This window comes from Pan troglodytes, chromosome 8, assembly GCF_028858775.2.
Source record: "Pan troglodytes isolate AG18354 chromosome 8, NHGRI_mPanTro3-v2.0_pri, whole genome shotgun sequence".
Classification (NCBI taxonomy): domain Eukaryota; kingdom Metazoa; phylum Chordata; class Mammalia; order Primates; family Hominidae; genus Pan; species Pan troglodytes.
Window position 1 is genome coordinate 96,093,839 of NC_072406.2, and position 72,089 is coordinate 96,165,927.

The 72,089-nt window shown below is 43.3% G+C and overlaps 1 long non-coding RNA gene across 1 annotated transcript; it reads right to left on the reverse strand.

Moving 5' to 3' along the window:
• Positions 1-27,767: 27,767 nt before the first annotated feature.
• On the reverse strand, positions 27,768-52,524 carry LOC129136131 (uncharacterized). Its single transcript, XR_008537447.2, has 5 exons — positions 52,304-52,524; positions 46,058-46,160; positions 45,234-45,374; positions 29,420-29,519; positions 27,768-27,892 (listed from the first exon to the last, which is right to left on the reverse strand). It is a non-coding gene; the product is annotated as an uncharacterized LOC129136131 (long non-coding RNA).
• Positions 52,525-72,089: the final 19,565 nt, after the last annotated feature.

The window sequence follows — 72,089 nt, forward strand, 5'->3', positions numbered from 1 at the left end:
CATTTACCTCCTCACTGGCATGGCACAGGTGCCACTGTCCTGGACAAGGACCAAGCTGTGTGGGAGTGACCTTGATTCAAAAGGGCTGCATGCTGTTTCTCACCAAACTTTCTAGTCACACAGACGTGAGCTGGCCAGCTCATAGCTCCCCAAGCCAAGCACCGTTCCCCACTGCAGACAAAGCAGATGTAACATTCGAAATTTACCCTGAATCTATAGTTTCTAAGAGAATCAGGCTGAGAGGAGACAAGTTGGAGGTCATTCTCCCAGGCATGGATAGATCAACCCAGGCCTGGTATGAACTCTACTTAACAACTATGTGCCTCGCAGAAGCTATGTACCTTGGAGCTTCCCATTAGCACATGTTTTTGTTCAATGTTCTCATATCACATTGAATCCATCAGAGGAATCCATGTCTTGCCTCAAATATAAAAGCAAATCCCAAAGATAGGCAATGCGAATAAGCATCAGGTGTTCTTTCCAATTATACAGACCAAATCATTTCTCCAGGTAGTAGCCCTACTAATGTCACCATGGAGTTTTTAAAATTCTGCAGCCACTTGGAGAAAGATCAGCATCGGAAAGGGCTGAGGTATCTCCTGCTGGAGAGACCAAAGCAGGCTGAGACGGAAACCAGCAGGCCCAGCTCAGGGACTCACCAGGAGCCCAGTCCTGATTTGGGGAAGTGAAACACATACAAAAAATAATATTCCAGACACTACAAAGGCCTCCCTGAAAACTCAAAAGTGACAAGACATGTTCTTAGAAAGTAAGCAAGAGCTAATCAAAGGCTGGCAGGCTTCTGAAAAGATCATTGTGTGTTTATTTCAAAAGTGGTCTTTGAAGGTGTTTCAGAAGTCAAGGACACTTCCAGGGAAAGTCAACACAAAGTTACCTGGAGTAAAAATGAACAAAAACAAAAAGGCTTCTTTCGTCTTCCCAGAAGCAACCAGGTAGGAACATGTGATGGTTAATATTGAGTGTCAACTTGATTAGATTGAAGGATGCAACATATTGGTCCTTGGTGTGTCTGTGAGGGTGTTGCCAAAGAAGATTAACATTTGAGTCAGTGAAGTGGAAGAGAAAGACCCACCCTCAGTCTGGGTGGGCACCATCTAATCAACTGCCAGCAAGGCTAGAATAAAGCAGACAGAAGATAATGGAAGGACTAGACTGGCTAAGTCTTCCAGCTCTCATCTTTCTCCTGTGCTGGATGCGTCCTGTCCTCAAACATCAGACTCCCAAGTTCTTAAGCTTTTGGACTCTTGGACTTACACCAGTGGTTTGCCAGGGGCTCTCAGGTTGCAGCCACAGACCCACAGATTGAAGGCCAGACTGTCAGCTTCCCTACTTTTGAGGTTTTGGGACTCAGACTGGCTTTCTTGCTCCTCAGCTTGCAGATGGCCAATTGTGAGACTTCACCTTGTTATCATGTAAGTCCACACTCCTTAATAAACTCCCCTTCATATATACATCTATCCAATTAGTCCTGTCCCTAATACAGAGCAGCATTGGGAATACTTAGAAAAGAGCCTATTGCTGTTGGTCTGCTAACCTCTAGGGCCAGGACCACCCTTCCCTAAGGGACTATTCTAAATCAAGGACCAGTATATGGACTTTGAGCCATGGCATATAAATGTGAGAAAATTGAGGCATGGCTGAGCAGTAGAATTGTAGGCATACACCTATTCAGAATCCTCTTTTTCAATCAAAGATACTTGCTGTTATTTGATCCTGTATAGCAGGGGTCAGCAAATATGCCTCTGGGTTGAATCCATTTCTTCACTTATTTGAGAAAATAAGATTTTATTGGGACACCGCCAGGACTGGCCTCATGGGCGTGCAAACTGTGTCATCACAGAGGGCCTCACACTTAGAAGGTCCCACATTTGGACAGGCACGGTGGCTCACGCCTGTAATGCCAGCACTTTGGGAGGCCAAGGCGGGCAGATCATGAGGTCAGGAGTTCAAGACCAGCCTGGCCAATATGGTGAAGCCCCGTCTCTACTAAAAATAAAAAAAAGTAGCCGGGCGTGGTGGCGGGCACCTGTAGTCCCAGCTACTCAGGAGGCTGAGGCAGGAGAATCGCTTGAACCCAGGAGGCGGAGGTTGCAGTGAGCTGAGATTGCACCACCACACTCTAGCCTGGGCAACAGAGCAAGACTACGTCTCAAAAAAAAAAAAAAAAAAAAAAGAAGGTCCCACATTTGGTTTAATGAACTGCTGTTGCCATTTTGAAGTTCTTAACTATTAAACAGAGGACCCACATTTCCACTTCGCACTGGCCCCACACATCCTGTAATCAGTCCTGAACACAGCTATGCCCATTTGTTTATGTATGGTGTATGGCTGCATTCGTACTACAACAGCAGAGTTGAGTAGTAGCAACAGGTACCACATGGCTTGCAAAGCCAAAAATGTTGACTATCTGGCCCTTTACAGAAAAAGTTTCCCAACCCCTGCTTCATAGGATGCTGTGTTATGGTGCACATACTTTACAGAATGCAAACGAAGAGCACAATTGTCCTGCAAGGAGAGACTTCAGGGCTTCGTTGAAGAAGATCCACATGCAAGCCTGGCTCTACCACTGGAAGCCTCTATGATTCTACTTTACCTCATTTCTCACACTGAACTTCCTTATTATTGTGAAAATTATTGCCTGTGTTACTAACTTGAGTTAACAATACCTTCACAATTATTTTTGTATATGAGATTTTATATCTGTAAAAAGAAAAAAGAAATGATACAATAAAATGTTGTGAATATGCCACTAAATGTGAAAAATAAATTATGAATGAAGTTGAAACACTCCTCAATACCACTGCCCTTCCCTCACTTCCTGAGATAATCACTATACTGAACTTGTTGTTTATCATTTCCATTTCAGGCTTAATATTTCACTTTATATAAATATCACATAAACACACATTTATATAAATATATATGGCATTACTTGTTTTAAAGCTTTACTTAAATGGCCCACTGTAATTGACTTCCCCAAGGAATGGTGTCATGTTCAATAGCCCAGCATTGGTCCTTGTCCCTGTCAAGTTGAACACGCATTCGTGACGGTAGCTACAGAAGCCACAGTAACAAGAGGGCCACCTTGCTGTGCTTATGCATAGCCTCCTTGCCTACCACCAAGGGCGATTTTTCATGAGTCCATTGGGCAAGTTCTGGAATGACCAAGGAGAAAAGCTGCTGATTTTGGTAGATGGGATGAACCATTCTGTCTACCTGGTGTTTAAAAGCTCTCTTAGTGGGCACCCTGGTGGATGTTGACTGAGTGAGAAACCAAAATGCTCACGCTTTCGGCCTGCTCCCTATGGGTCTTTCCATCCACATGTCTCTTTCCTAAAGCTCCCTGCCATGGATCTGCCATTTTTCCTGACAAAACTACCAAGTCATTCAACTTGACTGGGCATTAGTCTATAGCCATAACTTAGGTACCTCTGCCTACATTTCCCTCATACAAAATAGTTGACCAAGCATACTATACCAACTAAAAGAATTTCCTTTCAGGGCAACCAATGAGTGTAGCTAAAATGTAGCAGGAGTCCATTTCCAACATATTACCAGAACCCACTTGTAAATCTGGTTCAAGTCTTTCCTCTCATACCAGTTGGTTGTAGGGAGCCCCTGACATGTCCATAGGTGCAAACTGAAGGAGATGAATTGGTGACATATGGGTCTGGGCTACCTGTTTGGGTTGTTGTTTATTTATGTCTTCAACTCCAGTCTGATCTCTAAAGTCCCACATTCAACATATAACGTGCCCAATAAAAATCATGTCTAATAGACACGTTTAATTGCAGAGTCTCTTGGTTTCCCATAGTTATTTGTCCAGTCATTATTAGGGCCAGTAGAATTCCAGAACCTATTTTTCAAGCAAAGAACAATTCTTTGCAACCAAGGTTATGGCCTCTCTCAAGAACCGAGGGTCTGTGCTGCAGCAGTGGGACTTGCCAGAGACCCTACCACAGACAACTCCAGCATGTTCACATCTGCTGGCTATTTTTTACTGGAGACAGACAAAATGATGACTCCTCTCTTGCTCTAGGCTCCACTCAAAACTGGAAGCCCTTTTAGTCACTGGATAATCTCAAGTATAATACATGCTTTTTCAAAAATCGAAAGAAGCATGCTGAGGAGAGTGTCTTTTTATAAGAGATGGGAATTGGAGATATAACAACTTTTCTTTTACCTTAGAAGAAATGTTTCACCATACTCAAAACCACTAAACTTCTGAAATCACCACTATGGCAGGCACCTGAATCTTCACAGGGTCTATATTATCCTCTAATACATATGCACTTACTGGGGCACCTAAAGCACTTGCAACTTTTTGCTTGCAAGGTCCAGTTAACCTGATAACACCAAGATAATGGATCAGCATCATGTTCGTGTAGGGTCAAGACAGTCAAGGTCCCTACAGACTATTTTATTAGAACACAGGAAGGTTTGCATAGTTCTGAGGTAAGACAGTAAAAGTACGCTGTGGCCCTTGTCATGTAAAAGTAAACTGAATGGGACCAAGAGGAAAGCATTTACCAAATCAATAGCCTCATACAAAGGAGCAAAGGCTGTGTAGCTCCTCTCCAGTAAATAAATGTTCCCATTGTGGCATCTTTGGTGGAGGCTGCCATCTGATTATGTTTAAGTAGCCCATCACTATCTGCTATAATCCATCTTATTTCACAGAAGTCAGGGTTAATTAAACAAACACCCTTGCAACTTCAGGTTTTTAACAGTGGCATTATTCTCTTCATTCCTCGTGGAATATAGTATTGCCTCTGATTTATCATCTGGCTTAGAGAGAGGGCAGCTCATTGCTTTTACTTGATGCTTTATGTACTAAAGCCCTTACAATGTGAGACTTCTGACAGCATATACAATCTGAGTGTGTATATTGTGTATATGTATGTGTATACACACACACATATATAATGTGATATATATATGTGTGTGTGTGTGTTTGTGTATACCAATTAAATATTTAGACCTTCAGATTCTGGTGAAGGTCCCTTTGAGGAAGGATATCCCTTTGAGGAATATTTGCAATAGTATTTCAAGGTCCTGCCCTAAAGAACAAGACTTGACTTTAATCAACAGGGTGAGTTAGTGAAGTGACATTAATCTGGAAATTGGGTAAGGAAATACAATTTTCCTCTGTGCTTTCTGGCATAAACTGTCTCTTCTTCAGCCCTCAAAATGTTTATTATTCTAACAGAGTGATATTGTAGTCAGCTGGCTATCTACCTCACCCCTGTAAAAACCAAGATCTATTATCTACATGGATCAATACACACCCTACAAGTCAAGATACCCTTTGGGTCCCTGACCTTTCATTGTAATTATGCCCCCGGCCTCTGATGATTAGGTCCCACCACCTAGCTTTTGTCATTCCAGAATCACATCATCTCTATTGTCAGTGAGTACCCCAGTTGCATGGCAAAAACTCCTACTGTTAATACCAGCCATCAGCTACCACTACCCTTCTCAGCAATGCCAGCCACCTCACAACAGGGCATTTCTTGTTCTCTCATTGTTTCCTGGGGTCTCCTAGAGAACACAGTCAGGTGGTGGGTCCTCGGGTCTTCTATGGTAAACCCAATCTAATGTTCTTACCCCTAACCCTTCTGATTCCTTCCTCAATAAGCCAAAGGAGTTATTGGCATCTCCACCTCATTCACCACAGGCCATATTGTGTCCAAGCTTCAATAAGCCACTCCAGGAAACCAGTTGGTCAGTTTCAGTGCCTTTAACAGAACTGTGTAAGGACCTCATGCCAATATGCTCTCCCCTGTTCGACATATTCCATACATCCTGGTCTACTGCATGTAGGATCTGCTTCCATTTGTATTCTTCTGTTTCCCGCTGGCATGATTAGCAAGTCCCTGCAATTCCTCTGCTGTGTGACTCTTGCTTATATAGCAGGGTTTGTACTCCTTTGTTTAAGTCCTGCTGAGACATGATCCTTGCTGTTAGCCTGGAGACATCTGTGGAGGTGCAGTCAGATCTTGAACAGAACAAGCATCATCTTATGAGATGCCTGCCTCAGGTGAGGCATGATTGCATGATCTACAGGCAAGGAGAGACTCTTTTCCTCTGGCAAACAGCAAGGGACTGCTTCTGCCAGCCAAGAAGGTTCTAGAAAATTGGGAGTTAAGGTTCTAGGCTTATCCAAAAAAGTATGCTTAGTTCTCGGACCTCCTATCTTTCCCTGTCAAAGCACTGACTCTGACAAGGGATGCCTGTCAAGACTATACACTTGGCTTCCTTTGCTGCCATAATCATAATCAGATGTCCAGCATAGTCTACGGTGAAGCTGCCAGATATGACCCTCTCCTTTTAAAGTGTCATAGACAGCCTCTAGCTGTCAGAATGTGACTTAAGGTGACAATTAAAAGTCCCATTCAATTAAATTTTAATTTTCTTTCTTTGGTTAATTTTATATTTGCAAGGTCTCTAATGCTACCATGAACAGCAAACTAAGACCAAAATCCTTGTCATTATCATTGCCCCAAATAATCAAATTCATTGGTGACTTTTTCCCCCAACACAGCTCCTCATGCTGGTAGTCATTATAGTACCACCATATGCCAAGTATGATTGGCACCTCAGCAATATATTCCATGTGGACTTCAGATAGGTGGGGAATCCCACTCCAGAATCCTATCCAGAAGGTCTGCCCTCTAGAGTCACCCCTGGTACCAATCATCTTGGTCCCAGAAAACTGAACTTAAGGCCAAGTTTCCATGCCAATTCTTTACTTGGGTATGCAATCCCAGGGAAGCATGAGTGAGGAAAATGGAAAGCGAAGATGCGAACACATGAAGCAAATACAAAGCAGTTTATTATAGAACCAGAAACAACTTCATAAGAAAAACCAGCTGATTGTTCGTCAGTTAGCACATCTCTGGAGAGTCTGTGTAAACTCACTGTGTCTCAGAACGTCCTTCAGGGAGAAGAAGAGTGAATAATCTATCTGCTGACTCCTTACCATCTCCTGCGGAATGTTTTTATTGGTTAAAGCACCCTTTGCTTCCAGGTTGTGTCACTCAGGTGAATCTGCATCTCTGTATCTGGTCAAGTTGGACACGACATTGGTGCTACCATGGCAATGGGCAATTGCTGAGGCCCAGTCTTGGCCTCTAGGAGCAGCTGAGACAACCAGGAGTGTCAGGAATCAAGGAGCTAAAGACACTGGCCCAGGCTTTCCAGGGAATCAGTCTAGGCCCAAGAGGCAGGCAGGTGCACGTGTATCTAGGGAGGTGCATAAGATGTATCTGGCAGGGAGAAATTACACCATGATTTAATTTCTCACTATTCTGATCCTCCAGTAGTTTAGTTTTCAAAACATCCATCCAGCTTAAAAGTAAGTTCTTCAGATGAAGACGGCAGCCAGTTCTGCTGCTTGGACTCAAAACGACATGGAATTTGATCTAACTCTCTTTTAAGTATTAGGATAAACATGATTTTAAAAACTTACTAAGCTATTCACCAACCTATTAACTTACTTTTTAGTAATTTTCTAATCTACCAATGTGCAGGATAGGGCTTGAAATGTTAAAGACATTATTTCATTCATTTTGATTTGAGCCCTGGAAAAGATTAGGTGAGGTCTCCTGCCTCTTTCTTTTTGAAGAGCAGGGGCGGAAAGTCTTTCTTTCTTTCTTTCTTTCTTTCTTTCTTTCTTTCTTTCTTTCTTTCTTTCTTTCTTTCTTTCTTTCTTTCTTTCTCTTTCTTTCCCTCATTCTTTCTCTTTCTCTTTCCGTCATTCCTTCCTTCCTTCCTTCCTTCTTCTTTCTTTTTTTTGAATTACCGTCATCTATTAACACAAAAGGTTGCTATTGCTGAACTTGTTTTACAGATGAAGAAACAGAGACCGAGATGAATTAACTTGTCCGAGATCGTAGTGAACTGGCCACTGAGCTAGGAACTAAAACCTCTTCTGACTCTAAAGACTGTTCTTTCCTGTTCTATGCAATTATTCATTTTTTTTATGATGATGAAGAACAACTTAGATCTTCTGGAGGAACAAACAAATAAAAAGAAAAACTTAAAAACTATTCCTTTAAAAGTGTGTACACAGAGTGGAATAATAGACATTGGCAACTTTGAAAAGTGGGAAGATAGGAGGGGGGTGGGAGATTAAATACTACTTATTGGGTACAATGTATATTATTTGGGTGATGGCTACACCAGAAGCCCAGACTTTACCACTACCCTATATGTTCATGTAACACCACTGCACTTGTACCCAAAATCTATAAAAATTTTACAAAATTAGAAAATTTTTAAAAATAAAAATGTGTATATTTGTCCTTTGGTATCCATGGGGAATTGGTTCCAGGACCTCCCTCAGATACTAAAATCTGCATATGCTCAGGTCTTATATAAATGGCACAGTGTTTGCATATAACCTATGCATATCCTCCCACATACTTTAAATCATCTCTGGATTACTTATAATACCTAATACAATGTAAATGCCATGTAAATAGCTGTTATACTGCATCGCTTAGAAAATAATGACAAGAAAAAAATCTGTACAAGTTCAGAATAGCATAATTTTTATTTTTTTAATATTTCTGACCCACGGTTGGTTTTATCTGTGGATGTAGAGCCCACCAATAGGGAAGGCCAACTGTCTTTAAGTTAACTTTGCTTTGACTTGGTCCCTGGCACTAATCAGAGTTTTGTTGTTTTTGACCTAGAGAATCTGAATCTGGAGGCTTATCATAATAAAATTACTGGCATTTAACCACTCAATGCCTCTGTACAACCTGGAATTTCCCAAGCCATGATTGAAAGGTTGCTTTCTACTCTTAATTGCCTCACACTGTGGCAATGGCATATTAAAGGCTTTTGAGATTCAGGAGTCAGCAAAGTGAAATATTGAAAATAATTCCTGCCATCCACGGTCTCCTCCAGGATGTCGTCTTAACACTTTCCCCCTCTGCTCTTCATAAAGAAAGAGGAGGGATCACCTAATCTTTTCCAGTGCTCACATCAAAATGTCTAAACCAAAAAGCTAGAAATATCTGTAATAGAATTTCAATTTTTTAATTGCATTTAATAAAACCATAACAAGGTAACATCCCCTGGAATTTTGACAATTAGAATTTCAAAGACCTACTGTATATTTTATCTTCTAAATTTAAAAAGAAAAAGAAAAAAAGAGAGTTTTGTAGTTCCCTTTAGTGCCATTTTGATGCTCTTTCTCTACTTAAAATATTAAATGTTTCTTGCAGCCTTAGTGGAAAGCGAGGACTTCTTATCGACACAAACTGTCTGCAATTAGAGCCGTGTACACAATCCACAGGAGGTCTGAGCTCTGGGCTTATGATCTGAGTGACCTCAAAGTGATTCAGAAGGACACACAGCAGTGCCGTTTTCCATGATTCCCTGATGTCTTAGTTCATTTGGGCTGCTAAAGCAAAGCACCATAAACTGGGTGGCTTATAAACAACAGAAATTAATTTCCCACAGTCTAGAGACTGGGTAGTCCAAGATCAAGGTGCCAACAGATTCAGTGTCTGGTGAGGGCCTGTTGCTCATAAACTGTGGCTTCTTGCTGCATCCTCACACGGTGAGAGAGGCAAAGAAGTTCCTTCAGGCATTCTTTATAAATGCAGTGATCTCATTCATGCACTTATGCACATAACCTCATCACCTCCCAAAAGGCCCCACCTCCTAACATTGTTACCTTGGGGATATGCATTTGGGGAGACACAAACCTTCAGACCATAGGACCTGGTGATGCTCCAAGGCTCACCTCCCACCCCCTAACCACCACCATGTCCCTACCGCTGCTGGGTACACAGTGCCCAGAAGCCAGAAAGTAGAAGTTAGACTTGTGCCAAATGTAAGCAAGGTAACCAAAGAATACCTAAACTTCAGAAAGCAGTAATTGGGTATCTGGAGAGACCAGAGGGGGAGAATGGCTGTATGCTGCGTTGTTACCAAAAAATGAAGTTCTGCGGTGGCTGTAAGGTGTGACTGAAGAAGCTCAATGTGTTTGAAGGATGGATTGCTAGATATTTCATCAGAACAGCAGGCCATTTTACCGAGGCCTTAAGCCCGTGGGGCTTCTCAACTATTGTTCAGGAACAGAGTGTGCAGTATAGCAGGGTAGGTTTCATCAAAATTGTTGATCTTAACTGGAATCCCTCATGATCCCTCCCCCCACAATATTTAAAACTCAGGAATAAAAATGGTTATGGGGCAGGTGTCAGAAAATTTCTTCTGTTAAGGACCAGATAGTAAATATTGTAGGTGTTGCAGCTATATGGTCTCTGTTGGAATGAACACAGCTATAGACAATGTGTAAATGAACGAGGAAGGCTGTGATCTGATAAAACTTTATTACAAAAACAGGCAGCTGGCAGAGCCATAGTTTGCTGATCTCTGATATAAGGTGGGAAGCCTCACAATTTTAGAGCTGTCTTCCTAGACAGTCTGGCTATCGTACTCTTAACTGTGAATACGGCAAAGTCGCTCATCCAAAACAAGTGTTCTCTTACGGTCCCAACCCCCCTTGGTCCTGGGCCTCCTCCTCTTTTTTCCCATCCTATACAAATTATTCCTGATATCAATCTGAACTCATTACGCAAAAGAGTGCTGTCCTCAGGCTAATTGAGGCCCCATTTCTGATGGCAGCCAAACCCATTGTGGTCCAGCAGCCTCCTCTCCCATTTCCAGCAATGACTGATAACAGGAGAGGGCCTCTGTTTGTGCAGAGAGCTGGCTCAGCAAGCTCAGGAGAAAATGATTTTCTCTTTCAGTAGAATAAAAAAAGGTTAAAAACTCTAATGTTGTGTTTGCACTATATTTATTCTACATAATCCTGACCTTGAAAACTGAAAATCAACTACCATATAATCATAGGATAATTATCTGGTAATGTCTGCCCTTGAAACAAGAACGCTGGAAGCAGTTCTCAGAGCCTGTACCAGAGTAACACAGCAAGGGATAAGGAGGCTGGTAGAGACAAACAAAAACACTGGGTGCAAAAGAAAGGAGACTTCAGCTTGTAGATCAGTGCTTCTCAATATTCCTGTGTATATAAATCACCTGAGGTCTTCTTAATGTGTAGATTCTGATTCAGTAAGTCTGGGATGCAGGCTGAGATACTGCATTTTGCACAAGCACCGGGAAGTGACACAGATGATGCTGGTCCCAGGACACACCATGAGCACCTGAGTAGCAAGGTTTAAGCCTTCAGTAGTTACATTTGGTAAGAGATAGTCAGGCGATGAAAACCATCCCTTAGAGGTCACTCCATCAAACCTCATTATACAGATGAGGGAGGGGAAGCCAGGAGCTTAAGTGATTTGCCCAAGGTTGTACGTTAATGATAAAGCCTCTTGACTTCCATTCCAATGCATTTTACTCTCTAAAAACTTCTGGAAAGGATTCCCAAACAAAGATAAGAAGCAGCTGGCAGGAGTTTTGTTGGGTTTTTTTTAAGTTTTTTTTTAAATTTTCTTTTTCATATGTGGAGATTGTGAGGCAATATTTCCAAATCAGGATTTTCTTTTATTAATGATAATTTTGTACTAATTCTATAACAGTGCGTTTATTCCTCAGTTGAATCCAGGGCTGTGTGAGGAATCAAAGAGGACAACTTCATGAAATGGATCATCAAATTTTCTATATTTTGAATAATTTTTTAATACAGAGATTCCTTGATTTTGAATAATCTGAAAAGCCATGATCTGAAAAATTGTGCCCTCTAATAACATGACAGATTCTTAGTCTAGAATAAAGGAAGCAAAATTCATGAACTTCAAGGGATTTCCTGAAAGAAGCTGATAAAACTATTTACTTTATCTCATGTATCTAGGAAAATTTCCAAGTCAGCAGTTGTAATTGTGGTCTCCGCTAGTCTAAGACAGCCAATTTCCTAGTCTCCTTCCAACTTTTACTCAAAGTCGAATATCACTACAAATAGCATGATATCCCTATATCACGCAATATGACATGAACTTAAAGGTTTCTAGGAAAAAAGAACATTACGTTTTTGAGCCTGCTTTGTTTTAGCTTCCCCTGACATTTAGGATGAATATAACTGGCCTATTCAGAGACTACCCAGGCAATCAAAAAACCAAGAATCCAAGCTGGGCTAAGCTAATGCTCAGGTTCAGTTTACAAATTGTTGTAAACACTTTCTGGCCAAATTAAACTCCATCTGGGGAATTGGGGAATGATGAAGTCTTCCCTAAATTCCAGCATTCTACCTGTCCACCTGGATCATCTTTGGAGCCCTCCACCACGGAGCCTCACAAGTTCTTCATAAAGATATGTCATAAACATCTCCTGACAACCTCTCTGGGGTTTTGCACTTAGCTATCTGCTTGGCAGCCAGTCCTGGAACATTTGATGGGGGCTCTGCTGCTGGCCCCCCTCCAAATGGACAGACCTGGGAATTTGTAGCCATACATTTAAATAGCTTGTTTAGCTGTGCATGTTCCACATTAATTGCTCCTTCCTTCAATTGGATTTGTGCTTGGTAATTTTCTCCTTACACAGAGAATACAGATAAAATTTAATGGGTTGTGCTGGCCCTGGGCTGGTCAACTGCAAAGCCTCCTTTCTCATTAGTAACTATGAGTGCAGAGGACAGGCAGGGATGTCATGGATCATGGGGAGCTGGTGGGGCTCCATGTTTCAGAGAGTGGGGATTGAACTTGCCTGACCCATGATTCATGCCTCTTCTTTTCAGCTTCCTCCCCAGATTTTGCCAATGGGAGACTGCAGGACCTGCCAAGCACAGGATGGCCCTCCAGAAGCTTGCTTAATGATTTCAGATAGGGGGCACACAATAACTATTTTCTATTACATTCTCTGACCCCCAAGAAGTGGTTGAACACACCACAGGGCATTTCATCAGTCCTAGGACTGCTTTCTGCACATACTTTAAGCATTCTTGAAAGAGTTGGCCAATATAAGCTCCATGCATAAAACAGAGCTTATAATTAGCAGAAAATGTGTTTCTTCCTCATGCTGTGTTCTGGTTCAACAAAGTTTTAGAGTTTCCGTGCTATATCTTCTGTGTTTGGCCAGGCAGCCCATATCTGCCTATCTTGCTCCCCACATCTATTTACCCAGACAGGCGCAGAGTGACTCCCCAAGAGAACATTTTGGCCAGGACATTGTCAGTCCTCTAATCACTGGTGGCAATGCCAGGCACTGAGAAATGCAAATCGTCATCAAGAGAGAGTTCACCTAATGGCTCTGAGCACTCGGCTTGGGTTTAGAAGCTGCTTGTAGGTAGCTTTTTTTGCATACTGTGTGATTGTGACTTAGGGACAATGCTGAAATTTATTAACAGCAAGCTTTGGCCTGATACCAGTGTCACATTGCATTAGAGAAAGTTCTGGCTTGCCTTGGTCATTCAGCCTGAGCCACAAACACCCCCTTGCTGCCTCTGATGGATCTGTAATGCTGTTGATTAACTTTGCCTGCATTGGTTAAGGTGAAGAACTCAAGATGCCATATCTCTCTATGTAGCAGTGTGCTGGTGAGCCTTGAGGGTCAGTGGAAATGGAGGGAAAACTCCACGAGCTTCTCCCTTGGGTATATTTGTTCTTCACTGAATGTTACCAGTGCTAAAAGAAGGGGGAGTGCCTCAGACTTAAGATGTCCTTCTCCTTCTCACCATCCCTTGGACAAACCCACTCCTCTTCTTATCTCCCTCCCCTTATTAAAGGGTGCTACCATCTGCCTCAGTTGTCCAAGCTAGAAATTGGGGACTATTATTCATGCTTTATTCCTCCCATGTCTCCAGACCTCAATTAGTAATCAAGTCCTGTCCCTCAGTCTCCACAATGTCACCTAAATATACTGCTTCCCCTTACTCTCATCATCAGTTACCTAATGCAGGTGCTTAGCTAGACCTGCGAAATAGCCTCAGCTCTGTTCTCCTGCCCTCATATCCCTTTTCATCCCCATCCAGCTCAATCCACCATTGACACCTCATTGTTTTAGTCTAAAATACAAATCTGCGTATGGCAAACCTCTTGTTTAAAACTGTCAGTGGCTCATATCACCTAGAGGATAGCATTCAGACTCCTCTCCATGCCATTTAAGATCTATGGCCTCCAATAGCCCCTCAATTTTTTCCACCTCACTTTCTGCTGTTCTTCTCCATATTCTTAGGCAATAGTGAGCCCCAAGTATATTCTTTCCCAGCCAAGCCAAACCCTTTCACATGACCCCTTCTACCTGAAGTGCCCTTTCTCCTGCCCTCTCAGCATGGAAAATTTATATCCACTTCTCTAGCTTTTACTCAAAGAGAACATCTTTTGTAGGACTCTCTCTGATGCCTTTGACCTGTAATAATTTTTTATTTTGTTATAATCAGTACTTTATATGCCTATTACCTACCTAATGTCACATTGGGTCTTCTTAGTCTCTGAATTGCTAGCTCTGGCATAAATATTTTGCTCACTAGTATTAAGGAAAGGAGGGAAAGAAGGGAGAAAGGAATGAAGTTCATTAGTTTGTAACTTCAGAAGATAGTTTGTGCAGAAAGCAAAAGTAATATGTTTCATATCCTTTATGTGGGTAGATATCCCATAATGTTAGGGTGAACAGAATTCTAAGCTGTTAGGGAAAATGGATGTTGTGGAAATATAACCTTTCTGAACAGCAAGTGGAATTTCCAACACATTAGGCAACTGCCTCACGTGTATTGAAGCCAGGTGTTTTATTAGAAAATTATAATTGTCCCACAAATCTAAGACCTCTAACCAATTCCAGGCCTAACAGGGTTAAAAGGCCACTGGCAAGATAATACCATCATCAACATGCCAAGATTCATCCCCCATTGTGCACCTGGGTCAGAGGGAGGCTGCCTGGGAGATAATCACAGTAATAGAAGTGTGGTTTCAAACCCTCTGACCTAGAGATCTGGATGGACAAGAGGGTAGAGTAGCCAAGAGAATTTGCTGGGGACAAAAAACAAGCTTTTAAGAAAGTCAAGGCACACGTATTTTTTCCTTCAATATTCTCATTTATCCACAAAGAAAAAACTAAGAGGTTGTTAAGACAGAGGTTGGGGTTCATACTCCTGCTGGAGAATGACAATTTTAATGCCCATGGATGAAATGTTTATCTGCCAAATACTAAATATTTTCATTTTTGTGCAGCCACAACACACACACAGAGACACACATCATTTAACACAAGCAAAGCCTGAAAGTTAAACACACACAGGAATTGGAGTGGAGAGAAATATTGGGGAAGACCAGCAGGGCAGGATGGATTGAACAGCAGTCCTTCAACATGCCAAGTGTTCTCCCCATGGGTGTTCAAGCTCGCACCTCCCTCCAGATGGCCAGAGGACCTCTCCAAAAACCTTGCTTCAACATCCATTTCCACCATGGAACTTGATCTTCAATCCCCACATATCAGAATCCAGAGTATAATATAAGAGAACTGGAGAAAACACATGCTTTATTTCTAGACCTGCTTGGCCATAATTTGTGACACTGGACCAACATTCCTAATGTCTCTGTGTCTGTTTCCTTACACAGCCATGTGTCACTTAACAACACAAATACATTCTGAGAAATGCATCGTTAGGTGATTTTGTTGCTGTGAGAACATCGCAGAGTGTACTTACACAAACCTAGATGGTACAGCCTACTACACACTTGGGCTCTATGGTATATAGCCTATTTATATAGCCTATGGTATATAGCCTATTGCTCCTAGGCTATAAACCTGTATAGTAATGTTACCGTATTGAATACTAGAGACAACTGTAACACAATGGTGTTTGTGTATCTAAACATATCAAAACATTAAAAAGGTACAGTAAAAATACAGTGTTATAATCTTATGGAAACACTCCGATATATGCAGTATGAAGTTGACAAAACATCATTAGCTGGTGAGTGACTATATAAGAAATGAGAAATAAATTACATGGGGCTGTCATTTTATCCACTGAGATGACAAATGAAAGTAGCGAGCTGACAGCTAACACACAGTAGGTGTGTAATAAATTCCATTGACCCCCATTCCCTTCCAATAGTAGGCTCATTTGTTTAATATTTTGCTAGCATCTTTATTAGGCATCCACGCTCTCTGCTGAAATAAACAGAAAGCTTTGGTATTTGGCTGAGCTGATGACATTCAAAAGCCCCCACACATCCTCCTCTTCACATACATAACTGTCATGGGCTATGCAGGCCACACTGCATGTCAGAAAGCAAAAAGAATTTGAATTTTTTCTTCCTTAAGTGAAATAAAATGTGAAGAATGAACAAGATAAATAAGGTCATTTTCCTCATAGGTCTTGCTTATTTAGATCTCATTTTGAATGCGCGGAAACTAATCTCTGCTATGTTGAGGTTTTTTTTTCCTCACACACTTAATGTGAAATACAGCAATAGATGGATGATGTTGGTGTTTGGAAGAGTGTGTGGTCAATAGAGGTTATAAAGAAAAAAGTGAAAAGAAAGAAAGAAAAAGTAATTTCTTTTCAGGAGGAAGTAACCTATTGATACTACGTAAGTTGCTACTAGGTCAACCCTGAATTGATTTTCATGTAGTCAATAGTTCTGTATCCTTGCATTAATAGTTGGGTAGCAATAAGCACTGGCAACTTACCAAAATTAAGTAATATACTCAGCTATCTGCTATGTCTAATGACACAAATGTCTCTCAAAGCAAAAAGGACTTGGAAGACAAGGATATATGCCCTGATTTGTTAAAAAGAGTTATCCCATTTAAAAGGAGAGACAGAAATAAAAATCTTCTCTTATAGTGGCAGTTTGATCAGATATAACTATAGTTCTTCTTCCTTGTTGCCCCCAGTCCTCATTAAGTGGCCAAAGTATATATAATATTAGAGGAAAACCTATTATCACTGGTGGAAACAAAGAAATAGGGACATTCTCATGTTAGAAACTTTTAGGAACTTCTATAAGATATCTTATAGAACAGTCTGAATTGAAGAAAGACTGATATGCCCCATTCCTTTCCACCAATTAGCCACAGAGAGAATAAAAGACGCCCTCAAATACTCTTAATTGGGAGATGCTTGGGAAGGAAGTGAGGCTGGGTCGTAGGACAGTTGATTGACAAAAATAGGTTGCACCAGCATTGCTGGGCAGGGAACAGAGACCTGGGAAACCCCAAGCAGTCAGCCAGTGTGGGGACTGCACTCCCCTTCGAAGGACAGTCACAACTAAACCCTTTCCCAGAACCAAATTATCATTCATGGGGCCCAGAGAAAAATGACAAAATGACAATACAGAGCTCCTTATTCAAAAAACATTAAGAATTGTAAAAAGGTAACAGCAGAGCATTAAACCAAGCATGGAGCCCTTCTAATCACGGAGGCTTGTGTAATTTGCACAGGTCACGCATCCATGAAACCCGCCCTGCCTCCTTTTCGCCCCTGTTTACCTCTGTGACTACTCAAAATCTCACTTTCTTGATCATCCAACACTTCCCAGGTCATCACCCTTATATTGGTCTTAACATCTGCAACTCTGGCCCACCCCACCCTTGAACTATACTCTCTGGAGCACATGAACTATAGCCAGAAAGATCCCCTCCCCCATAAACTTCCTCTTCCTCTTGTTTAACCCAGCTGTGCCCTGGGGCCACTGCCTCACCTGAAGCCTTGTCAAGCTGAAGCTGTTGGCTTTTCCTCTCACCTCTCCCAGTGAGACAGGAGTAGGTGTCCTCCTCGCCGCACCCTCCACTATGCTTCCAAATAGTCTCCTCTCCACCCTGCTTAGAGGCCATGCCCTGCAGCTGTCCACCTCTCCCAAGCATATTGTTTCCTGATCTCCCAGTCACACCCTGCACTCCTTCTAGACTGCCAGAATCATAGTGTATCTCTCCACCTCTACTCTCAACATCCTCGTGATGAATCTAACATCCGAATGGATAACCTATCCCAGATCCCATCTAGCCTATTGGTTCCTTGACCTCCACACCATCCCCTACTCCATCCCATCTCCACCCCCACCATCCCAGAGGCATAAAACGGGACCATGACACAATCTCAATTTCAGGTATTCCACTCTCTCAGCAGTCCTTCGTGTCTTTCAGTTCTTCACTTTAGCATTCCCAATGAAGAAATTGTTTATCCTCATCAAGGCGTCTAACCAGTGACTCCCTCCATTGTGGCATTATCCATTACCCCCACCCTCTGTCTCACTACCTGCTTGGCCCAACTTGGTTCCCATAGTTCATGATTATAACTACTCCCTGGCAGGGTCTTCATGTCTTTTACCTCTCTCCCTCCTTTATACTCATGTGGGAAAATGTCAACTATCTGCCTGTTTAATGTTAACTTGAGTCAGAAAATCAAAAGGTATCCCTGAATGAAAGGCTAAAATAATAAAACAATGACCACACCTGACTATCCTAGTGACCTTTTTTGTTTTTTAATTTCAAAACTAAAGAAAAAATTGTGAGCATCTAAAGATAAAACATACTACTTTAAAGGAACAAAAACCAGACTGGATGATGACTTCTTCCCTAAAATCCTAAAACAATGAATTAATGCTACGTGATTTTTAAGACTAAAGATTCTGATGAGCTTCCATTCATATATGAGGACAACAGAAAGTCTCAGCCGTCCCAAGTCTCTTTGTTGTATGTCTCATACTTCTGAAAATAAGCACACTCCACATGGCCAAAAGATGAATTGAAACCAGGAAATCAGAACTGGGGATGTCGCGGCATACAAGAAGAATAAAATCAGTAGAACAATAATTCCAAAGAATTATTGTTAATAGGATTACAAAGCTGAAAGTCAAAAGTAAATCTTGTTTTGAGTATTAAACATAAAATGCTTAGACCAGTGTCTGGATATGGTTGGCTATTATTATTACAAAGAAATAAATGTGTTAATGATAATCTCAATCTAAAGACCCAAACTATTTGAACAAATTCAAGAAATGTGATGGGGAAGGGAGAGACGGAGTAGAAAATACAGAAAGAAAGGAAATAAAATCATATTATACTTTTTATCCTATGCCAGGTTAAGTCAGAAAATACCACTTTGTTCTTGAAGTAGATAACAGAAACAAGATGTGTGTGCAAAATAGACACATACTATATAATTCCATTCATATGAGGAACCTGAAGTAGTCAAAACCATAGGCACAGAAAGCAGAATGGTGGTTGTCAGGGGGTCTAGGGGAGGGCAATAAAGGGTTGCTGTTTAATGGGTACAGAGTTTCATCTTTGCAAGATAAAGATTTCTGGAGCTTTGTTGCAAGCTACTGAACTGTACACTTAAAATGATTAAGATGTTAAATTTTATGTATGTCTTATTACAATGAAAAATAGAAAAAAACAAGTTTATTTTCAAGTCAAAAAAGATAGAAAGAGACTCTATCCTATTACTATCCTTCAGAATTTTTTGTCATGATTTTGTAGAAATATTTTGGGCACTAACATGTATTGTGTTGAAGAAGTATTTAGTTGACATTTAAAAATTCCTTTATAGTGAAATAAATTGCTAATTATTCCACTCATATAAGATTATTTTTACAACTGTTAATAAAAGTAGTAAATTTATAAACTAAAAAAAGATGTGTGTGCATGTAGCTACACATGTGGATATTGCTTCATTTAAGACTGTGATCCTCATTCTAGGAGTGTACATCCTGTTAACCCAGAGAGGTTTTTTTCTGTTTTGCTTGTTTTGTTTTTCTAAATACACAGGCCACTGTCAAGTAATGCAGTGCAGCAACACTATAAATGCCATGTCTAGGTGTTCACCCAACTATTCACTGAATAGGAGTTTGCCTTTGCAGGCCTAATGAAGGTATGGCTGAAAGGAGGGTAGGTTCCCTTAAAAATGGGAGCCGGCCACCCCTGTACCAGACCCTCAAGTCCATCTCCCAGGACAGCAGCCTGTCTCTGGCAAAGAAAAAAACTGGCCAACCTCAACTCACACAGCTATAAAGCCAGGTCTGCCCAGGGCCAGCAGGAAGACACAGCCTCATCACCAGCCCTGAGATGGTCTTCATGACTCCCACTTCCTAAGCCCAAGAGACTTCTCACGGCAGAGTAGCAGGATCTTTCCCCAGGGCCCCCTGTGGCCTTGCCTCTCCCCACCCCTACTGTGGTGGAAGAGGTCTTTCAGCACAATAACATCAAAAGAATACTACACACAAAGCATCTTTAATAACAATAGCAGTTGTTAAATGTTTGAAATGAGAATAAAAATTGCCAGGGAGCCTAGCAGGATTAGGAAAACACTGAGAATCAACAGGTCCAGATTGGAAGATAAAAGATGTGAGGATACCAATTATCTCAGAGTCGATTTTTAAAATTCTCATCATTTCATATATAGGTTACTATTCATTCATTGAGAATACATTTAGTGATCCCCATGTAAGCGGGGGAGACCGCCATTCCAGACCCATTTGATGGAATTCCTTAGTGATGTTTGTTCTCATTTTCCCATAAGTGTGTGCTTGAGACATGTTCAGAATGGTCATTCTAATGAAACCTGCCTGCGGGGAAGACATGTGACTCTCTAAGACTCTATCCCCTTCACCTAGCATAAGCAAGAGAGACTCGGTTTTTTCTGAATTTGCAGTAAACATAATGCAAAGTTAGGGGGCTGCTCAGCGGAGAACGGGAAGATGTGCCCCACAGGCATGAATCTCCCTGATTACAGCCAGCACAGCCAGGGCAGCTGGCTGGATGGAACCCATAAACACCTGCCTGCACTCTGTCTGCGGCACAGGATAATTAATAACCTGCTCATAGCCTTCCACTTTCCATTTGCTTTGCCAATGCTGCTGTTACATACCACTGACTTTCCCAAATTGGATATTAATGATTTACTCTCTGAAATCTAAGGGTGCTTACAAAACATGATAGTGTGAATGGCTGAAAAAAATAATCATGAAAAGAGAAAACGCTCCAGTTTTTCCATGTGGGTGTGGCCAGGCAGATGATTTGTGGAAGGGTATGTCTTTCGGTTCTTGACTATGAAGGCAGAGGCGAATAGACAGAGAGGGGCTGGCTGCCCATCTGCTTCAAACATCCTCGTTGCCTGCTGACAGCGTGGAGATTGATCGCAGGATGAGAGCTCTTCCCACGTAGCTGAACTAATAGAACTCATTCATATTCTCTCACAAAAAGCAAAAGGCGCTCCTGCCAGCAGCAGAAGAGTACACCGATCAGATGCTCAGGTCCTGCCTGGGGCTTGCCAGGTCCACCTCCAGCCCCAAGAGCTCTTCACCCCCTTGTCTCTGCTAGTCCACGTTGATCACTACCTGGGAAACCTGGCTCACCTCCTCACAGGAGCTGTCTTTGACTTATTCCATATGGCATGTATTAATTTTCTGCATATCCTGCCACCCCTCTTGTATGGAATCAATTTACCGGTCAACTTAGAGAGGTTAGGATATTCCATGGTAGTGGGTTTCAAATGACAGTATTTTTCAAGCAAAGGCACACTGCTTACAACAAAAACATTTCGCAGTTGCTGTGACACTTTGTACCACAGGTGGTCTCATTTTATTCTCATATCTTCATACAACCCTATAAACTGGATCCATGGACAGAGCATAGCTATTATGCTGACTTTGTTGCAACATCTTCAATACTGCTATTTTGACAAGGAGATATTTTTTAATGTTTTAAAGTAATCGCTAATATTTTAGGGTTTTCTTCTGTTTTTATTTTGGTAAGAACACTTAACATAAGATCTACCCTCTTATCAAATTTTTAAGCACACAATGGAGTATTATTGGCCGTAGGCACAATGTTTTACTGCAGATCTCTAGAATTTACTCATCTTGCATAAGTGAAATTTTGTACTCATTGAACAACTTCACATTTCCCCCTCTCCCTTTCCCTGGCCACCATCATTCTACTCAGTTTCTGAGTTTGACTTTTAGATATCTCATATAAGTGAAATCATGTAGTGTTTGTCCTTTTGCATTTGGCTTATTTTACATAATATTATGGCCTCAAAATTCATTCATTTTGTTGCAAATGGCAGAATTTCCCTTTTTAAAGGCTGGATAATATTTCTTTGTTTGTATATGCCACATTTTCTTTATCCCTTCATCCATCGATGAACAATTTAGGTTACTTCTATGTCTTGGCTGTTGAGAATAGTGCTGCAATTAACTTGGAAGCTCTCATGCCTCTTCAAGATCCAGATTTCATTTCCTTTGGCTATATACCCAGGAGTGGGTCTACTGGATCATATGGTAGTTTTATTTTTAATTTTTTTAGGAACTTCCATGCTATTTTCTATAGTGGCTTCAGCATTTTACGTTCCCACCAACAGCATATAAATGTTCCAATTTCTCCATGTTCTCACTAACAACTGTTATCTTCTACGTTTTGATAATAGCCATCCTAAGAGATGTGAGGTTATACCCCATAGTAATTTTGATCTGCATTTCCCTAATTGTTGGTGATGTCGAGCACCTTTTTATATACATATTGGCCATTTGTATATCTCCTTTGGATAAATATCTCTTCCATTTCTTTGCCCACTTTTTAAATAGGGTTATTTGGGGTTTTGCTATCAAGCCATAGGAGTTCATTTCTTATATATTTGGGACATTAGCCCTTTATGAGATACGTCATTTTGCAAATACTTTCTTCCATCCTGTAGGTTGCCTTTTCACTTTTGATGGTTTCCTTTGTATTGGTCTTGGCAATGATTTCTTAGATGTGACACCAAAACACAAGCAACAAAAGCAAAAATAGACAAGTGGCACTGCATCAAACTAAAAGGCTTCTGCACAGCAAAGTTTTGATTTACTATTGAATTGTGTTTAAAAAAAAAAGAGAGATCTTCTCCCTATTCCTGAGCCTTACTTCATAGTTAATAACCTCCACTTACCCTGTCTCCCCTTTTCCACACATACACAGGATGGGAATCTGAGACAGGATGAGAGACGGAATGGTATGAAGAGTATCAGAAAAAACTTTTGCATACATTTCTTGGTGACACCAAAGAGAAATACTACATTTTAACCATGTCAAGGGGGCTTTCTAAAATGCCTTGTGTAAGTAGGTTGTGCAATATTCTATTCTAGGCACAGAATAGACAAAGCAACTAAAGCTTACTAGGCAAGCAGTTTGACCAAGTGCATACAGTTGGTGATCCAGTGCTGTGCTTTATCCAGCACCTTTGAGTTAATATCCTGAGTTTTTATAATACAAAGATAATGGAGTTTGCGTCCCAGAGAAAGTGCCCCTCAGCATTTAAGGGGTGCAGAGGGAATAGCATGTGTGGAGTTGTGACAGCCTCTTCAGATAATCATCTTATTGGTGCCCCTCAAGGCTTCCAGGCAGGCATTGCTGACATTCCCATCACTCAGGTAAAGAATTTTGACCAAGGCCAAATAACTGAAAAATCACTGGATCAAACTTTGATCTATATGACAGTCAGTCTGGCCCTCAAACCTGGAAAACTAAAATTCCAACTTTAAATCTCTCTCTGATTTTTGGTTCTTTCCACATTTTCACCAATACCTGTGCCATGATAATGTTCTTACCATTTCCTTGGTCAACTAAAATATTTCTGGGCGAACTGATGAGTATTTCTTTGGAGAAGTGAGAGGTGGTGGACACAGCAACTGGTGCCAGGAGGTCAGATGACAACTGGCAGGGATGGCACATACTCAGGGCAGTGGGGGCTCTGCCTCTTTTTGTCATGTGTCATTGTAGACTTCCTCCAAGAAACAAAGAGCAGGAGAAAGGACGAACATGGAGGAGAAGCAGGAATGTAGAGGAACAGAAAGATGGAAAGTAGAAGTGGCAGTAAAATCAAATGACTGTGCTGTTATTTTGGTGAAAAGTACATAAAGCCACCTCTTTCCTAAAAGGTTGGGAAGGTTTACAGCAGGCATATGTGTACTATTAACAGGGAGTATGGAAAGGGGCAAAGACGTGAGTATTTGACTATGACCAAGTTCCAGATCAGCCAGATATTTAATATCTCTGCGCTTCAGTTTCTGCATTTGCAAAGAAGGACAATACTAACACCTTCCTCACAGTTCTCTGGAGAGAATTAAATGAGATAAAGCCTAAAGCATCCTTACCTCAGTGGCTAATTTGTAGCAAACATTCTGTAAATGTAAGCTAAATTATTAAAGGTTAATGCAATAGTTTGGAAGCTTGACCCCTCTAAATCACATGTTAAATTTAATCCCCATTGTGCCAGTGTTGGGAGGTGGGCCTAGTGAAAGGTGTCTTGAGTCATGGGGATGGATCACTCCTAAATAGACTAAGGCCCTCTCTGGGAGGGGGTTCAGAAGTTCTCACTCTGTTAAGTTCTTGTGTGAGCTGGTTGTTAAAAAGAGCCTGGCAACTCCTCATTCTCTCTCTTGCTTCCTCTTTTGCCATGTAATCTCCGCACACGCTGGCTCCCGTTCACCTTCTGCCTGTGAGTGGAAGCAGCCCAAGGCCCTCATCAGATGCCGGCACCATGCTTCTTGCACAGCCTGCAAAACTGTGAGCCAAATAAACCTCTTTTTTTAATAAATTACCCAGCCTCAGCTATTCCTTTATAGCAACACGGACTAAGACAGCTAATGAAAAACAAACAGGGAACACACAGACTTAAAAAAAAAAAAAGAACAAAGTAAATCAGCTGTGTGTATTAATAAGGTTGGTATGGATGAGCTTAAAATTAACAGTCAAAGCTCCATGGAGAAAAAACTCCTTATCTCTTATTTTCACAAAGCAACAAACACACTAGGCAGTAGGCACAGGAAGACATTTTCCTTACATCTGAAGGAAGTTTCTCAGAGGCCACAGCACTCAGTGAAGTCTGTGGCTGGAAACAGGTTTGTGCCTTTAATGGTGGCAGGGGACAGGGCAAATGGTGTCATCTCTATTCAAAGCCACAGATGTGAAATTGTGTACTATAATAAACAATTTTTCAATAGGAGTAGAAACTCCCCAGAGCTGTGCTGAATGACGTTCATAATAGTACAAACATCAGTTAATGGTTACTGAGAACTCACTGCATGCCAGGCATGGGTCAGTGTACAAGTCAAAACTAAACTGGCACATGTTATCACTTACCATGGACACATTATCATCCTCATGTTAAACATGAGAAAAATGAGATCTAGAAATGATGGGCTACTTCCCCAAAGTCACAGAGCTGATAAACTGTGGAGTGAAAATGCAATCCCAGAAATTCCAACTTCAAAGCCCAAGTTCTTAATGATGATGCTGAATCTAAGCATAACTAAACATAATTTCTGGGGCTTCAGAGATTTAAATGTCCTTTAGTAGCAGAATTCTAAAGATCAAAATTGCTGCTGCCATTTCAACATAGCCTAGTGGGTATAGAAGGAAATAGAAAATCCTAGTTTAAGATTTAGGATTAGCCACATGGCTGGCTCCTTTCCTTTAAGATAAAAAACTGGAGCTCCTTAATCGGTCACTCCTGAATTTTGGAAATATCAGCTAACCTCCCATAGTTTATTCTCTAATGCTCTACCCTCTAATCTCAATCAGGGAATTAGGTCCTGAAACTGAAAGACAAAATTCAGGATTCAGAATGTGCCAATGACCTTCAGGTAATGAAAAAGGCAAAACGATAAGAAAGTAATTTTCTCCAAGAAAATTCTTTAATGAAAAATATCAGCAATTATGTCTAAAGTCATAAGAGACAGACAGAAACCAAGAATCACCTATGAGGTCTGCCCAGACAATGTACAGAGTCTAATGTTCCAACGAAGTCACTTAAGCCTTAAAGCACAGGTCAGTCCTTCTAGTAAAAGCCCAAACATATGCAAATACCCTCTCTGCTTGTCATCATTTCTGGGGAAATGGTTTTCATACCTTAGATACTACCTCAAATTCTTATCTTTCAATAAGCCAATTAATTGTTAAAGTGAGGAATAGGTTGAAGGACAGGAAAAAAGAAAATAGAAGATTCCAGAACACACTGAAAGAAATAATTCATATATCTGTGCTAGATACTTTACTTCTCACCTCACCCTTAGCCCTTTCATGGGGAGCCAGTCCCTAGAGCAGAGAGTAAACCTCATCCAACACAGCCAGCAAACCCCAGACTGAAGATGTCGATGTATTGGCTGGTCTTCGACTAATCAGATGCTCTCATTAATTTTAAATTACATCCTGGAAATCGATCAGTAATTGATAGCAGGTACTGAGGATAACATGGTACGTAGACTCAGGCCTTAGGCAGCCTTATTGGATATAGAGCAAGGGGAGTAAACAGAGGACACTGGTCAAGAGAAGGGTGACCCAGATCTGAGAGATGCAGATGTGAGGATGACATGCACCCCAGGGAGATGGGCAAAGGAACCTCGAGGTCCAACCTTCCGGGCTGCTCCCCACAGCTCTGCAGCGACCCCGCCCTAATCATGTGATCTGAATTGAGTGATGTCTGTCCCTTTCAGTGAAAGGAGCTTGACTCTAATCATACTAACATTATTAACAATTATTAGCATTTGCTGGGCTCTTATTTTGTATCTGACCTACACTAAAACGTTTAAGCTGATGTCCCATGATTCCTCACATTATTCCTATAAGAGCAATACTATTGCTATTCCCATTTTACAGCTGAGGAAACTGAGGCTCTGACAGGTTAAAGGATTTGATTATGACTCCCAGTTGAGGCAGGAATTATTATAAACACAGTTGGATTGACTCAGAGTCCACAGTTTTAGCTGCCATACTAGACTGCTCCTAGACCCCTAAGCTGAGCAGTCCCGTGGATCTAGGAACTACGGAAGAGCAGTCCACACTTCTAAAAGTCTTTGCTTGTTCTTTATTTACAGTGACATTGTAATGAAGTCAAAAGAGTGTAAGTTTCGGTATGGGTAGAGTTGGGTTTAAACCCTGGATCTGTAGTTTACTTAGTCAATCCTCAACCCTCACTTTCTTCATCTATAAAATAAATGATCACACTCAGACACACACACACACACACACACAAATGTCCAGTCCTTAGAATTGCAAACAGATTAGATGGTCAATGTGCCTAGCACAAAGCAGAGTACGTAGTAAAATAAATATCACTTCCCTTCCCTTAATTGCAGGGTAATTTAGAAGATTAGAGAGCTACATGTTCAAAGTACAGTGCATGGTGCAACAGTGTGTGAGGGGTGGAAATTATGTTTCTCTCTACCCTTCACCCTGCAGCTTCAGGGTGAAAACCTTGGCCATCAGCTTGTAATACAGGCCAGAATTACTTCTAGGCAGCATTTACATGAGAAGCACTGCTCTCAAGTCAAGGATATTTTTTTCTTCTAAAATGTGTGCAATTCTCAGAGAACTAAGAGAATAGTCTGTAAGAAGAAACACGAGCCTGCTTTTTCTTAGAGTTGTCACTGGTGAATAGTGTTACTGTAGGTTAATGAATTTTTCCAAAAGAATGAACTGTCGTGGGGGTAAAGAAGGGTGAGAAGAGGGAAGAGGGTGATTACCTGTGTGACTGTAGCACAGGCTTCATTAACTAACATTTCTCACTGCAGACAATTGCAAGTAAATCTCAGCTAGACAGAGATTCATGTCCATCAGAGATGGATTCTAACCATACATCTGAAAAGAGCAAGTGTCTCTCTGCTCAGCCACCATATAACAGTAAATACATAGCTGCAGGGTTTCTGTGGGTGGTCTCAGGATTTCTGCCTCTCTTAGACAAAACAAGAACAGGGAATACTACTTAACCCTCTTTTTGCAGAAATGCCACCCACCCTATGTGGTCATCATAGTAGGTGACCACAAGCACAAGGAGGGGAGGGTGAGATGCCCACCTCTCACTGCCATATAATCACCGGAAAAATCTCATTTTGTCCAGGGAGAAGTTGAGTTTCTGTAATCAGGTCCTTTTCGTGCTTGCCGCTGAAGTGTACCCATGCACCAGCAACATCGGTGACACCTGAGAGGTTGTTAGAAACAAGGCAGAATCTCACATCAGCCCTCCTAAATCAGAATCTCTGCAGGGGATCCTAAATGCACATTCTGACTCAGGTGGTCTGGGGTGGGACTTGTGATTTTGCATGTCAAACAAGCTCCTGAATAATGTCAATGTTGTTGGATTAGCTCTGCAGAGGAGTGACAGTTTGGGATGAAGCCGATGCCTTAGGACAGAGCTAATCCTAGCCAGGTTACTCAGAATGGGTGGGGGGTTTGCCGATCAATTACAATTTTGAGCCTGGCTCTGTCCTAAGGCATCTGCTTCATCCCAAACTGTCACTCTTCTCCTACTACTGGTGCAGGGCCAGCTAACAATCCACCCAAAATATGTGCACCTCCTTCAACAGTATGCAGTATTTTCTGGGAGGGAGTTCCCAGTCATTGCTGAAGCTTCCCACCCCTTCTCCAAGAAGCCATGTGACCAGCTGTGGCTATGGGATCTGATGGTAGAGCAACAACAGGAAAGAGCTTGGGTCCCTGAGTCAACACATGGAAGAAAACACTCTCTGACCTTCAGTCCTGTATCGGATTGTTACATGTGCAAGAAGCAGATTTTTCCTGTTTTATGCAACTGAGACTGAGATTTCTTTGTTCCAACAGCTAGTGTGCACTCATACTAACACCACCATTACTCTCTCCCACAAATTATAATAGCTACATTTTATTGAGTTGTGGCTACTCCCTGCTAGACACTGTGCAAGATGTTTTATATATATTGTCTCTAATCCCCTACAGCTATTAGGACTCTCATTTTGCAGAGGTAGAAACAATAGCTCCAGAGAGATTAAATAACTTGGTCAGGATCCCACCTCTAATGAAAACAGAGCTGGAATTCAAACCAGGTGTGTTCTATTGTGAATGAGAGCAAAGCTGGGACTCAGTTCCATGGAGATTTGTCAGCAGAATGAAATGAGATTTCATCTCGGGCTAGTTATTACCACATCAGACTGCTGTCTTCATGGACTTTCCCAAGTGGCCTTTCTCGGCCTGCCTCTGTCCTTGGTACTCTCCCTTGCAAGGTAATTACTAATAAAAATCCTGATGATATGCAGAAATTCTCCACCCATCTAGCCCCAGGCCCCTCCTGGAGCTGCCTTGTCTCCAGTGTCTCTCTGTATTTTGCAGCACAAAATGGTTGCTGTCAAGATGGTTTAATGTTCCTTGTAGGTCAAGGCTATTGGTTGCTTCAGCAATGCCCTTATTGCTGAGCTAGCCTCCTTCACCAGCTGTTTCTGTTTTTGGGGGGTTTTTTTCCTTCCTACTTCTCTTCCTCGTTGCACAGACACCTACATGCAGAGCCATAAGAGCAGCTGCACTAAAGCCTTCCCAGCCAGCGGAAGCACTAACACTTGGGGAGTGGGGATGGCAGAATCAGCTGCTGTATGCCCTACTCACAGCCCTGGTCCGCAGACCCTCAGGTCTGAGCCCCTACCATGGACTGCCAGCCTTCCCAGCATGGCTCATGTGCCCACTTTCCCTCCGTCTTCACCTCACAGCCTCTGCTGCTTCCTGCATGTGAATTCGACCAGTAAGATGGTCACTCTCATTTCATGGCTCCTCTGGTATCCTCAGCCATGCTGTTGAAGTTACTGCAGGAGAGAGGACAGTGATGAGTGAGTTCCAGGATTTGGATTAGGTTCAGGAACAGAATGTGCATTCTACCTAAGATAGCCAGGGGCCAAAATGACGAGAAAAAAGAGGATCCAAAGTTCTTCACCTATGAACATCCCCCATACCTTGCACATAGTAGGTACTCATTAAGTAATCATAGTAGTACTATGTAGTAGTACTCGTAGTAGTTTATGCTCATTTTACTCATTAAGTACTAGTTGCATAAACAGTTGAATTAATTAGCAAATAAATAAGTACATGTTAGATGTATATGCAAAAATGTCCTAAAGTAGAACTGAAGATTTAATGTATCAAAGGGATCAGGGACTATGGAACACTTTATGAAGGATGAGTCATCTAAGCTGGGGTTTGGAAGGATGAATAGAGATATGGAGATAGGAGGTAGAAGAACTCACTTCTCAGATATTTCCATCTGTGCTTTGTACCTACAGATGAGAGCTGAGCTTCATGATAACTTTACCTTGAGTGCACTCACCAATAATGAGTGTCTTGTTCTTTCCCTGATGTGTTTATCCGTCTCTAATTAGATCCTCATGGGCCTCTGATTACCCTGCCAAAGCAGCTGATGAAAAGAAAGTCTGGAAAGCAGGCTCATTGACAAAGCATTGCTAACTGATTTGAAAGGAGCCCCCAGACAATGCTTCCTATGCTGACAGCAAACACTGAGAGCTGGTGTGGCCTGCACTGAGCATGCACATGATAAGGGATATCTTATTTAGTGCTCACAACAGCCCTAGGAGGAAGACTGAGGCACAGAGGGTTAAATGATTTATCCTGGTTGGCAGGACTTGGAAGAGCTGTAGAGCCAGAATTCAAACCCAGTTTGATGATATACCAGGATGCCTGGACACCTTTGTGTGAGGGCAAGCATGATCCTTCTATCTCTGACCACCACAGGCTAAGGCTCCGGAAGGAATCATTTTCTCCAGTTCACAGGTTATGCAGTACACAGTGGCACTTGCTGAGGTAGCCAGTGAGATGGAAATCTGGCCCATCCCTCCGGTTCATGCTGTGCTTTGGGCCTGGAAGAGATGCCGCTTGCCTTGGCTCCCTGACCCACATGTCCTGGGGATGTGCCTAGAATTGGCACCTTTTTTCTAATTTCATGTGCCCAAGGGTGACACTTTTTCCAAATTTGCTCAAAGGCACTGTATAGTATAGACTGCAAGCTTTTCAGCTCCTCAGTGATAACAAAGTAGATTATTTGGGGGACTTTGAGGTCAACAAGGCTGAGATTCAAATCCCTGCTACTTAACATGCAGATTTAACATGCTGCATGAACTGAAGCAAATTATTTAACTTATCTGTATCTCAAAAGTCTTAATTTATAAGTTTAGGATAATATTACTTGTCTCAGCAGGAAATTCGAGTTAAAAATGAAGTTGCAATGGCTTTGGTGCTTAACAAATATTAATTCCCAGCAAACAAATCTGGGAGCCAGAAAAGGCCTGGGAAAAAAACTAAAGTATTTCCCAGGGCAGAATGAGTTGCTCAGTGGAGACATTACCCTCCTACATTTGGGAGTGTTGTCCAGATTTTACCTCCTTCTCACATAGGAGTGGACATGTAGTCTTTCTGTCCCAGGCACCATCAACCTTTCTCCCCAGCCTTCTAGCAGCGTGGAGTCGGGGACTGGGGGCAGAGAATCCTCTTCCTGCAATAACTGAAAGCCTGCTCATGTTCAAAGACTAAAGAAGTACCAGAAAGAATTCTAGAAGGGAGCTCAAGCACATGGCTGTGGACCAGTAGTAGACAGACTTTTACAATGAAGACATGGTAGTCTGAGTTCTTGTACCAATTCTGACATAGACCCCCCTGTGTCACAGAGGTAGTTATTTTATTTATCAGAGTCTAAGTAAGTGCTGGACAAGTTGAGGATAATAACATCTCCAATAAGATTATTGCCTAATAACACTATATTTAATGATCATAAATGGTGCCAAGCATATATAAAAATGCAATAATAGTTTTTGAAGATGTTATTAACATATCCCTTATTTACCTTGGAGTCTGGTTTGTAAGAATCAAATGTGACTACTTACATGCAAATGTTTAGCAAATTGCAAACACTCGGCAAATATTACTCCTTGTGCCTCAGTTTCCTCATCTATAAAGGAGGGAGCCTATTGCCTGTCTTTGCCCCTCTATCTCACAGGGTTGGTAAAGAATCAAATTAAGTGAGAGATGGAAGAGTGTGGCTGTGAGCTGATTCAGTCTACAATGCGTATTGTCTTTGGTTCTGTTAACAGGATACAAAACAGCAGGGAGCTGCTTTCAAAAAAACATATACTCTTTCAAGAAAGACAGCTTTCTCCCAACCCTCCCTGGTTCCCTACAAGGAGTACTGGGGCCATTTTTACTTGACTGTGGGGCCTGAAACCCCTGTCAAACAAATATACCAATGTTCCCCAGATCTCTAAAAGTAAGAAGGCCCTGCAGTCTGTCTCAGAGCCCCTGAAGCCCATGATATAGAAGAGGAATCAGGAGCCACTGCTTAGGTCCCCATCATACCCCATCCCCAACTCCCAGTGCTGTCACCAGCACCCCCACTGAGTCACAAGGGACCCCCTCAGGTGCCTGCTGGGAAAGGAGCTGGAGGGAGGGGCTCAGGAAACAAAGGTCCTGGTCTAATTAATGGCTTGTGTTTGTGCAAGAGAGGGAGCTGGGAGAAGGGAAAGGCCAGCAAGCAGGCAGGGCTGGCAAGCACAGGCCTGCAGCCGATGTTCGCTACTGTCCAGGGGCCCCCATCTGGAAGGCAGGATCAGCTTGCCTCCCTCTGACGGATCACCAGGACTCTGAGTAGGTCAAGCCCTCTTGGACATGTGTCTCCATGTGGTGCAGTAGAAGTGGCATTTCAGGGTAGAAATGTCAGAGAGAAAGGTCTTGAAATAAAGATGCTGACCTCTCCCGCAGTTTTTTAAGCCTCTGAGCCCTGAAGCACCAAAGGCCACCCCAGAGGCCCTCCTGTCGAGCCGAGGTGCTCACAGGTGCATGACACTGCAGCTGTAAATGCTCCAAACCCCCCCACACCCCAGGAGACCTCCACCCAGCCAGCTCCCCTGCCCATTTCCATGTGCCCAGCTCTTGGGAGCCCAGGCCATGGCTGATTAGTCTCAACTTGAATGTAGAAATAAAGACATGTCTGGAGCACAGAAGAACTTGACCCAAACTGGGAAGCCCAAAGGCCTTCTGTCAAGGCAGCCTCCTGAGCTACTGGGAAAGAATGAGTAGGAGTGAGCGAAGGGCAGGGCTGGGCGGGGCATTCCTGACAAAGACAGTGTCCTCAGAAAATTCATGGAGGCACAAGCTAGTAAAGTGAGCAGACAGGTTCCAAGGGGTTGAGGTTGCTAGGAAATGAGAAGATGTCACTGGAGAGTGAGGCCAGACAGGGCAGTGGGCTGGGCACCATTGAGGATGTGTGTCTGGGAGGCTGGGAGTTTTGGAGGCTGGGCACGGGCCTGAGGGCAGGAAGGAACTGCTGCAGAACCTGGCACAGGTGACAATGGGTGCAAAGGTGCATTCAGAACAGAACACTCATGCTCAGAGCCACATGGAGACTGTATTGGAAGGATCAAGACTGGCAGAGAAATAGACAATCCCATAGGAGGCAGAGATTGTCCAGGTAGAATTTTCCATAAAACTTAAGTCCTGCTCAAATAAGGAGTTTCATATCTGAAGGAGATGTATGGTGGTGAGGGGTTGCAGGCAGGCTACTGGCTCATAGAATGGTAGGTGGTACTGCCAGTCAAAACAGGGAACACCAGCATCTATGGAGAGTAACAGGTGGGGAGGCAAGTTGAATGTGAGAAGCCTGGAAGATCTGCACTTGGAGATGAAGAGTTGACCACTGGCTTATCAATCTGTGGCTCCTTCTTGCCAACATTCTGCAGGGACCACGTCTGCTGGTTCACAGTGCACACAGTAGGTGCACAAGAATGCGCAATGAGTGCATGCTTTGAGGCATAGGGCAAATCACTCAAGAGATACAAGGATGGAAAGAAGGAAGTATATTAATACTCATCAACACAAAGATATATTGATGACATACAGACTGTGCCCTATTTAATTTGTACAATAATCTAGGAAGTAGTATTCTTGTTACCATGTTGCTGCAGAGGAAGTTAAAGACACAAAGGAGAAAATCAGTTATCCTTTCCCACAGCTTCTTAGAGGCACTACTACACTTCAAGCCTTTTCTAGCTTGAGAAGCCATGGTTGGGAGCTCCAGCTGCAGAGTCAAATGGCCCCAGATCAAACCCTGGGCATCGCCCACCAGCTGTGTGGCTTTAGAGATGTTACTTAATAGCTCTGAGGCAGCTTCTTCAACTACAAAATGGGATTATATAGAGTGCATATCTCCTGGGATGGTTTGAAGATCTGCATGAGATGTTGCAAGTAAGCATATAGCACAGCTACTGGCAGACAGGAAGCACTCAGTAAATGTCAACTTATCCTGCTCCAGAGCCTCGCCCCCTCCCTCTGCATTGCACTGTCAGAAGCAGTGGCAGAAGCAGTAGAAGACCAGCCAGTGGTTGCTGTTTGCTGTCCTTTTAAGAAAAAGGTCACTTCATTCACTGTCAGGTAATGAGCCCTAGAGGTAGAGGCTGCCCAATGGTAGTGTCTTTTTTCTTGAGAAGTGTATCAAACGCATTGATAAGAAAAAGCCAGGACCGTCTCAGAAGTGTTGCTTGTGCCTGAATTCATTCTTCAATCTTTGGGAATGTACTAACTCTTGTATCACACATATTCTGGAACAGAAATCAAGAGCTTGTTTTCAATATATCCTCTGTCTCATCCTCTCTCTCTCTTTCACACACACACACACACACACACACACACACACACACACATCTCTTTTGCCTTTGAAACAATCTCACTTTGACCTCAAAAGCCAGTGTTTTGAAACCAGTGTTTTCATAGTGTAGTTGCAGGATCAACAGAAGCAGCATATCCTGAGACTGTGTTAGAAATGTGAATTCTCAAGCCCTACACTGGACCTCTTGAATCAAGTTCTGCGAGTTGGGTCCAGCTTGTAGTTAACAAGCCCTTCAAGTGACTCTGAGGCTCACTCAAGTTTGAGACTAATCACCTTAGAGAAAGGTAAAAGAGGATCCTGGCTTGCCACTTATGGGATTGAAGGTGAGGGGAGGCCAATGGGGTCAATCCTCACCCAGCCCCCAACAGTGGCATCAAAGGTCCTACCTTGGCTAACCCATTTTCCTTCCATCTCCCATACCCTGGGCTACCTTGGAGAGCTCATGACAACCACAGACAGCTGTAATTCTGAAGGTAGTTTCAAGCAACAGCCTGGCTAGTCCTAACCTGAGCCAAGAATTATTCAACCCCAAACCTAAAGCCAGAAAAAGATCTTTAAAACCAATCTTCTGTTGTCTGTTTCCAAATCATCCCACCCTTCAGATGTCTACTAAAACAATTAATGCTTCCATATTTGTTTCTACTCCAAGAAACAGGTTTTAACAGCAATCTAAACTGCAAATGCCAACAGAGATTGGGCTGCCAACCTGAATAGATGAAGTGACCTGGTCTGGGGAGTTGCTGGGAGTGGTGAGGCCTGTGGGAAAAAGAGGACATGACAATTTACAAGAAGCAACCGAGCATCATCCCAGCTGTGGCCTTGTAGGGTGTGAGTCTAACAGGGCCAGATTTCATATTTGAGGCAAAGACAGAAATCAAATGTTTGCATCACCCTCCAATGCAAATGTTAGCTCAATTGTTTTTCAAACATTGTGCTGGTCACACAGCAGCAGACTTGGCTACAGGCTGTTTGTGACCTCTGCTTTGCAGAAATACAGAACTCTTCTTTTTAAAAGAGCAGTTCAGGGATTTTTTTTTTTACTATAATTAACTTAGGCTCTTGTTTTGTTTCGTTTTTTGAGGCAGTGTCTCACTCTGTTGTTCAGGCTGGAGTGCAGTGGTGTGATCTCGGCTCACTGCAACCTCCGCCTCCCAGGTACAAGTGATTCTCCCACCTCAGCCCCCCATTAGCTGGGACCACAGGCACACATCACCATGCCCAGCTAATTATTTTGTATTTTTAGTAGAGATGGGGTTTCACCATGTTGCCCAGGTTTGTCTCGAACCCCTGAACTCAAGCAATCTGTCCATCTCAGCCTCCCAAAATGCCGGGATTACAGGCATGAGCCACCGCACCAGGCCAGTTTTTTTATTTATGTATTTATTTTGTGACAGAGTCTTACTCTGTCACCCAGGCTGGAATGCAGTGGCACAATCACAGCCCACTGCAGCCTTGATATCATGGGCTGAAACAATCCTCCTGCTTCAGCCTGCCGAGTAGCTGGGACTATAGGCACATGCAAGCACACCCAGGTAATTCTTTGATTTTTTCGCAGAGATGAGGTCTCACTATATTGGCCAAGCTGGTCTCAAACTCCTGGGCTCAAACGGTCCTCCCACCTTGATCTCCCAAAGTGCTGGGATTACAGGCGTGAGCCACCGCACCCAGCCTACTTTGTTACTATTTGCCTTGTAATTATGGACTGCACCTTTTATTAAATGAGGTTTCAAATCTCTAAGACCAACAAATGCTCTAGACAGCACAAGTGAACCAGCACTAACCACTTACATTTCCCTTCCTAAAAACCTAATACGGCTTCAAATTAGAAGGGAAACACTAATAGAAGGGAAGATGAGACAATGACTACTGTTTTTACGTTCATCCCTGGATTAGACTGTCTCCTCCAAGGACCCTCTTTTGAGTAAACAGTGACATCCACTGGTTAAAAATCAGATCCTGCAACATGTTCACTCAAGAAAAGAAACAGGTTAGCAAGATATCTTTGATCTAGGCTGGGGATTCTCAGTTACCAACAGACAGCAAAGAGAAATTAATCCAGAGTCAAGACAAAGCAGATCTTGAGAGAACAGAGATGTTAATAAGAACAAGGAGGAAATGTGATCCCCAGTACACGCCAGGCTGCTTTGGGAATTACAGGAGTCTCCTCACTGTGCTCGAATCAGCTGCCAGACACCAGAGCCAGAAGGGACCTGTGGTTCTGCACCATCTAGTACGGGACCCTGACCCCTCATGATTACTGAGCTCTTAGGTTATGGCCAGTCTGAATGGCAATGTGCTATAAGCATGAGCTACACACTGATTTTGAAGGATTATTAATGAAAAAAATACAAACTATCTCATTGATAATTTTTATATTTATGACACGCTGAAATAATATTTTGGATTATGTTGGGTTAAATAAAATATACTATAAAATTAATTTTACCAAGTTGGATTTTTTTTTACTTTTTTATTATAAGTACTAGCACCGTTATAGCTCATCTAGCCTCATTCTTCTCAGCCCTGCTGAGGATCAGAATCTCCTGAGGAGCTTGTAAAATATACATATGTGGGGGCCCCACCCTCACAGGTACTGATTCAAGTGGTGGAGGGATGTAATTGACAGAAAAACCATGAACTGTATTCTTCTTCGGTTTCCTTTCTCTACATCTAAGCTCTCCTTGATCCCCCTGAATGTTATTGATCTGTAGTTCTCCTTAAGCCCCACTTTCATCTTGCACTTCCCCATTCACAAATATATAATGCCTTCATTCACTTAACAGTCATTAGGCACCTACCATGCACTTCAGGCCCTGGAGATGCAGGATGAAGAAGACAGATAATATTCCTCTGTCTTGGAGCTTACATTTGGGGTGGAGTGGAAGAGATCAATCAAATCAGTCAATCAAGAAAAATATTAGCAGAGAACTAGAAAAGAGGGATATGAGAAGGAGAGATTGCATGGCCACTTTAGGCTAGGTGGCTTTGGATGGCTGCTCTGGGGCAGTTCAACTGAGGTCTGAGCAACGCCAGCTGTGAGGTCAAGAGAAGGAGCATTGCAGGCAGAGTAAACCCAATACAGAGGCTGACAGTGGTAAGTTGGCTGGTGCATTTGAACAGCCAAAAGAAGGCCATGGTGGCTATAGCAAAGCAAGTTTAACCAGGATTGGAGGGGTGAGAGAGGAGAATGGGGGCTGGGGCTTTACTAAGGAAGTAATTATTAAGGAGGTGTTATGGTCTGAATGTTTGTGTTCCCCGCAAGGTTCCTATGTTGAAAGCTTCACCTCCTTAGAAGGTGAGAGCTTTGGGAGGTAGTTAGATCATGAGGATGGAGCCCTCATGAATGGGATTGGTGCACTTATAAAAGGGACCCCAGAGAGCTCTCTCACCCTCTTTCTGCCATGTGAGGATACAATGAGAAGTCAGCAGTCTGCAACCCAGAAAAGCGCCTTCACCAGAATTGACCATGCTGGCAGCCTGATCTTCCCAGCCTCCAGGACTGTTAGAAATAAATGTATGTTTTTTATAAGCCACCCAGTCTATGGTGTTTTTTTACAGCAGCCTGAACCACTTAAAACAGGCAGAATCAAGGATTCGAGGCCTGAACTAGAACAAGGTGAAGCAGGAGCGGGAAAAGGAACATGCCAAACAGAGGCAAGGATTCTGTACAAAGCCTCTGTGGCAGCAAGAAGGATGTCCAAAGGCCTGGAGACAGGCCCATATGCCTGGAACACAGTGGAGAATGGGGTCAAGGTCAGAGCCAGAGACACAAGTCTCTGGTATGTAGGAAATCTCTGTATCTTCCTCTCGATTTTGCTGAGCCTAAAACTGTTCTAAAAAAAAGTAAAGTCTTTTAAAAAATTGAGGAACTCCCCCTCACAAGAAGAAAATCAAGTTGTTAGATGAGATATATCAGGGCCCCCGTCCTTACTGTTTTCTCTGGCTGGGATAATCTACCCTTGGACTTGGGTGTGATTAATGCCTTCATATTCATCAGTTTTTGCACAATTGGCCTTTCTAGACCACTCTATATAAGACAGCACCTCGTCACTGTCTAGCCCCAGCTTTATTTCCTTCATAGCACTTCAAATTACATATATTATTGTCGTGTGTGTGTGTGTATGTGTGTGTGTGTTTCATAAACAAGAAATGTACCTGTTAATCAATACATGGCCAGCATCTTGTTTATAATACCTAGGACACAGTAAGTATTCAGTAGATATTTGCTGAATGAAAAAAGAAAACATCGCTTGTCTGTAATGTGGAGGGGAGTAAATGGAGTAGGACCACAGTGGAGAAAGGCAGATGGCCAAAAGACTATCACAAATGGTCCAGGTGAGAAACAATGGTTTGGAGTAAGGTGATAGAGAGGGAGAACTCAAGATAAGGGAAGCTGGTGATATACAGTGGGTAGGGATACGAGGAATGTATCAAGGATAATTCTCAGGATATAGGGTGGTGATGTTCATTGAGTTGGAGAACACTCGAAGAGGACCAATTCTAAAGAGGAAAGCCTCACATTTGATTTTGAAAGAGTTGATCTTCAGATACTTTTAAGAAAGCCAAAGGAAAATATTTAGAAGGCTAGTGGATTCTGAAGTATTTACAGACAAAATAGTGTGATGATTTGGATCATCTTCAAATTACACCAACCAGGCAGAGGATGAGGAGGAGCAGGGAGATAGAAGAAACAAAATAGCACAAAGTCAAGAGTAGCTGAAACTAGATTCTAATTATTAGTGGTTCATTCACTTGTTCTATTTTGATATGTGCTTAAAATTTTCCAGAGGGGAAAAAAATGCTTTAAAGGATACAGGTGTATACATGACTGGAGCAAAGGGGGAAAAGCTCAGACTAGACATATAAATTTGGATGATACATATTTAAAGGTGGTCATTAAAGCCATGGACATGGATAAAATCTCCCAGGCAAAAAGAATAGAGTAAATATCTAGGAGGCATCAGACCTTGTCTTGTAGAAATCTATCATGTAATGACTGAGCAGAGGCAAATGCACCTGCAGAAGAGACTGGATGGAGTAGCCAAGAGAAAAAAACCTAGTCGAATGGGTGTGACTCCACAGACAGGTTCAACTGATGCAATAGAGGAGGAAGCTCTATTTTTTTAGCTTATATGGTAGCCAGAGAGGATCACATTCTTTGAGCATCTGACAGGGTGCCAAGTGGAAGGGGCCTGGCTGATTCTTGTGGTCCCAAGCAGGGCAAGATGGGTTAGTGCAGAAGTCTTGGGTAGGCAGGTTTCCCCTCAGTGTGCAAAGGGGGTGCTCTGAGAGGACTTCATTTGTTAAAAAAAAAATGTTCTTGGTGTAATGCACTGTATCAGGCATCAGAGAGGCATTAGAATTTCTCTGGAAAAACAGGGAGTTTGTAAATAGAGCCTGGGAATGAATCGGGATAAATAAAACAACGAGCATGAAACAGGGGGCTGATGGTGTGGGCACCTCTTCTATCTCCCTCAAGGTGCTATTCACATTCTTCCTTGTGTCATCATTGTTCTTGAAAGTACTTTCTTCTCTGCTGGAGTTTAACTTATTTTCCTTTGTTTTTCCCTTTCACAACCCCTGGCACATTAGACTGGAAAATGTCCATTGACTGCAGAATGAGCAAAGCCCCGGTGCCGTGTCTTGGCCAGCTCTCATGCTTGGTGGATGCTGCCCTTCCTGGACATACTTCCTCCTCTGCACAGGGCTGGGGAGACTCAGAAGCCAGACCACCCAGGTGTGAATCTTGGCTCCCTCTCTTACTAGCAGAGGGACCTAATCTAGCAAGTCATCTTATCTCTGTGTGCCTCTAGCTCCACCAGCAGTAAGCTGAGGGAATGAGGCTGGACAGAGTGGCTCATGCCTGTAATCCCAACATTATAAGAGGCCAAGGCAGGAGGATCACTTGAGGCCAGGAGTTGGGGACCTGCCTGGGCAACATGGTGAGTGCCATCTCTACAAAAAAAAAAAAAATTTAGATTAGCTAGGTCTAGTGGTGGGCACCTGTAATTCCAGCTCAGGAGGCTGAGGCAGGAGGTTTGCTAGAGCCCAGGAGGTCAAGGCTGCAGTGAGCTGTGATCAGGCTTCAGTGAGCTATGATTACACCACTGCACTCCAGCCTGGGTAACAGAGCAAGACCCTGTATGAATGAAGATGACGGAATAACAGTCACTATTTGAGAGGTTTGTGAGGATTCAAGGAGCCACCTTGGGAAAAGCAGTTAGAGCAGTGCCTGGAAAATAACAAGCTCTGAGTAAAGATTAGCTCTTATTATTCTCTACCCATCCCAAATACATGCTCCTCTTCCTCACCGCACCTCAAGTCCAGCTCTGCGTTCTATGACCTTGCTCATGGATTTTGTCTAAAACCTCAAGTGCCCTTGCCACAGTCCCCTGGCAGACATCCAGGCATCTTTCAAATCCCAGCCCCCAGCTCCAAGCTCCCAGCCCCAACCTCACAGTGTGGGTGTTTAGATCATTCTTCTCTAGAGCAGAAACCCCTGAGGTCAGAGATGGGGTCTCACCTCTTCATGCAACTTATACCTAATGCAGATCAGGCACATGGGAGACATCTGGCAAAGGTTTCATGAGGACATGAATACCGAACTTGGAATCGCACGAAGCAATGTTTGAGTCCAGGCTTTGCTATGAAGTTTGCAGACAAATTCTCTGTGCTTTGGACCTCAGTTTGTAATCTGAAAAATGTTGCTTGCAATGTCTACCTTATAATGTTGCCGTGATAATTGAAATACCGAAGGGAACATAAGGTACAATTCCTATTACGTCCGCATCCCCTTCAAGATTCAGGTGTTCTGTAAAAGCCTTCACCATGCCCTTGGCCCTCCCTCACTAACCTGTGAGCCCTTCTCTTTCTTAGCCTGTTTTCAGCTTCTTTTGTTAAGAGTCCAGCTCTTCCACCTGGCTGTGAAGGCACTGAGACCTGGAATTTTCCTTCTGTCTCTTCTAATAAATGCAGGTGCAGCTTCCTTTAATGGGCTGTCAGTGGACAGTAAGAATCTGGACTGCACAGTCAAATGAAATAAATGCCTGGCCATCTCTGCTCACAGCTGTGAAGCTCAGGAAACCCTTATGTCCTGAAAAACTGAGGTTTTATTTAGCATCTGTATATTAAAATTACAGCCCACTCCTTTTGGAGATGGCATTGTTCCTGTGCTCTTAGCATTATTTTTCCCTTAAACTTGGTAGTTCACACAGATGGGTAAAACAGCAGAGGGTGAGAGAGGATGAAAGCTGCTCTTTAGAAAAATAATTAACCTGCAAATTAAATAAAGACATACCTGAGACTGGGTATTTTACAAAGGAAAGAGGTTTGCAAATGTTTGCTGGTGCAGAAGGAGAATCTTTCATGCTGAACCTCAGCATCCAAGCCCCTGTAGTACCTGGGCCTCCTTCCTCTCACCGCCTTCCGCAACTCAGCCCACACAGCTCTTAGCTGAGCCCCTGAGAGGTGAGGCCCTATGGAAGCCAGGCCCCAGCCATCTGGATATCTACAGGGCTACTGTAAGGTTGGGGGAAGCCCAAACAAAGCACCAATCCAGGGTCCTAGAACGCCACCTGGGCCCCCTGTGTTGCATGTCAATACAAATCCACCCTTGCTAGAGGACCTGAAGTTCATCTTAATCCAGGCCAGAATGCATTGTAAGTGGCCCTGTTTATTCCATAAACAAAGCCTTGTGTACAAATGAAAGTCCTAGGCTTCCTTGATTGGAGCATCTCTCAAATGTCCTGTAGGAGGCTGGTTAGTTTTCTTCTGGTCATGCTAGCTCAGGAGGAACTGGTACTAGCTTTAGCTTATGGTTTTACTTTCCAGGCTAAGAAATAGAATATTTGCCACAGGGGGTGGGCTCTGCTTTCTGGAGGTTGATCATTAGTATTAACTTATTTGTTTAACCAGTGTTTACTGAGCACCAACTGTGTGCTGGCTAGGAGGAGAAGTGTATTAGTCCATTCTCACACTGCTAATAAAGACATACCTGAGACTGGGTATTTTATAAAGGAAGGAGGTTTAATTGACTCACAATTCAGCACAGCTGGAGAGGCCTCAGGAAACTTACAATCATGGTGGAAGGGGAAGAAAACATGTCCTTCACATGGCAGCACAAAGAGAAATGCTGAGCAAAGTGGGGGGAAAGTCCCTTATAGAACCATCAGAACTCATGAGAACTCACTCACTATCACAAGAACAGCATGGAGGTAACTGCCCCCCTGATTCAAATACCTCCCACTGACTCCCTCCCATGATATGTAGGGATTATGAGAACTACAACTCAAAATGAGATTTGGGTAGGGACACAGCCAAATCATATCAAGAGGCAATTAATGACGTCAGAACAGTTGGGGTTTCTGGGATGAATGACTGAGACACAGGGAGACAAAACAATACATAAACAGAAGGGGGCAACTTACTGTGGTCAATCATGAGCTCTGTTAACAACCCAGGGAGCCAAAGCCAAGGGAGTTGAAGCCCACAGTGGGCTCTTTGAGACATAGAGCAGGCCTAAGTTCCTATGCCTCCCACGTGCACCGGCTGTGACACTGAGTGGGCCCCTGACCTTTTTGAGTCTGAGGTCCTTCATCCACACAGTGGAGGTGATAATCTGGTAAACATTAGCTTCCTTGTCCTTAAGGTAGCAAATCAGAGCACTGGAGAAATGGTGGGCTTTGGAAGCAGAAAGAATGGATGTGAGTTCACCAGTGTGTGTTGACTTGCTGTGGGAGGTTGGGAAAGTTACTTACCATCTCTGAGCCTCATCCCCTCATCTCTTTACTGAAGATGATAATGCCTGCCTCACGGGGTGGTGAGGGACAATGAGTTGCTGCATGGGAAACCCTGGAAAGCCCTGAACAGTCACTCAGTCCCAACCCTTTGGTCCATGAGACACTCCAACTTTTCAGGGAAGAGAGCATGTCCAGATTTGCTCACAAGCATATCTTTGGTACTTGGCCCTAAGGCACCCAACACATGGGAAGTAATAAAAATTTTTGTTGAAGGAATGAACCTCCTAATTTTACAATAGGGAAACAAAGGTATTAAAGTAACTTAACAACCTTGGGTCTTTTCAACGGCAATTTTGCTCAAAGTCAAAAAACAAGTTGGTGACCAAATGTGGGAATCTTCCCAGTGCACCATGGAAGAGGAGACAGCAAGAGGCAGAGTGCACCCCCAGAGACCCCAGAACAGAGGTATAAATGCTCGTTCTACCTGAGGCCTATGCTGGAAAAAAATTACACAAGCCCCTTGGAGCTGAGAACATTTTTACAGTTTGGTCGGAGAAAAGTACTTCAGGGTTTGTAACTAAACAGGAGGAGGACCTGGAACGCTGTGATTCTCTGGCTCCCTTAAGCTCTCCTGGCAAGATTCAGGGCAACCTGCTAAACTACAGCAGCTGAATTTTCACCTCCACATCATGTTTTGATAAATGCAACATGGGAGCAGAGCTGAACTTGTTTAGATGAACTGGAAGAATGATGAGGCAGAACCTCAGGATATTATGGCCTTTCTGAGCTTTATTACATGTGACACTATCTCATCTTCTACATGCTTAGAAAACCAGAGAAATCATCCTTTTTATTACTGAGCCAGTGACAGTAACACTTAGGAGATGCTGTCATGCTTTGGGGTAGAAAATCTGTCTCCAGGCAGTGATAGGGTACGCCGCCGTGCATCGAGAGCTAGCCAGAACCACTTGGTAAAGCAGTCTCCAGAGCCTGGCCACTAGTGGCCAGGGGCCCATTGACCAATCAATCTGTGGGTTATTCAAGGCCCTCAGTCAGCCAGTGATTCCTGATATACCACCTTCTGGATTTGATTCATTTTACATTCCACTTCCTTTTACTAAGCACGTGGTATTGGGTAAATAATATAATCCGTCTGAGCCCCATTTCCTCAACTGAGAGAGAAGCAAGACAAGGACCCACTACATTTACTTCTTGTGAACACGAAATCAAATAATGCATGCAAAACTTTGAGTAAAGTGCACAGTGCATAGGAGGTTTTCCAGAAATGGTTGTTGATGCTGCTGCTGTCACTTATTTATTTATTTTTTTTTGAGACGGAATCTTGCTGTGTCGCCCAGGCTGGAGTGCAATGGCACGATCTTGGCTCACTGCAACCTCCACCTCCTGGGTTCAAGCAATTCTCCTGCCTCAGCTCCCTGAGCAGCTGGGATTACAGGTGTGCGCCACCATGCCTGGCTCATGCCTGTAATCCTAGCACTTCGGGAGGCTGAGGTGGATTGTTGCCTTTTTCATGTACATTAGCTCATCTGCCAGTGGATCTCACAGGAATTTAACTTCAGAACACAAATTAGATGATATCTTCACGTTTATTACGTGAAGTGTTTTAAAAAAGTGTTTGTACATGTACAGACATTTGTTTGAGAAACTGGGTTGTGAACTACCTGCTAATTTGGGTCAAGCCCTCATGGCCTTCTAGAACGGAGAAGAGCAGACAGATGGCCAAGTCATGGCCATCTCACATATCGCTGGGTCCTTCTGTGATCCAGTTACTAGTGATCTAGGTACACCATTAATTCACATTTTGCCCAAATCCCTTTTATGCAAGTGCTTGATGCTCCTCCTGTCACCTCTGTGGTAGTTTTCAATATCTAAAAGCAGGGCATCTATCCTAGGTTCCATCATGTTAGATTTAGTCCCTCACTCCAGCCTGCCCCAAATCTGTGGGTGTTTGATTCTACTATTCAAAAGATTCACTATTTCTCTTTCTACTACACCTACCTCCTTTATCTAACTTATTGATAATGTTGATAGGCAAATAAATGTGTTGGATAGAGTAGGAAAGAGGAACAGTAGCATTTGTAGAAAGTCAACTATACCTAGCTAGATGTGATGGCCCACGCCTATAATCCCAGTTACTCGGAGGCCGAAGCAGGATAATCACTTGAACCCAGGAGGTAGAGGTTGTGGGCAGTCAAGATCGTGCCACTGCACTCCAGCCTGGGCTACAAAGAGAGACTCTGTCACAAAAAAAAAAAAGAAAGAAAGAAAGAAAAAGAAAGCCAATTATACCCAGTCCTTTAAGTTTATTAGTAAGCAGTGGGGTTTAAGCTCTTAAAATCATGTGTTCTGGGGTCAGACTCCCTGGAAGCAGTACTCTCTGTGTAAGCTCAGGCAAATATCTCTGCCTCTCTGAGCCTTAATTTGCCCAACTATAAAATGGAAGGGATGATGACAAGACAAACCTCAGGGGATTTGCTGGGGCCATTACTTGAGCTAATACATGTTCCTGATGTATGAACTCCAAGTTCTTCAGTCAGCGTTCTCTGGAGGGACAGCACTAATGGAATAGATATATACGTAAAGGGGAGTTTATTAAGTATTAACTCACATGATCACAAGGTCCCACAATAGGGCCTCTGGAGGCTGAGGAGAAAGGAGAGCCAGCCCGAGCTCCAAAACTGAAGAACTTGGAGTCTGATATTCGAAGACAGGAAGCATCCAGCACAGGAGAAAGATGTAGGCTGGGAGGCTAGGTCAGTCTCTCTTTTCACATTTTTCTGCCTGTTTATATTCTATCTCCACTGGCTGCTGATTAGATTGTGCCCACCCAGATTAAGGGTGGGTCTGCCTTTCCCAGACCACTGACTCAAATGCTAATCTCCTTTGGCAACACCCTCACAGACACACCCAGGATCAATACCTTGTATCCTTCAATCCAATGGAGTTGACACTCAGTATTGACCATCACAGGTCCATGCCTTGTCGACTTGAACCCGTACACATCTCCTGAGATCATACATAACCTTCAAATAAAGACAATAATAAGGTGATAATTATACCTAACATAATACAACTATCCTTCATACAACCAGAAACGTGCCAATCCCCAACCCAAATACTATTACATAAAGTTAACAATACTTAAATGCTGATGTAAAGTCAATAAATCTTATGTCACATAATAAAGGGAAAAGAAAGGAAATAAAATGAAGATATTTTCTTAGTACAAGTGTATACATGCACAAGCATGTTTTTAACAAAAGAAGGAGGAAATACTCATGACAATTATAGTCCTTGTTTCTGCAGGTGGTCACGTGGTCATAGCTGGTATTGATGACTACCTTCTTCTACTACCCATTCTGTATTCCCTTTACCTTCAGCAAGCACCTCAGCAGGTCATGGTTTTTTTCCTGGTGGAGTGACCCAAACCTTCATTTCTGAAGGGTCTGGGTCATTTGTAGTACTGCCTGGATTGGACTGTTGTAGTTTCCCATTGACCTTAATTACAGGGTACGGTAATACTAAGAGATGCCCTAATGGATCTCCCGTATTAAATACATAATCTTCCTTACCTCTGTTGTGGAGTAGTAAACTGATTTCATCTTGACAATCTGGGTCAATCACCCTAGCCAACACTGTAACCCCCTTCTTAGCCTATTGACTTAAAGGTAGCAGGAGCCCAAAGTGTCCAGGTGGGAAACTTAACTTCCAGTTTAATGGAATTGTTGTTGTGTCTTCTGGTGGCAGTGTTCCTTCCTCTGGAATTAAGACCTCTAGGCCAGCAGAATGTAATGTTGCAGGAACAGGAAGCAAAAATTTTGCTAGTGGGTCACTAGGGGTGACAGTGAGTGGTACCACTTCCACTTCTGCCCTTGATTCCTAGACCCGTGGATCCTGGCTATGGGAGAAACAGTACCATATATTGGACGATGATTCAGAGCATACACGGCTTTCTGGAGAACTTTGCTCCAGCCCTGCAAAGTATTATCATATAGGTGGCATTGTAATTATAACTTCAAAAGGCCACTCCACCATTCTATCAATCCAGCTGCTTCAGGATGATGGGGAACTTGGTAAGACCAATGAATTCCATGAGCATGAGCCCACTGCCACACTTCTTTAGCCATAAAGTGAGTGCCTTGGTCAGAGGCAATGCTGTGTGGAATACCATGATGGTGAATAAGGCATTCTGTGAGTCCATGGATGGTAGTCGTGACAGAAGCATTGCATGCAGGATAGGCAAACCCATATCCAGAGAAAGTGTCTATTCCAGTGAGGAAAAACCTCTGCCCTTTCCATGATGGAAGAGGTCCAACGTAATCAACCTGCCACCAGGTAGCTGGCTGATCACCATGAGGAATGGTGCCATATCGAGGGCTCAGTATTAGTCTCTACTGCTGGCAAATTGGGCACTCTGCAGTGGCCATAGCCAGGTCAGCCTTGGTGAGTGGAAGTCCCTGTTGCTGAACCCATGTGTAACCTCCATCCCTGCCACCATGGCCACTTTGTTCATGAGCCCATTGGACGATGGCAGGGGTGGCTGGGGAAAGAAGCTGAGTGGTGTCCACAGCACAGGTCATCTTATCCACTTGATTATTAAAATCCTCCTCTGCTGAGGTCACCCGTTGATGAGCACTCACATGGGATACAAATATCTTCACAGTTTTTGACCATTCAGAGAGGTCCATCCACATACCTCTTCCCCAAATTTCCTTGTCACCAATTTTCCAATCATGCTTCTTCCAAGACCTTGACCATCCAGCCAAACCATTGGCTACAGCCCATGAATCAGTACATAATCGCACATCTGACCATTTCTCCTTCCATACAAAGTGCGCAACCAGGTGCACTGCTCGCAGTTCTGCCCACTGGGAAGATTTCCCTTCACTGCTGTCCTTCAGGGATGTCCTAGAAAGGGGCTGTAGTGCTACAGCTGTCCACTTTGGGGTGGTGCCTGCATATGGTGCAGAACCACCTGTGAACCAGTCCCTAGTATTCTCTTCCTCTATCAACTGATCATAGAGAACTCCCCATGAAGCTGTCAGTGCAGGCTGGGGGAGAAAAAGCAGGACAACAGGAGTGGAGGCCATGGGCATTTGAGCCACTGCCTCATGTAACTTGTGCCTTCAGGATCTGCTCAAGCCCGATCACGTATATACCACTTCCATTTGATGATGGAATGCTGCTAGGCATGAACCACCTTACGGCTAGATGGGTCAGAAAGCAGCCAGTTCATGATAGGCAATTCAGGTTGCATGGTGACTTGATGGCCCATAGTCAAATGTTCAGTTTCCACGAAAGCCCAGTAACAGGCCAAGGGCTGTCTCTTAAAAGAAGAGTAGTTATCTGCAGAAGATGGCAGGGCCTTGCTCCAAAATCCTAGTGGCCTCTGCTGTGATACACCTATGGGGGCCCGCCAAAGGCTCCAAACAGCATCCGTATCTGCCACTGACACCTCAAGCACCATTGGATCTGCTGGGTCATATGGCCCAAGTGGCATAGCAGCTTGCACAGCAGCCTGGACCTGTTGCAGAGCATTCTTCTGTTCTGGACCCCACTCAAAACTCGTAGCCTTTTGGGTCACTTGATAAATGGACCAGAGTAACACACCCAAATGAGAAATGTGTTGCCTCCAAAATCCAATAGGCCCACTAGGCATTGTGCCTCTTTCTTGGTTGTAGGAGGGGCCAAATGCAGCCACTTATCCTTCATCTTAGAAGAAACATCTTGTCAGGCCCCATACCACTGGACCCCTAAAAATTTTACTAAGGTAGAAGGCCCCTGAATTTTAGTCGGATTTATTTCCCTTCCTTTGGCACACAAATGTCTCACCAGTAAGTCCAGTGTGTTTGCTACTTCTTGCTCACTGAATCCTATCAGCATAATGTGATCAATGTAATGGACTAGTGTGATATCTTGTGGAAGCAAAAAGCGATCAAGATCTCGCCGAATAAGATTATGACACAAAGCCAGAGAGTTGATATACCCCTGAGGTAGGAAAGTAAAAGTACATTGCTGGCCTTGCCAGCTGAAGGCAAATTGCTTCTGGTGGGCCTTATGGACAGGAATGGAGAAAAAGGCATTTGCCAGTCAATGGCTGCATACCAGGTACCAGGAGATGTGTTAATTTGCTCAAGCAATGAAACCACATCTGGTACAGCAGCTGCAACTGGAGTCACCACTTGGTTAAGCTTGCAATAATCCACTGTCATTTTCCAAGATCCATCTGTCTTCTGCACAGGCCAAATGGGAGAGTTGAATGGGGATGTGGTGAGAATCACTACTCCTGCATCTTTCAAGTCCTTGATAGTGGCACTAATCTCTGCAATCCCTCCAGGGATGCAATATTGTTTTTGATTTACTATTTTTCTAGGTAGAGACAGCTCTAACAGCTTCCATTTGGCCTTTCTACCATAGTAGCCCTCACCCTACCACTCAGGGAGCCAATGTGGGGGTTCCGCCAGCTGCTAAGTATGTCTATGCCAATTATTAATTCTGGCACTGAGGAAATGACCACAGGATGAGTCCAGGACCCACTGGACCTGCTGTAAGTTAGACCTAAGCTAAAATTCCATTAATTACCTGACCTCCATAAGCCCCCACTTTAACTGGAGGACCACAGTAATGTTTTGGATCCTCTGGAATCAACGTCAGCTCAGGGCCAGTGTCAGTAGTCCCTGAAATGTCTGATCATTTCCCTTTCCCCAATGCACAGTTACCCTGGTAAAAAGCTGGAATTCTTCTTGGGGAAAGATAGGAGAAAGATTCACTCCCTAAATTGTCAGTAATATAGTGGGGTCCTTCCTTAAGGGGACCCAGCCTCCCCTTCATTCAAGGGGTCCTGGGTCTGTAAACAAGCTGGAAATTTACTGAGGGGTCATGATGCTCTGTTTTTATACTTCAAATCAGTCTTTTGTCCATTCAACCTAGAAGTTTTCTGCTTATAGAAATTAAGTAGGAATTTATTGATAAGAAGTAGGCTTTCTATCAATTTCATTTCTAGGAACACTGTGATTAATTAGCCAATGCCAGAGCTCTACATGAGTCAGACTATTCTGATTGCTGCTTTGCCTCTACTGTTCATTATGATAGCTACGCCCACCTTGCCTTTGACGGTTGAGTGCTGCCACTTGACCCCTGCCACCTTGGGATCCAATTATTCCCATTATATTTAAAGTTTGTGGTTGAGTGACTGGGGTTCCCACTGTTAGATCTGACATAGAGAGAAGAGCAATTGCAAGGCTCTTCAAAGATGCACAAATCTATTTCATGAGGCATTGGTCAAGAGTATATCTTCTGGACCCTCCCAGCTGGGATGAGTAGCTCTAAAGAGAGTAATCCACTCCACCATCCCAATCTCCTTAAGCCTTTGGATTCCTTCCTCTACATTAAACCAAGGGAGATCAGGCATTTCTAGCTCACTCAGAGTGGGCCATCTTTTAATTCATATTTCAGCTAACCAAACAAATAAACTATTAGAACCTTGTTTAACTCCCAAAGCTGAAATGATAAATGCAGAGTCCCTACTTAGTGGGTCCGATTCAATAAATTCAGCCTGATTCAACTCTATGTTCCTTCCACCATTATCCCACACCCTTAATATTCATTCCCATGCCTGTTCTCCAGATTTCTGTTTATATAAATTAGGAAACTCAAGTGGTTCTTTTTGAGTGTAACACACCTCCTCATGGGTCACACCCTCAACTTCACCTCTAGGGGTCTGCCAGGACTTTAGACTAGTTATAGGTCTAGAAGCAAACAGGGGTGTTCGGGGTGGCTCCTGAGGAGAATCAAATTATCTTGCCTGACAACTGCCCCAGGGGAGGCCATCACTGTTGCCTCAGACCGCGCAGGGTTTGTCTCCTCAGACAAAGGTGGAAAGGCTGATGGCAGCATGGGTCGGGGAGGGGATGTTGCCACTACTGGGGATGGGGAAGCACTTTCTTCTGGCAAAAATGGTTCATCAGAGTTTACAAACTCAGTTTCCCCAGCTTCATCAGGGTCCTCCCACATATCTCCATTCCAAGTTGCAGGCTCCCATTTTTTTCTAATCAATGCCCTCACTTTAACAGTAGACACCTGGTGAGGTTGTGCATGCATCTTTCATTGCAGGTCAGCCATTCACATAAGAGCTTGTGCCTGTTTTTCCACAATTTCAGCTCTTTCTCCACAGGAGATAAAACTCCCACTCAGGGCAATCCCAGTAGATTTGAGGCTCAGTATCTGCTTCTGAAGCTAGCAGATAGAATCCCTGAGTTTATCATTTTTTTCATCACTTTGTCCACTGAACTTAGGAGCAACCAACCAGCTTCATTATGTTCCTTGACTCTCCAGATATAGTCAAAGGTATTATGTATAGGGTCACTAAACTCCTTGCCTCTCAAGAGCGACAAATCAGGAGTGTCAAATGCGTTTATTTTGCATAACTCTCTACACAGTTCACTCCAAGAACTCTCAGTGTCCTCCATACTATTAGAAGTAGAGTCCTTAGCATTTTGGGGTATAATCATTTGAAGCAGCCAACTCCAGAAATCCCAAAACCAATGAAATAACTCCATCCTTAATATTCTGTTCCTTTAGAACCACTCCTGTTACCAAAATCTGTATTAGTCAGGGTTCTCTAGAGGGACAGAACTAATGTAATGGATATAGATATAGATATAGGTATAGACATAGATATAGATATAGATAGATAAAGGAGGGGTTATTAAGTATTAACTCACACAATCACAAGGTCCCACAATAGGCTGTCGGCAGGCTGAGGAGCAAGGAGAGCCAGTCTGAGTTCCAAAACTGAAGAACTTGGAGTCCGATATTCAAGGGCAGGAAGCATCCAGCACAGGAGAAAGATGTAGTCTGGGAGGCTAGGCCAGTCTCTCTTTTCACATTTTTCTGCCTGTTTATATTCTAGCTGCACCAGTAGCTGATTAGATTGTGCCCACCCAGATTAAGGGTGGGTCTGCCTTTCCCAGCCCACTGACTCAAATATTAATCGCCGTTGACAACACCCTCACAGACATACCCAGGATCAATACTTTGTATCCTTCAGTCCAATCAAGTTGACCCTCAGTATTAACCATAATAAATAGTGCTCAGTAAACATTACATTTTATTCTTATATAATCTTTATGACAAGCCTATAGGTGTTATTATTCTTTCCACTTACCAATAAAGAAATTGAGGCTCGGGGTGTTTTGGTAACTTTCTAGCAATATTGATAGCAGAATATACCTGGACACCTATCCCAGACTGTATGTGCCCAGACTCATGAATGCTGCTGCAACAGGCTGCCACCCAGGAGGTTCTCCAGGCACATTTTCTGATGGGTGTGTGTTGTTCTCTCATCCATGGTTCCAGCTATCACAATTCAGTCTCTTCTCTCTTGTACTACCAAGGAAGAGAAAGCAGAAGTAGATGTCAGGCAATAGGTAGTGGGGATAATGGCCCTGAGAGTCTATGCTTCTTCTGTTAATTTCCCTAGAAGCAGAAGCTCATATGACAAGGGTTGAGTCCTTAATCAGCAATTCCTAACTGAGAACCTGAGTGTGGGTTTGTTTTGTCCACATTCACAGCACAGCTTAGCAGACAGCAAAATATACTTGGCTTTAGATGGGAATAACCTTAGCAAGACAATTTCTACAGCACATACAAGTGCACATAAACATGCACATGCTCAGCTGAGAAGAAAACTAAAAATAGATATTCTTTGATGGTCCACTGAGTGACATCCTACCTAGCAAAGAATCTCTACCTCCAAGCACCTGCTCAGTACAAACTTCAGACAAGCATTAGACTATTATCCTGGCCTCTAGGTATGAGAGGAATAAAGATTGATTCTATCAAGAGTCTGGGAAAGGGAGGGAAGGGAGCCAAAACATGGCACAGGCCTTTATAAAACCTATGGGAGATCACCAGCTCAAAATGGGATTCTTGAAGATTAAAACAAATAGTGCTTCTGTATGCAAAGCAGCCCCAGACAGCATGATGGATGAGGGCTACCTCCATCCCAGATCTGTGTGATTTCTTTCTGCTCTTCCTTACTGGGGGATTTAAGCCAACTCTGAGCTGGGTTTTCTGTGTGATGAGTGAAGCCTGGAAACCTTTCTTCCTATCCCAGGTGCCTGATCAGCCAGGGGCAGTTCTGAGTATTAGGTGTGGCAGCTTCTTGGGAGCAAAAAGAGAATAAGCTGATTGGTCCAGAGTTTGAACTTAGACCAGGGGTTGCCAAATTTGTCTGCACATTAGAATCACCTGGGAAGGCAGGTAAACATTTGAAATTGACCCAGCCATATTTCAGGTTAAGTAAACTGCAATCTGTTAGGCAGGACACAAGCGCCAGGAGTTTCTAAGCTTCCCAGATGATTCCAATGTACAGACAAGCTTTGGGAACCACTGGTTTAGACACGTGGTTCTTTCCTGGCAAAGGCTGTACCCCTTGAAGGACATTTTGCAATGTCAGGAGATATTTTTGGTCATCACAAATGGGTGGTGGTGCTGCTGACATCTAGTGGGAAAAGGCCAGGAATGCTGCTAAACAACCACATAAGAAAGAATTATCTGGCCCAAAATGTCAATAGAGTCCAGGGTGAGAAACCTAGTTTAGACACTTGCAACTCAAAGTGTGGTTCATGGACCAGCAGCTTGTTAGAAATACAGAACCTCTGGCCAGGCGCGGTGGCTCACACCTATAACCCCAGCACTTTGGGAGGCTGAGGCAGGTGGATCACTTAAGGCCAGGAGTTTGAGACCAGCCTGGGCAATGTGGTGAAACACCATCTCTACAATAAATACAAACATTAGCTTGGCCTGGTGGCAGGTGCCTGTAGTTTCAGCTACTCGGGAGGCTGAGGCACGAGAATTGCTTGAACCCAGGGGGCGGAGGTTGCAGTGAGCCAAGATCTTCCACCCTGGGCAACAGAGCAAGACTCTGTCTGTCTGTCTGTCTGTCTGTCTGTCTCTCTCTCTCTCAGATATATATATGATATATATTTATATGAGATATATACATATATACATATGAAAGAGAGAGAGAGAAAAATAGAAATACAGAACCTCAGACTCTACCCCAGACCTACTGGGTCACAATCTGCATCTGTACACGATCCCCTGGTGATTGGTAGGCAGATTTTAGAAGCACTAGTTTAAACTAATTTAGGGCTGTTTTGTATAACGGGAGGTCCCTTCCATTTAAACTGCTAGGCTGGATTTCTCATCCATGGCAACCATTTCTTTCACATTCTAATTCTCCCCACAACTTCTCAAGCTTGTGTACAGGAACGGCCTCAGGCCTTCTTTTATTACACTGTATGCCTGCACACATATGTCTATGTTTATCACAGTCTCAGGCTTTAGAATCAGACAGATCGAGTTTGGATCCCAGCTCTGAATAGGATCATTTAAAATATTAACCTCGCTGTGTCTTGATGGCCTAATCTGCAAATGGGGAAATGATGTGAAGACAAGGTAAACCATGCAAAATTAGCGATGGTGTCCGAGCAGTGTGAGTTGGAATCCCAACTTCACCAATTTATAAGTTTTTGATGTTGGGCAATTTATTTTCTTTCTCTGAACCTCAATTTTCTGATCTAAAAAAAATGCATAACCACACCGGATTGTGAAGAGTATTATCCAGGTGATGGATTTTCAGAAGCTAACATGGAGTAGGAGCTCACATGCAGTCATTTGCTTGCTTCCTGAAATATGGCAGGAGCTCCATAAATGGGATAGTCTTTCATTCAAACCCCACACCAAAGTGCCATAAATCCCTTCTCTGTATCAATCTGGTGGGACATACGTTCACAGTCATAGGCTCCCCTTCATCCATTCTGGGGCCAACACAGAAGGAGGATGTTGTCATCTGCTGTCTTTTCTCGTCATCTCTGTTAAGACTGTATCTTGAGGGTGGGTGATCTGCTTGCCTTCCACTGCAATCCCACTTGCAGCTGGGTGATGTGCACAGAAAGTCCTCAATAAATGTTTTCTGCTAGTGATTCGGGATTCAAAGCCCTACAACTATAAGAGGGGGAACTGGGACTCAAACTTGGTTCCTCCCATTCTGAAACCCAGGCTGGCTTCACGTCACCACACTACCTCTCCATGGCAGGTGTGCCTGTCCCCCATCTCTCTCCATACACACACACAATGCAGCAGTCAGTTAGCAACTGCCTGGTGGGGTTTACTGTAGAGACACGAAAGCTCACTGTTTCTCCTGAACTGGATTGTAAATGGTTCGAAGCACATACCATGCTTTTTCCTTATTCTGTGTTCCTCAGGGACCTAAACACATGGCTGAGCACACAGCAGAAACTCAATAAATCTCTGTTATCTAATTGATTGGTGAGCCGGTTGATTGATTAGATCATGGTTGACTGAAGTAAATGCAGCATAGCATAAGAGATGCAGGTTGCAATTATGTAATCTCCAACTCTGTCTTTGGAAAACTCCTATAATTTCCTAAAGATTCTCCTACATTCAGGACAGATCTATTCACCCAGCCTTCACCAAGAACTCCCATACACTTTATAGAAATTAAACATTCTATAAAGCAAGGATGACGAGGCAGGCAAGGGGAAGCACTGAAGTCCCAAACCCACAAGGCTTCTTGAGTCCTATTGCCATGTGGAGAAACCCTGACAGGGCACTGTAGAACAGTATCCAGGCTAAGCCTGGAAAAATGACAGAAGTGAGATGAGGAGGAACTGGGAAGAATGGGAGCCAAAAGGCACAAAGTCTGGAGCAAAGAGATCAACTGTGAGGTAGAGCAATGAAGAAAGCTCCCCTGATGGGTTTGCCAGAGGACATCACCCATTCAGACAAGTAGGCAAACACCTGACTCCAGGGGCTGTACAGAACATCATTAACATGGACAGGAACCTAAGAGCCACACCAGGTGAGCCAGAACAAATCTGAGTAATCCCAGCCAGCCAGCAGTGCCGCTGGTGCAAGTGCCTTGGCTTTAACTCAGGAACCCCAGAGCAGGAGGAGGCTCCATTTCCAATAATAAAGCACAGATTGGAGCCATTGGACTTGAGCATAGAGATTTCAATTCTACTTTTTTGCCACAAACAAACTAAGCAGCCACTATGCGGTTACTGTAGCAAAGCAGCCATGAAAAGAAACATAAGTGAGCATTGACTTTGCCCAGGTTAAAAGACTACATCCTAAATGGCCTATGTCTCAAAAGAAAAAGTGAGCCAGACCATCACTTCCCATCCCCAGCCTCTGCCTCCTGAAGGCTGGGCCCGGGGCTGGAGGTTTAGACAAGACATCTTCAATCACTCTGTGGAATAAGGGTCTTCTGAGCCTTCAGCAGGGCTGGATCAGCCCAAATTCCTCACCCCTCTTGGAGGTCAGAGGACAACTGTTGTTTCACCAAGACAGAGCTGACAATACCTAAACCTCAGGCTGCAGGAAGAAATCAGCTGGAAAGCAAAGTGAAGAGCTAAAGAAGACTAAGGAGAGATAGGAGAGCAAAGGGTAAACCCAAACCCAAGCCCACAAAGCAGTGACAGGCTCCATGGCCTGAGAATCAGATAAGAAACAAAGGCTGGGTGCGGTGGCTCATGCCTGTAATCCCAGCACTTTGGGAGGCCGAGGCAGGTGGATCACCTGATGTCAGAAGTTCGAGACCAGCCTGGCCAACATGGTGAAACTCTGTCTCTACTAAAAACACAAAAATTAGCCAGGCATGGTGGTGGGCATCTGTAATCCCAGCTACTGAGGAGGCTAAGGCAGGAGAATCGCTTGAATCCAGGAGGCGGAAGTTGCAGCGAGCCAAGATCACGCCACTGCACTTCAGCCTGGGTGACAAGAATGAAACTCCATCTAAAAAGAAAAGAGAGAGAGAGAGAGAGAAAGTAAGGGAAGGTCCTATTTGAGGGATTTTCTCCAAAGATGAATTTCTTTTCTGGGCTGGTGTTTATCTGCCACCCATAAAGAAAGGCCATTCATGGAACCCAAACAGAAACAACAGCCCAGAGCCCAGATCTGTCTCTATGAAGCCTGGAGATATCGTACGGTGGGGGAGAAGAAAAAAGAAAAACCTGAGATTCCTATTTCTTACCCTTCTAAGAGCTGAGATTTGGATTTTTTTTTTTTTTTTCAGACTGCCTTGAAGGTAATCCAAGGAGGGAAAGACCCTGCTTGGGAACTGTGGGAAGATGACCTGGATCTCAGGGTATCACTCTCAGGAAGAAAAAGAAGAGACTGCACTGAAGAAATAATGGCATGCAATGTTATTTTTAAATTACTGGTGAGAAAAAAAACAGGAACTGTATGATGTCTGAATTCACACACACAAACACACTCACACACTCACACCTGTTCTCCAAAATGAAGCTCACTTGTGGTGAAGCCAAACAGTGCAGCAGCCTTCTTTAATCATATAGTGGAAGGAACCCCTTCTGTCACCATTGAAACTGTCAGAAGATACATTTTCACAAAGCCTGATAGGAATGAAGTGTGTCCTTCAACTATACGGGAGGAAGCAAATGAATTTTGACCACCTACCACTGGGAGCACCTTTTGGCAGGAGGCTCTGTATAATTTATCTGATGTAACCCTCAGAAGAGCGTCGTGAGACAGTGTTATTACCTCTCATTTACTAATAACAAAGTCGAGATTCATAGACGTGTAATATGTCTCAAGATCTCACAAGTAGTAGGTCAGCAATTTCACCAAATATTTGCAAGTTGACAATCTGATACTGATTTCTGCCCACTCCCCCAGCAAACACACCACCTCCCCCAAACCAGACCATCCTGAGAGGAATAACGGACAATGCATCCCCGCTAAAGGCAGACGGGTTTTAAATCAATCCACCAAGTGACCAATTAACATTCTCCCTTCCATAGCCAGCCACCGATTCCTGAAAGGGATGAGAAAATTCAGTGTCTTCTCAGATTACATTGATATTCATCCCAACTACCTTCCTCCTTCTCCATTCCAGCAGCACATAAATTACCAGCTCTGTTGTCAAATGCTGTATGTAATTGTGTTTAGCATAACATCCCAAGGGAATAGAAAAGCCATCCGCTCTGTGATGGGCTGAGGCACGCCAGGGTGCACTGGAATGAAAGTTGAAGCCTGGTATCCACCCCTCTCTTCCCACCTCCCACAGAAGCTGGCAAGCTCAGGCAGGTCCAGGCCTGTCAGGAGCCACAAACAGGAAGAGAGGTCAGAGTGCGAGGTGAGTAAGCAATTCCCATGAAGAAACAGCAGTCCCTCTGCTTGTCAAACTGCAAATCTAGGCAAAATAGGGATATATATTTTTTGATGCCCAAGGAACAGGTCCTTTCCAGGACTATATTAGTAAATCACTAGAAAGAAATAAAGGTTTTAAAGTAATTCCTATGAGCCAGGTCATGTAATATGTTCTCATTTAATTCCTGCTGCAGCCCTTGGGGAGGGTGATATTGGCCTTGCCCAAGGTGACACAACTGGTAAGTACAGGGCTGGCAATCTGTTTTCCCGAACTCCCTTTTCTGATCCACATTCTTCATCCCAACATCCCCTTCTGCCCTCCCAAGGATTTGCCTTACATCTAGTTCCCTCAGAACCTTTCTCTAGCTGACTACCCAGTTGGAAATCAACAAACCAAGAGGCAATCCTTGGAAAATCCCCCTAAATTAATACAAGTCTCTTGAAAGCCAAAAAGAAATCATCCTCATTATCACTGCCAATTAGAACAAAGTTTGGCTACCCATAAAATGAAGAAAAGAAAAAACTGTGACTTAAAGCTCTGGTAAAAGTGCTCCAATATGGATGATAGGCCCAGCCTTTTTTTATCTTCCTGTTCTGTCACTCTCAGAGTGTGGCTCATTCACAAAGTCATCTCCTGGTCCAAATGGCCTGCTGGAGCACTTGCCTTCACCTCAGAATGCCAGGCAACAGGGAGAAGAAATCAGGGAAGGACAAATGGGCTCTCCTCCTTTAAGAAGCCTTTCTAAATTTTCTACCCATCAACTTCAACTCACATTATGGTCAGAAATATTCACATGCTCACACCTAGCTACAAGGGAGCCTGGAAAATGTTGTCTACACTGAGCACACTGTCACCCTCTCTTACACTGGAACTGTTTTCCTAAGGGAATAGACAAAATAAAGAGAATGGGTAGCAAACATCTGCCTCTGTCACAATGGCCATCACCCCCCTCCACCACCATCATCACCGCTTCTTACTCAGGACTTTCTATGCTTCACACCTTTGTTCAGTTGATCCCACAATAACCCTACAAAGGGAACCATGTCTCCCATTTTACAGGTTGGGAAATAGGGTGTGTTAGTTCATTTGAGTTGCCATAAAGGAATACCTGAGAATGGGTAATCTATGAAGAAAAGAGATTTAAGTGGCTCATGATTCTGCAGGCAGTACAGAAAGCATAGCACTGACATCTGCTTCTGGTGAGGCCTCAGGAAACTTACAATCATGGCAGAAGGCAAAATGGGAGCCTGTGTATCACATGGTGAGAGTGGAAGCAAGAGAGATGCCAGGGTCTTTTAAACAACCAGCTCTCACATGAACTCACAGAGCGAGAACCCACTCATTACCACGGGGAGAACACCAAGCCGTTCATGAGGGGTCCACCTCAGTAACCCAAACACCTCCCACCAGGCCCCATCTCCAACATTGGGTATCACCTTTCAACATGAGATTTGGAGGGGACAAACGTCCAAGCCATATCACCAGGTTTCACAGAGGCTAAGTAACTTACCCAAGGTCACAGAACTGAGACGTGAGCCTGGAAGATAGACCTATTATTAATATTTGTCCTGATTCAAACTCCATGAAGTGCCCACTTGACATAAATGTCTAATGTGATATAAGTTAATTAAGAAGAATTTTGCTCTTTAAGTAGAAGGCAACTGTCTACCCAAATATCACATCACGAATCTCTCTGTCTGATTCCAAACCCCAGGATTCTAACTACTGCACTACACTTTCACCCTCCTACGGTCATTTTATGTACTGAACAGTGATAGAGAAATTACAGCATCAGGGAATCCTCAAATTGGCCAAGTAAGAAGCTATCTTGTATGCTTGAGCAAAAACCAACTATAGCACCCTCAGAAATCTCACCCTAAAAAAAGTTTTATCCCGATTTTACTGAGAAGAAAGCCAGAAAGGCCAAGTCAGTGGCCACACATACACACACACACACACACACCCTTAAGCCCTACCTCTCTCAATCAGGTGACAAGTATCATTCTACTGAACAAACACCCGGTTTTGCCCTTTTTACCCCTCTACTTATAGCTAAACATTCATTTCTCTCCTTAGCTTATTCCTATTGTGTCTTAAAACCTTTTTCACAGCTTTTTTGCTTAGGAGTTTTTTTTCATGACTATTTCAAGAGAAAGGCTGACCTGGTTATAACCTCACTCCTTCGTCTGCACATCCTCAGGCCTAATCGGATCCCAAGTTCCCAAATGGGATAAGCAGGTCAGCAGCCAAGAAAAATATAGCTTTCCAGCTCCCACAAAAAGGGGTGAACATTGTTATTAGACCCATAAGCAAAATGTCAAACTATGGAAAGTCTTAGCCAATAGCATTATGGCCCTAGATAGCTTGGCCAGGAAGATCTCAGAGCTGCCTAGTATGGTTCCCTTAAATGTTCTACATCAGGATTATGTTAATATATTACGCCAATACTAATAGCAAATATACTGAAGATGCTATTTGTAGAACTGGACCAGACAGATCATTTCAACCATTTACCAGGCACCTCTTCCAGGCCTATCACTGGTCAAAACCGGGGATACAGGAGCAAGAAAGCCCAGATCCTGCCCTCAAGTAACTTGTAGTCTAGTGGGTGAGCCAGATACATGAATTCATCATTTCAGACCACAGGCTTAGAGCACTGCCTTCTGATGAGTTCAGTGCTTTCAAAACTCAGAAGAGGATCATCATCTCTCTCTCTCTAGGGCTACCCGAGGGGACTGCCTGGAGAAAGATGGACCTTGACTCCTGAGGTCATCCAGAGGTAGTGAGCCTCCCACAGAGAACCCAGCCTTCACTCCTGAGGCAATAATCAGGGCTTTGTCCCTGGCCCAGGAGCACATCCACCTCCACGTGCATTAGTACTTAGTGTTGAATTTTACCAAAGATTTCTTGGGGAGACTGAGGAAATATTGAATCACACACTAAAGAAAAAGCACAATTTTTTAAATCCCTATGAATTATTTCTTTTCTTTGCTCAAGTTTTTGCTCATGTTTTTCCCACCTACTTTACCTCTCCCCTGTTCCCCCACATTCAATCTCATCAACAACCCATGTCATCAGTTCCCAAACACAGCCCAAAAGTCCAACTCAGCAAAAACGAGTCCAACAAGATGGCAGAATAGGAGATGCCAGCTCTCATCCCCTCCACCAAGAAACACCCATTTTGGTAATCATCCATAGATAACCCAAAAGGGCAGGAGCCCTAGAGTCTAACTGAGAGGTTCTAGCACCTAGTAAAGAAAAAAAATTCCTAGAGTGGATGAATTAAAGAGGGTAAGAAAAACAGTCTCTCTTTATCTACTTTACCCTTTCCCCAAGGCAGCACAGACCTATGCTGAGATAGGTCCCCTGGGCCTGCGCTCTCTCTCATGAGGAAAAGTCAGAGTAAAAGGAATGCAGGACTCCCCAGTTTTATGCGACACAGTCCAGAAGGACCACTTCTGTCTTGTTTCACTCAGAACAATGAGGGGATAAGCACTGGTGAATCATCTGGAGCCAGCTAGGAGCAGGGGTGGCAGCAGACAGCAGTTGGCTTGCAGTTCTCAACAACCAGCCAAGGATCCTGCTGACCAGCTTACTGACTCCGGAAGGAGTCTTGCCCACAAACCCTGCAGAATAAACTGCTTACAGAGCTCCCCCACCAGCCAATGTGCACCCCCAAAACCTGACATGCTCCCACCATGGATGGCACATCCCTGTGCCTGGAGTGCACAAGCTCCCACAGATAGCATGAGGATCTCAATAGCAGGGGAGGAGTGTAGAAGCCAGCTTGACTCTGCTGCTATGGGAGATGCTGCACAACACTGAACTCTTCAGGACACTGCCCTAGGGAAAAGAAACAGGAGGCTCTCAGCACCTGGCCTGGCTTTGGAGGATCAAATTCTAAGACTTACCCGCTAGGAGGGGGCAAGAGGAGTGGAGTTGGACACAGCCTTAGAAAAGGTCTGAGAACCCCAGATACTCAGAGACATATCAGCATTCCAATGTTCATTGCACCATTATACATAAAAGCCAAGATGTGGAATCAATGTAAATGTCCAGCAACAGATGAATGAATGAAGAAAATGTGGTATATATGTGGTATGCATACACAATGGAATACTATTCAGCCTTTAAAGAGAAGAAAACCCTGCCCTTTGTGACAACAGGGATGAACCTGAAGGATATTATGCTATAATATATATAATATGTGTTACATGTATAGAGACAGGGAGAGAGATAATGAATTTAAAACAAATAAGCTTAAAAGAAGTATAATAAGACCTTAACTTAAGATAGAAGACAACAATGGTAGTTAAGGAAAACTGCCACTAAGTAAAAATGGATAGCTTCCCAACAGGCTGGCTAAAGACATACATGTGATGGTTTAGGAAAAGCAGACTTTCTCTAGGCTTTGAAATAAGCAAAAATACGCATTCCATGGGTGTGTTTCCTCATGGAAAACTTTAGGTTAAAGAGAAATAGGATGCTGAGAACGATATCTTAATAAATTATAAAATACTCCCCTTTTCTTCTCGTGTTCTCTTTCAATACAGTACTGAATCCCAAATTGCAACTTAATTTTTTTCTTTGTTCTAGCTCTACATCCTCCTTAAGGAATTTTTTTGTATGTAAAAAGCTGAAAGCATACCCAAACTTAAATTGGTACTTCTCTCTCCGTTATATGTATTTGACGGAAGTGACAAGCTTCAGTTTGCCCACAGGTTCACATCTAACTCGCAGATTGAAGTGTCACTGTGGGATCTTCCCACCACAGAATGCTAGATGGAGGTTAGTAGATGTCACCACACAAAAAAAGAAAAAATTAAAGATTACTACTTCTCAGTCCTCATTAGCATGAAAACATAATTGTGTATCTTATGTTTTTCAGAGATGAGGGTCATGCCTGTTGGAGCACGTATTGGCTTGCAACCTTGTTGTCACCATCAGTCAAAAGGAAAGTATCAATTTATTTGAATGGCCTTTGTCAATGTTGGTCTGAGAACATGCTGCATGAAATAATAATAATTAGCATTAAATTAGTGATGAATGATGATAATAGTTACTGTCCATTGAGTGTCTTCTATTCTAAGTGCAAGTACTTTCCAAATAGTATGTTATTTAATTCCTACAACAATCCTGCATATTATCCCCATTTCGTTAATGAGAAGCTGAAGTTGATAGAGGTTAAGTAACTTGCCTAATTCAAGATAGTTGCAAGACAAAATTCAAACCCATATGTACCTCACTCCGTGCAGATTGTGGAAGAACATAATGAATGATATCTTCAATCGAAATGTTATTATTTTAGAGAAGCGCCATGCAATATATGGCATTGGAGACCATGCCACCAATGCCATGACAACCTAGCTCTTCCTATGAAACCTCCCCCTCTACCACCCACCCAATTCACATGGACATAGCCAAGGCTCCTGACTTTATTTTGTCTATGGTGATCCAGACTACCTGTGTGATGGTTAATTTATTTGTCAACTTAACTGGATCATCGGGTGTCCACAAAACTGCTGGTTAAACATAATTTTTGAATGTGTCTGTCTGTGAGGGTGTTTCTGGATAAGATTAGCATTTGAATTGGTAGACTAAGTAAAGTAGATGGCCCTCCCTAGTTGGAAAGGGTGAGCCTTTCCAACCAATTAAAGACCTGAATAGAAAAGAAAGGAGAGAGAGAGAGAGAGAGAGAAAAGGAAAGAAGAAAGAGAGAAAGAGAGAGAGAAAGACAGAAAGAAAGACAGGAAGAAAGAAAGAAAGAAAGAAAGAGAAAGAAAGAAAGAAAAGAAAGAAAAGGAGGGAAGAAAAGGAGGGAAGAAAGAGGAAGGAAGGAAGGAAGAGAGAGAGAAAGGGAGGGAAGAAGGAGGAAGAAAGGAAGAGAGAGAGAGAAAGGGAGGGAAGAAGAAGGAAGGAAGGAAGGAAAGAAGGGAGTGAGGGAGGAAGGAAAGAAGGAATTCTCTCTCTCTCTCTCTGCCTGACTGGTTGAGCTGGAACATTGGTTTCCTCTGCTTCTGGACTGAACCTCACACCATCAATGCTCCTGGTTCTCAGGCCTTCAGACTCAGACTAAAATTACACCACCAGCTTTTCTGTGTGCCCAGCTTGCAAACAGTACATCATGGGACATCTCAGCCCCCATAATGATATCTATTCGTTCTGTTTCTCTGGAGAACCCTGATTAATACACCCTGGTTCCAGATCACTGGTCCAGGAGTGACTCAAGATAAGCAAGTCGGACATCTTTCTTCAGGAAATTTCAATTTGGAACTGAGAACATTCAGTCTGGTCCAATCCATTGAAAAGAGGAAATGAAAATCCAAGTGCTATGTTGAGGGCTTACCACAGTTTCTACCATGTGACCTGGTGGCAGACAAGGCCTGACCACAAAGAAAGAGGAATGAGGTGGCCTTCAGGGGTGAGGAAGGTGGACAAGGTCTGCAAACACCGTGGACACTCTGCTTCTAGTTCCCATTCATTCCTGAGGGCTGGCCGTCTCTCTGTCCTGTGCCCTCCTAGACCAATCTGTGTGCTTTTAACAAATCTCCCCTTTTATGCTTAAAGAAGATCTTGTCAATTCCTTTTCCATGGAACTGAAAGAACCCTAACTATTGAGGGTCATCTGATCAAAGCAGGTCTGGAGCTTCCTAGTGGTCTAGTTTCAGAAATACAACATGAATCCTGGGGAGGTTTGAGGACTGAATAATGAACACATCCTCCAGTTTTTCCCCTCCCAAGTGCCAGTAATCTCTTCTTTCAATTTGAAAGAAACCAAAAAACTATTCTAAAGTAAGTCTCAGGCAAGAATCGGAAGAGCCAGAAATCTATGTTCTTAGCTGAAGAGCTCAGAGGGCTGAAGCAGAAGGATGGCTTGAGCCCAGGAGTCTGAGGCTATAGCGTGCTGTAATCGTGCCTGTGAATAGCCACTGCATGCCAGCCTGAGCAACACGGCAAACCCTATCCCTTAAAAAAATAATAAAAATAGGCCCAACGTGGTGGCTCATGCCTGTAATCCCAACATTTTGGGAGGCCAAGGCAGGCAGATCACCTGAGGTCAGGAGTTCAAGACCAGCCTGGCCAACATGGTGAAACCCCCTCTCTACGTAAATACAAAAATTACCCGGGCATGACGCAGGTGCCTGTAATCCCAGCTACTCGGGAGGCTGAGGCAGGAGAATCGCTTGGACCCAGGAAGCAGAGGTTGCAGTGAGCCGAGATCACGCCATTGCAATCCAGCCTGGGTGACAGAGCAAGACTCCGTCTCAAAAAATAAAATAAAATAAAATAATAATAATAATAATAGTAATAGCCACACATAGTGGCCTACACCTGTTATCTCAGCTACTTGGGGGACTGAAGTACGAGGATTGCTTGAGCCCATGAGTTTGAGACCAGTCTGGGAAACACAGGAAGACCCCAACTCAAAAAAAAAAAAAAAAATTAGGCCAGGCATGGTGGCTCACACCTAAAAATCCCAGCACTTTAGGTGGCCAAAGCAGGAGGATCCCTTGATACCATGAATTCAAGGCCAGCCTGAGCAACATAGCAAGTCCCCATCTCTACAAAAAAAAAAAAAAAAAAAAAAAAATTAGAGCAAAAATATAGACATAAGGCAAGAACGTTCATGTGGGGCCATACAACAGCATGGGGTTTAAGGCCTAACAATAAGATTCAATATTAATTGCTGCCTTGATACATGGCAAAACTGGGAGGGCCTGGAATGTCCTAACCACAAGTTCTCCTCTCCCTTCACACCATGGATAAGAATCCCTTGGCCGGGCACAGTAGCTCACGCCTGTAATCCCAGCACTTTGGGAGGCCGAGACGGGCAATCACGAGGTCAGGAGTTCGAGACCAGCCTGGCCAACATGGCAAAACCCCATCTCCTACTAAAAATACAAAAATTAGCCAAGCGTGGTGGTGTGCACCTATAATCCCAGCTACTCAGGGGGCTGAGGCAGACGAATTGCTTGAACCTGTGAGGCGGAGTTTGCAGTGAGTCAAGATCACACCACTGTACTCCAGCCTGGGCAACAGAGCAAGATTCCATCTCAGAAAACAAAAAAAACAAAAAACAAACAACAACAAAAAAAGAATCCCTTGCCAAAAGACCCTTGTCACCAAATGGACCAGGTGCAGCTCCTCCTTATCCCTGCGTGGGTAGTCTTAGTTCCCTCCCAGCCCATAAAACATTTCAGACAGACTAACCACATCCCCTGTGGGAAACAGGAGTCCCCCTATCCTCTTGATACCACAGAGCCTGCCTCCCACAGCCTCTGTTCCCAAGTTCAACTCCGTTGTGGCCCTGTGTGGCACAGTGTCTTTCTCCCCAGGCCATGAGTGTGTGTGATAAATAAACTAGTCTCAACCTCATCTGTCCAGTGCTGGGCTGGTTGTCATGTGTTTGACTATCCCTATAACCCTAGGATTGTTCCCCCGTGGGATGAATGGGAAGCAATTCAAACACAGCAGCACAGAGATGGGCCAGAGGAGGGCCTGTGTGGGTAACATGCACTTACACAGACAGGAGTAAGAGCCTTCTCTGCAAGGAACACCCCACCCCCACCCCACCACCCCAGGCTCCCAAGGACATGGGAAAATTCACTCTGAGAGCAATGGGGCATGCCTGAAGCCGCTTGCCAGTTATAGCACCACCTGCTGGGGGCTTGTGCAAAGTGATCTATGGAGAATGGCAAGGTCCAGCCATCAAATGGTTACTAGACCATTAACTTCAGCATAACCTATATAGAAGAAATGATCGCCAACCTACGCAGAGGTTCTCATGTTAACATTCAGTACTTACTTATTGAAAAGGTTTTTAAAAATGCTCAGCCAAATGAGAGCAGGCAAACTGTTTTTCTTCTAATTACAGCCACGTGCATCTTTTTCTTAGTTAATTTTCTCAGCTCTGATGATTGTCTTCAGTGGGTTCTTGACTCAATCTAAGTGTGTTCATCTGTAAAACAGGGATGATAATAGCACCTACTGTACGGGGCTACAATAATAGCTGCATAGCACTTAGAGAAGCTTCAATGCACACAAGATCTTAGTAAGAATTAGAGAAACATTTTTTTTTCTTTTAAGTGAAACCTTGACTGTTCCTGACCTTTGAGAATGTCTACTCAGTGAAACCTCCACAGAGGTACAATCCATCCAGGAAGACAAGGATAACTCAAATGAATGGATGAGAGAACAAGACTACATAATGCATGATCGAAAGTGTTAAAATGTGCAGAACTGACAATCTTTCCAAACAGACAAGGGGGAGAAAAAGAATAGCATGGGCTTGGCCTGCCAGCTAAGCTTTAGAGAAAAAGAACTTGATCTTGGCCTTAACGATGCATAAAATTGTTAGAAAGAGAGGAATGGTGTTACATATGAAATGAATCTCTAGTAATTTTTCACTAGGCACAGGCTTATGGTCCTGGAAAATATTGTAATTGGCAAAACTGCATTTGGCAAAATCATGTTTAAAAATGGAAATGTCATTAATAAGTTTATCTATAAGATATTTTGAATATATATTTATCTATTATCCCCTAACTCAAGCCTAACCCCTCCAGGAAGGTGACCTTCTCTGAGAACCCGTCACTATCTCCTGTGGGTCACCAATGGACCAAGGCACACTTCTATGTGGCCCTCAAACTTCATAGCATAACTTACCTGCATCTCAAGCTTGAATCTCTAGCCACAAATTCAACTGTCAAGTGAATATAACTTTCTTTACCTTTTGTATGAATGACTCAGTTGCAGCTTAAGATGGCATTATTTCCAAGAGACTTATGTAGTGCCAAAGCAGCAAGAGGAGCAGAAACCCAGGTCCTCAAAGTCATCTATCCATGTAAGCTGAGATGTCTGTCACCCTGTCCAGCCCTAGATTTTTGGTTCATGTGAGTTGGCCGTGGGTCTTTGAGACAGACCCTGTCATCGTGTTCTTCAGACTCAGGGCCTATCTCCACTGCTTCCCTGCCTTTCTAGGCACACAAGAACCATCCTGCAGCTAAAGTCCCTGACCCACTGCCATTTCTTCTCTGCAGTCCAGCCACTTTCCCAGGACTGAACCCAGTAGAAGGGTCCTGGGGTTCTCAATATCAGTGTTCTTATCATTTCTCCAGCTCTCTTTCTCTCCCTGAAGCCAAAGGGCCTCTTTTCTAGTCTAAAGGTTGCAGTAGGGTTATTCATTTTGTCCCTGAGTATTTGTTCTAGACCATGAGTCTTTTCTGTTCCCCATAAATCCACCCCATGTGTCCTACACTACTTCACCTGCCCACACTGCACTCCTTTGGCTCTCCACACCTTCAAGTCCAAAGAAGTATGTTACATTTTTTTTCATGGGAGTTGGGGTGCATTCCGTTCCTTTCCTAAGCTGCAAAATAATGTATAGGATTTTCAACTATTTATGAGGCCAAAAGAATAAGATAAAATATTTGTGTGTGCATGTATGCTTTTATGAGTTTATTCACAAATATCTCCGCAAGTTAATTTATGCACATATGCTAACAAATAAGGAAGCAGGCTTTGCTCCAGGGGTGAAAAGGCCTTGTGTTCTATCAATATCTTCAAAACTTTCCAAACAGCTGTTGCACTAGAATCCTTGTCTCAAAGTCCACCTCTGGAGGAACCGAAACTATGACAATCAAATGGCTGCTGAAGGGAATGATGCCTGCTGGAAGTTACTCCGCATAAAGAAAATACCAGGCAAAGGGTCAAGACTGATCTTAGCAATGGAAGCTCCACAGGTGTTTTCTAAATTAAATACCCCATGACTTTGCCTGGCCTACATTGACATTAAACTGCTTAATATACATGGAAATGTTTTCCAAAATCAGCAAACTAACAATGGTTTTATAATACAAAAAGGTGATTTTCTAGATACCAGTGATTCTCAAATTGTGGCTGATGGACCAACATCAGTATCAGGGCATTTTGATAGAAATAAAAATTCTCAGGCCCACCCCAGACCTTAGAAAGTCTGGAGGTGACTCCAGCAATCTGTGCTTTAACAAGCATGCCAGGGGATTCTGATGCACACTCAAGTTTGAGAACCACTGATATATGCTTCAGAAAGGTGACCAGGACAGCAAACTTTGTGAATGATCAGGCTCAACAGGAAGGTGAGGCCACATCATGGGATAGTGGAGCTTTCTGCCACTTACTGAGTTTGCTTTGGGGCATGTCACTTATCCTTTCTGAGTTTATATATAGAGAAAGACTACATTATATACGTATATATAGACTACATTATATATGAACTAGTTTACATATGTATGTTGTAACTATATATGTTCATATATATAACATATATATGTTCAATATATATGAACATATATGTGTTAACTAGTTCATACCTCACATGAGCTACCACGAGAATGAAATGTAGCATGTGTTTGGAAGGTCCTCATAATTGGTTGTTGTTGTTGTTGTTGTTGAGAAGGAGTTTTGCTCTTGTTGCCCAGGCTGGAGTGCAATGGCACGATCTCTGCTCACTGCAACCTCTGCCTCCCCAGTTCAGGGGATTCTCCTGCCTCAGCCTTCTAAGTAGGTGGGATTACAGGCGCCCACCACCACGCCTGGGTAATTTTTCATAGCTTTAGTAGAGACAGGGTTTCACCATGTTGGCCAGGCTGGTCTCGAATTCCTGACCTCAGGTGGTCCACCCACCTCGGCCTCCCAAAGTGCTGGAATTACAGGCATGAGCCACCGCGCCAGGCCGGGTCCTCATAATTGTTAAAAAGCCATAGAAATATGAGGTAAGCAGGCAGCCAGCTTTTTAAAAAACCAGCAACCACAGCAGAGAACAGCTTGATTGGAAGTTCCAGCACATTCTGAACAGCACTCTGAGGGCCTGAACAGCTGCTGGGATCAGCCCCACATCTCAACAAATGCAACAGCCATTTGTCTGCCCTTGCTGACACGCAGGAGAGCATCTTTCCTCCATTGCCTGCAGTCTCCGGGGACTGGGCTCTGAGAGCAGGCAGCCACTTCTGCTTGATGTCCTCCCTTCACTGTGACTACAGATGGTGATGACTTACAAAGGGCATGTTTTAAAGATGTCTGGCTCAGCAGTTTCTCACTGCACTGTCTTCAGATGCACTGGTGACAGAGAAAAGAGCAAGGAGGCAAGGAGGAATGAGAAGAGGGCTGGATCAACTGGCCGCAACCTGTCAGCTTCCTCTTCCTGTCTCACCTTGGCTTCCTGGAAGGCTTTTGCTGCTACTCCTCAGATATGAAGGGGTAATTAGGTCACAGACTGAGTAGGGTGTATGACCTGAGAAGGAGGCTGGATTCAGAATCGGGTAAGCAGTTTGCTCATGCCTCTTCCCTGTTTACAGAACAAAAGTGTGCAGCCTCCAAACAGCCCTGAGCCCTGCTGGGAATGGCTGTCAGTAGGTTCTGTGGAGAGCAGGGGCCACAGTACATGAATATCAAAGAGCTCTCCCTCCTCTATAGGTAGACTGTCACGATTCAGCCTCATCTTCTGGAATCCCGATTGGTCTTCGAGGCTGACTACTGCAGAAAAACTGATGAGCATAAAAAATCTATTACGACAGGGCCATGATGGGTTCAGCAGATTTCCCTGACATTTAGGCATCCCAGATTGAAGGCAGGTTTCCCTCACTACCTACATCTATCATAGTACTGAGATTTTTGAGCAAAGAAAAAGAGCAAACAAGGGAGACCTCCTTGTTGTGGATTTTGTTTCTTTGAGTCTAAAAGCTGGGGAGAAGTAATGCTAGTTTACAAAATTAGCTAGGGGAAAAATTTTCTGCAATTGACATTTTTCTTCTACAAAGTCAGACGAGCTAACCTCCAAATCACTTCCAATTCTGAGATTCAAGCATCCCAGCAATTCTATTTGCTAGAAAATATAGAAGACTACAGTCCTTGGACACATAGAGTTGCCATTTTAAGCATAAAATGCTGGGAGCTATTTTTACTTAATACCTAAGATTATTCTCAGGTGTTTAAGCCTTTCACCTAAACAGCACAGCCTGGTTCAAGCTTCAGAAGCACAAATTGAAATGGCATTACACTTTAAGCTCCCTGGTTCTGACAAGAGACCAAGGGGAAGAAAGGGCAGATAACAACTGTCATGCTAAGGAGGAAGGATGAACAATTGCCTTTCTTATGGCTCTGGACAAATTTTATACATTGATTTGGAGCTCAAAACAATCCCAAGGAAGGAGGGAGGACAGGGTGTGCTTCTGGCCTCCTGGCTCCATACAGATGGCTCCAAAATATCACTGGCCCTGGCACTCTGGCCAAAAAAGACCAAGAAATGGAAGAATAATCCAAAACAAAAGGAAGAATAGCTCAACCCTGTGGTTTTATAAACACAATTTCTCTCTTTTCTTACTAGAGCTCTCCTAAGACTGCAGCTATGGTTTTTCATATTCTTTATTTGTACAGATCCCAATTTAGCTCAAGCAACAAAATAAACCATAGCTCTCAATTAAATACACTCTGAAAACTGAAAGTTCATGTTTGGCCGGAGGTTTATTCACATTAAGCTGAGGTCTGCAGCCTTGGAATCCCATTTCGCTTTACCTTGTATTTTATTTCCACTGTAAGAGGATCAGGGCTGACACATTATCTCCAATTGGAAGGATATTTGGAATCTTTGCATAACAATACAATGTGAAGCTGCAGAAATTCAGTATGATCATTTTGTAGCAATGGGACACAAAGAGATTGTATGAGGCTTCTCTAAGATCTCAAAGCAGATCACTGACATGTATGTGGATAT